General features: G+C 29.4%; 4 protein-coding genes, 1 long non-coding RNA gene and 2 pseudogenes across 5 annotated transcripts; 2 read left to right on the plus strand and 5 right to left on the minus strand.

The window, feature by feature from the left end:
• Positions 1-4,726: 4,726 nt before the first annotated feature.
• On the minus strand, positions 4,727-10,157 carry LOC149059673 (uncharacterized). Its single transcript, XM_089216191.1, has 9 exons — positions 9,661-10,157; positions 8,356-8,763; positions 7,712-7,823; positions 7,146-7,368; positions 6,853-7,062; positions 6,379-6,504; positions 5,759-5,986; positions 5,006-5,683; positions 4,727-4,918 (listed from the first exon to the last, which is right to left on the minus strand). The coding sequence occupies exons 1-8, from the start codon at positions 9,807-9,809 to the stop codon at positions 5,352-5,354; spliced, it is 1,788 nt and encodes a 595-aa protein (XP_089072317.1). The 5' UTR covers positions 9,810-10,157; the 3' UTR covers positions 4,727-4,918; positions 5,006-5,351.
• Positions 10,158-15,272: 5,115 nt separating this feature from the next.
• On the minus strand, positions 15,273-20,040 carry LOC149059674 (uncharacterized). Its single transcript, XM_089216541.1, has 2 exons — positions 19,798-20,040; positions 15,273-19,018 (listed from the first exon to the last, which is right to left on the minus strand). Exon 2 carries the CDS (start codon positions 17,356-17,358, stop codon positions 15,973-15,975), a length of 1,386 nt encoding a protein of 461 aa, XP_089072667.1. The 5' UTR covers positions 17,359-19,018; positions 19,798-20,040; the 3' UTR covers positions 15,273-15,972.
• A 3,745-nt stretch (positions 20,041-23,785) lies between these two features.
• Positions 23,786-24,444, minus strand: LOC149059675 (uncharacterized; annotated as a pseudogene).
• A 226-nt stretch (positions 24,445-24,670) lies between these two features.
• On the minus strand, positions 24,671-32,185 carry LOC149059676 (uncharacterized; annotated as a pseudogene).
• Positions 32,186-37,525: 5,340 nt separating this feature from the next.
• On the plus strand, positions 37,526-38,545 carry LOC149059677 (uncharacterized). The gene is made up of 3 exons (XM_089217342.1): positions 37,526-37,707; positions 37,779-37,992; positions 38,093-38,545. Exons 1-3 carry the CDS (start codon positions 37,647-37,649, stop codon positions 38,502-38,504), a joined length of 687 nt encoding a protein of 228 aa, XP_089073468.1. The 5' UTR covers positions 37,526-37,646; the 3' UTR covers positions 38,505-38,545.
• Positions 38,546-43,837: 5,292 nt separating this feature from the next.
• Positions 43,838-44,976, minus strand: LOC149059678 (uncharacterized). The gene is made up of 3 exons (XR_016189763.1): positions 44,336-44,976; positions 44,051-44,189; positions 43,838-43,986 (listed from the first exon to the last, which is right to left on the minus strand). It is a non-coding gene; the product is annotated as an uncharacterized LOC149059678 (long non-coding RNA).
• Positions 44,977-57,201: 12,225 nt separating this feature from the next.
• LOC149059679 (uncharacterized) lies at positions 57,202-57,901 on the plus strand. Its single transcript, XM_089217986.1, has 3 exons — positions 57,202-57,231; positions 57,294-57,544; positions 57,637-57,901. Exons 1-3 carry the CDS (start codon positions 57,202-57,204, stop codon positions 57,899-57,901), a joined length of 546 nt encoding a protein of 181 aa, XP_089074112.1.
• The last annotated feature ends 4,448 nt before the right edge of the window (positions 57,902-62,349 follow it).

Consider the following 62,349-nt stretch of genomic DNA (forward strand, 5'->3'; position numbering starts at 1 on the left):
ATATCCTAGTGCGACATTTTGTCCCACTAGGATATTTTGTTCCGCGGGGATATTTTGTTCCACTCGGTGGACTTTTTGTTCCGTTTTGTGAATAATTTTATCCATTAAAAAAAAAATTATAACGGAACAAAAAATCCTAAAACGGAACAAAATATCCTAGTGCGACATTTTGTTCCGCGGGGATATTTTGTTCCACTCGGTGGACTTTTTGTTCCGTTTTGTGAATAATTTGATCCATTAAAAAAAAAAATTATAACGGAACAAAAAATCCTAAAAGGGAACAAAATATCCTAGTGCGACATTTTGTTCCACTCGGTGGACTTTTTGTTCCGTTTTGTGAATAATTTGATCCATTTAAAAAAAAAAATAATAACGGAACAAAAAATCCTAAAACGAGTATAGCATTTGAAGTTCAAGTATTGACTTAATACGTAAAAATTACGGCAATGTTCCAATTATCTTAGATAGAAATTCATAAAAGTTTTTCTTTTTAAATCTAAGATTTGAAAATTTAATACAAGGCGCCTATGATATTTCTGCAATAGCAGTTGAAAAATAAAAGAAATATATATGAACAATTTTTTTTTTAAAGCATTCAAATTTTAATTTTGACAACATACGTAAAAATCACGAAAATTCGTAAATGATCGAAAATTCGATGATCCTTGATTTATAATATTATAAAAGTTGTATTTAAAATGAAATTAAAAAAAAAATTATAACGGAACAAAAAATCCTAAAACGGAACAAAATATCCTAGTGCGACATTTTGTTCCGCGGGGATATTTTGTTCCACTCGGTGGACTTTTTGTTCCGTTTTGTGAATAATTTGATCCATTAAAAAAAAAAATTATAACGGAACAAAAAATCCTAAAAGGGAACAAAATATCCTAGTGCGACATTTTGTTCCACTCGGTGGACTTTTTGTTCCGTTTTGTGAATAATTTGATCCATTTAAAAAAAAAAATAATAACGGAACAAAAAATCCTAAAACGAGTATAGCATTTGAAGTTCAAGTATTGACTTAATACGTAATATTATTGTTATTTCATTATTTGTTTATATTATGTCTTAACAATTAACACAAAGCGTTGATTCTATAGGTACATCTCTTCTATAAAATCTTCTACATTCTCCTCCTTGCCTTAAATTAACAAATACATTTTTTAACAATTATCAAAATGAAGTAGATACCAACAATTTTGATAATTTATTACAATCGATCCCTAAAAATTGCTATAAAATAAATTGTCAATTAATTTATAACTAAAAAAACAATAAATAAAGATAAGTAATATAATAATGTTGTCTCAGTAACAATTGCAAATTATAAAGTTAATTAATTTATGATAATTTTTAGTGCAAAAAAATAATCATATTTTTAAGGGAATTATTATTTATTACTATTGTAGAGACCTTTTATAAGTAAATTGCCGGTGAGGCCCTTGGTACCCAGTCCGGGAGTTTACCAATTGCGCTTAAAATTACCTTTTCATATACCAATTGCGCTCTAAAAATGTTAGGGTCGATAGACCAATTGCGCTCTATACATTTTTTACATGTATTATACAGTTTTACAAGGTTTATGCAGTTTAGTCATTGAAATCTAAAATAAAATAATATTAATAATAATCAGAGAATAGGTGGTTAAATCATAAAGTAATAAGATTTTGAGTTTATATGATGTTTACATGATATTTGTATTTTGCATGCTTTAATAATAATAATATTTTTTTTTAATTATAATTTGAACATGGCATTACAATTTAGAATAATATAATTTGGTTAGTTTACAGAATAATATATTTGTTCAATAATACATTTTTTCACTACGAGGAAAGGAGAATATAATCATCATAAGTATAAAAGAACAATTGCCTACATTAAGATATTAAAATAATTCATTTAGTCACCACGAGGTATAATAATAATATGCTAATTTAAAAAAATATATAATACAATTTTCGTACATCACTCAAATGCATACTTCCGTGATCAAAATATGTGCGTGATAATAATAATGTTTCATAAAATTCCCGATACTGGTATAAAATATATTAAAACCAGTCACTTTAGCTAGTAATCAATTGATCAATAAATATCAGGCAAATTTTAATACAAGCGCAATTGGTATATTGACCGTAAAATATAAGAAGCGCAATTGGTACACTGACCCAAAAATATATGCAGCGCAATTGGTATATTGACCCTTAAATACAAATTTTGTTTTAGGCGCAATTGGTCCATAGCCCCCAGTCCGACCCTGAATGATACCTACCTATCATTGCATTCAAATCTAACCTACCATAGTCAGAGGTCCACCGTCCACCCCACCGCCTAATGTACAACAGAGCGACATCCACTTACTCACTTTTTTTTTTATCATTTTGGTTTCTGTCTGTAAACATATTCAAAATATATTTCTGGTTAGGCACGCTCAATTGGTTTATATAATATACTATTGATAAATATAAAGTTTGAACTATATTAGGTAGGTACTATACCCTAAGTACCTATAGGACAATAAAAAGGGCTTGATTAATTTTGAATATTTTATATGAATTCACTATATGATATTTATATACAATAAAAAATTACTAACTATTATTTTCAAGTGTTTGATTGTAGTACCTACACTATAAATTTATCTGAAGAATATGTATTCGATGCACACTGCGTTTGGCAAGATTAGGGGGAGGCAAATATAAACCTTATATACCTATTATAATGTATATTTTAACAAAATAGGTAGGTATATTTTTTTGTATTGGAAACGCTCTCAATAGTAACTAGATAGTAAGATGTAACTGTGGAAGACCCTATAATTTAGGAGAAGGTTCTACACATGAAGCTCATTTTGAAGGAAGGAGGCTGTATAGAGGAATACTGGGTAAAACCGATGTTCAATATTGTTTTGTGAATGAAAATTATCGGTTTTAGATTTATTTCATTCCTTATCATGATTCATGAAATAGGTAAGTTAAATAAGTATCTGCAGCGTTTTGGTTTAAATTTTTATTTGACGACAAAAATGTTTATTTTAATTATTATTATATTATTTACATATTTTGAATGTAATGTTTAAAAATGGGAGAACTACCTATACTATAATAATTATCATGATAATATGATATACGTCTAGTATAAATTTACAGCTTATAAAGATTCTGTTGTACCTACTATCTACTAGGTAACCTATTTTTATTTAGTATTATGAAGTGTAAGTAATCTATAATTTCATAATAATTAATATATTATGATTTGGGGCAAAGCGATTGTTTATTATTTTTTTATAATGCCTAAGCATTGATAAGTATCAATTTATTGTAGGTTAAAATTAGGTGTACACATATCTAATAAATAATTATACAATTACAACTTTTAAATATTACCTGTATATTTTAGGCATCTTGCAGGTACCTACTCAAGGTAATACTCTTAATAATAATATGAGTAATTAAAGATGTTATTTAACAATAATTTAAATTAATCTAGAGCTGTTGAGGAATATAAAGTACCATAAACTACATTATATTATTTTGTCAGGAGAGTGAAGAAAAAATAAATACATTTATGTGATCTTACCACTAAAAAAAGCAATTATTACTTAAATAAAAACAATTAATTACCCAATTTTAAATGAAAATTAATTTACACAGCTTCAAAAAGCAATATTATTAATATTACTTGTTTAAATATTTATGTACACTAGTTGGTACACCCTGAATAGTATATTAAGTATAACTTATAAAATACGATCTTCACAAATGTCATATGCTTTTAACTTATATTAAAAATAAAAATCATTTAATAAATTTTATGTTTACATTCACATTTAAATGGATTGATTTTTTTATAATACCTAATAGTAACCTTGAATCTCAGTAAGTAGGTTTTTAATGTATATCTAATACTAATACCTATCTATAGTGCCTCTATGGGAGAGACTCCCCTCCCACACACATACATATATATTATATATATTTCAGAATTTTTCATAGTAACTTTGGGAATGATATGTCTGAAAATTCCAAAAATTGTAAACCTTTAGTTTAGTTTAGTTTTGTGATTAATTTAAATTAAAAGTAGATAGGTATAAAAAGAATTGACCATGTGCATAATATAAGTGTTGAATTATTCATATAATATATTAAAATTAATAACAATTTCAAACTTAAAACTCATTTATTAAATTTAACAATATAAATGTAATCATAACTTTATTAATTATGGTAAAAAATCCAAACGTGGAAAAAGTGACGAGTTGCGGGGCCACAGTTTCATGCTTAGAAGCAACTCATCAGCAAACAATTGACAATGCAATATACATTTAAAGGAAAAGGCAGGAGGCTAAATTTTCATGATACTCCATTTTACTATTTAACTAAACGTTGGTTATTGTAATGATACATTTTATAACTTTCAATGATATTATTTCTTCTTTATTATTTATTTACAAAAAATACATTAATATAAATATCAATATATTAAGATATTTATTTTTTCTTTCAGTTTTTCCCTACATAATTCAGTTTAATCATATATAGTGGATATTCATTAAAAAATTTGACTGTAACATAATATTCATATGATCAGATCTGGAATTGAAGGTAATTAGGTACTTAATCAATTATGTTAGGTAAATACCTAACACTATATGAATATTAAATTTATTTCTTTGTTTATAAATAATACCTACTTATTATAATAACAATAAATTATGTAATGTATGCAAAAATAAAATTTATTTTAAACAATTAAATATAAATCACAATTTTCTCAATTGGAGATCTGCATAAGGGGCAGACATTTTGTTCTAAATGTTGCACACAATCCCCACATAAACATATATGCTCACAAGGAAATATTTTGGCATTAGCATATTCTTCATTGAGACATGCCACACATACTTGTCTTCCTAAAATCAATAACAATGATTGGAAAAAATAATTATTTTGTTAAATACTCATGGGAAAATATATATTAAATAATAAACTATACATACTTATAGCCATGTTTAATTCAATTTCGATACTCGGGGAATTAATTTGTCGTGGTAGACGCGGAAAAAGTGGAAATTGTGGAGGTGGTGTTACAACAGTAGGTGGTGATACCATAACTATTCTAGGAGACCAAGTACGTGACAATGATGAATTTCCCAATAAGTCAATTTCTTCTTGAAGATCATTGTTTTCTTCATCATTATGAAATTGAGACACATTTATAATCGGTAACGATATAGGACTATGCATTATTTGTACGTCTTCTTCTGCGTAGAAACTTATTTGAGGCATATTATGAACTGGTGTCGATGTAGCATTAGGAGTACCAACTTCTACATCAGACCCAAATTATGAATTAACTAACGGGAAAGTGTTCAGACTTTGTACGTCTTCTTCTGCGTAGAAACTTATTTGAGGCATATTATGAACTGGTGTCGATGTAGCATTAGGAGTACCAACTTCTACATCAGATCCAAATGATGAATTAACTAACGGGGAAGTGTTAAGACTTTGTACGTCTTCTTCTGCGTAGAAACTTATTTGAGGCATATGAACTGGTGTCGATGTAGCATTAGGAGTACCAACTTCTACATCAGACCCAATTAACAAGGATGATGTAGACAGTGAAGTATTTGGGCGATAAATAGCACGAGTGGTAATGTTATGTTCTTCAGTTTCATCTATAAATAATTTATATATATATGTATAAATACAAACAATATTAAATTTATTAAAATATAAATAATTAACCTTACCAAAGCCATTGCTGGTTGGTCGATCCATGCCAAAATTCGGGGTAGTATGCTTTGTATATAGTAGAAATTCGAATACACTGAACCTTTCATGGCGCAGTTTTTTGGTAGCAACACGAATTTTTTTATCTTGTACCTTCCATTTTTTTGGTTGTTCATGTCTGATTTCTATACCATCTTGAACTAATAAAAAGTCATTTGTAATTCCTTTCATGAAGGTAATAAGTTTCTCTGTAAATATATATAAAAATAATTATTAATTCTTGTTTTTTAATTTAATAATATTATATGCAGATTTTTAGGTTCCAATTTATATCAAGACTACTTGGGTCTAGAATTTATTTGTAATTATAAATGCAAATTATTAAAATGGAAATACTATATGTTATGCTTATGTTAATCATAGGTAATTGTTAAGTATTCTATTTGTTTTGAAATAAATTTAAATTTGTCAGGTCTCATCTATTGTCCATTATAAACAAGTATGTACAATAAAGACATAGACTTAATTATGGTTATAAATTATAATTATAAAACTTAAAAATAAAATAAAGAAATATAATACACATTGATAATTATGCATAATATATAATATCAAAAATTATAATAATATAATAAAGTACCAAGAAAAATCCATGGAGATGGGTGAGGATGTTGAATGTGCTTCATTAAATGCATATGACTGACTTCGAGATGATTATTTGTTCTGCGAACTCGATTATTAACAGACATTATGCTGCTTAAATTACCTATATATTAAAAAAATATATGATTTTTTTTTTTAAGGTGTAAGAACACTATTTGTTATAAAAGTCCAACAAAAATTAATGAGAACGGTTTTTTGGGGAAAATCATGTATAATATTGATCTGAATGTAAGTAATCATAAAAATGTAAGGTTAGCATAACTTTTAAATTTAATCACACGTATGAAATTAAAATGACAAATACTTTGTTCTATAGTTATTAGGAATATATATAGTATTTTAGTATAGTTGTATGTAACATCTAACCATAAACAGACTTCACAAATGGTTTGTGGTACTGTTATACTTTAAATAAAATAAAATAAATTTCATAGAAAAGATATATTCTTACCAATAATCCAAGTATTATAGTAGTATTTTAATAAAGATTTCATATTATGCCTATTTGTAATACTTAGAACTCTATGCAGCTCATCAATATAACATTGTAATACATTCTCAAATCCTTCAAATGTTTTATCTTTAGGCAATAGAGGAATTGCCATAAGCATATGAACAATGTCATAAACAGTTTGATTCCTACGGCATAAATCAGTTAAACCTAAATTTAACAAATAACAATAATTTAGAACTAACTTTAATCAGATAGGTACTTAAATACTGATGATTTTAATAAAAGCTGACCTTTTTTTTGAATATGACGCCAAACACATTGTGAATGGTGAAACCAGCAACCATAAATGTTTATGTCTGTGAACACTGACTTTATCGCTGCAATAGATGAATGTTCAAAGTCTACAGATATACATTTTGGGTTCCAGTTTCCAATAGTTTTTAGGTAATTGAACAAATGTATGTAACTGGTTTCTGTTTTGTTACTCATTAGAGCATATACTAATGGAAAACCCTGTAAATTATGTTAGAATTTAATAATACAACCACACATTTAAACATAATGCCTATAAATTAGGTATCTCAATTGTAATACCTATATATCCCCTATAATCAACACTTTAAGACTGATTTAAAAAATTGTATTTTAACTAAACTTATTATTAAAAATATTCTAGTATATATTAAATTTGGAAATTTATCCTCGATACATCCTTCATTATACAAGTAGCAAATTATTATTTGGATAAATATACACATATAAACAGGAAAACAATAAAATTCAATAATTCCATAAATTGTACATTTGTATAGTTGTGCATTGGAAATTATAATAAAATTAAATATATGAAACTTACGTTGTCCATATACATTCCCATGATAACAAAAAGTTGACAACATTCACCTTGAAATTTTGGAGATGCTTTAAAAGTTCCATCGATGATAAATTCGGTTCCACTTCTCAAGAGCCTAGATTTAATATGAAAATGTATAAATAATAGTTTGAAAATTGAAATATATCATAACATAAAATACCTATTTAGCCAATAAATTGGAATAGATTCTATGTATATAATAATAGTAAATTCCAAAATATTTTGTAATTAATTATTTATTTTTAATTAAATTTATATTTATTAAGTACCAATAGTTATAATATACATAACTTATTAGTGTGATTTTATGATTCAATGAAGGATATTATGTGAAGTCCCCATCCCCAAATATTTAAATATAAAATTACACTATAAAATAACACCTCTCTTTCAAAAATGCTGACCTATGTACCTGCATTTATTTATATCATAGACTATACTAGTGGTCGTAGTATGAATGTAGTGCCAGCGGCAAGACTGCACTGTTCGGCCTTATATTCTCCGTATATTAGTACCTATAAGGTCTATGATTTATATGCTTAGTCTTAGTGTGTATGATAGACAAGAACCATCTATATTACCTACCTACCTACTCTAAAAATAAATAGATACTAAAGAAAACCAACCTCTTTAATTTTGGAACAATAAACACAAGTGAAATGCCATCTTCCAAATTTCCAGATTGTCCAAAAAAAATATTCTGTCCCTCAATTTGTACCTTTTCTGCAAAGTCATTCAACATTTGATTTTTGAACGATAACATAGAATTAGGTTCAGGAGGCAAATTTTCTTTTTTTGCTTTTGACATTTGTCTCTTAAACATTTTATATGGCACATGTACACTCCTAAACTCTGGTCTAGCACACACTTCATTGAAAATAACCCTATGATTTGTTTGTTCTCTTGTCGCTCTATCTATTAAAGTTTTTCTAAAAGTAGCCAATAGTGTTTTATTTTTATTACAATGTTTATGTGACTTGTACAACCACAACGTTTCCATATCAGGGAGCATGATTTTCCCTCTTGCCGGGCAGCTAAAAAAGAATAGATATAGATTAGTAAAATTAACATTAAAAATATTTTTCATTTCTATTCAAAAATTGTGACGAACATTATCAACCATTTTCTTGCATATTAGGTAGGTATTGGTATATTATAAATTGTTCAAGGTGTTAGCTTGTAAATGAATAAATATATAGGTACTATAGGTATATTAATGATCAATAGGACCCGGAAGTTTATACACTAAAAACTACAGAAATATGTATGCAGTTATATTATGCGCTTAGATAATATGCTTGAATATATTATATTAACCAATTGGAGAAAAACATTGTTTTTAATGTCAAATGGAAATTTGAAAAATACGATATAAGAATATCTTGTAAGTTTTCTCAATATAATTAATGTCTTAATTTTTTTATTCAAGAATTTTCATACTGGTTCTTCATAAAATATTTTAAAATATGCTCTAATAAATTGTAAAATTAAGAAACTTGCTCTAAAATTTAAAAACCACTAAATATGCACTAGATGCCTAGGTATAAACTTTTGATATGTTTTTTGTTGTGTCTTGAAATGCATTCCTAGCGCACTTGGCAATAAATCTAATGGTTAAAAAAAACTTTCTGGCCCTAATGATCAATCATAAGGCCATATTAATAATGTATTATAATATATTATATATTATTCAATTATTCCAACTACAAGATATTGAAGCACTCCTTACCAACCTATAGAGTATAGGTACAATTGTAGTATTATACCAAAAATATATAGGCCTTAATAATATCCATTCAGGCTAATGACCTCAGTTGTCGAAGCCTTAACCCAAAAAAAAAAAAAAAATAATAATATCCATTATATATTAGGTAGGTATTACCTACCTAATAAAAATACCTATATAATGTTTTAAATTGTTGATCACTTACTTTTGATCAGATATTCGCCATTTACTGCATTTCAATATATAATAACTGGGATTTTTTTGTTTTATCCAATAAACATTGTCGTCAACGTCTTTGTACACAGCACAATTTGCACGAATGCCAGGAACTTCAAAAATTTGTACCATTTGCATTTTAACTTTATTATAATCGTAGTTAAATAAATAAAATAATATACCTATACATTTGAGCTATTAATGTTATAATTAATAACTTTTATATAATAATACCGACAGTCCGACAACACCAACAACAATGAACATTAAAGATGTTATCAAGAGTGCACAACAGTAGAAAATTGGAATTACACTATTTCTCGCGTACTAAACAATCAAGTATTCTGTATTATAAACAGTATAAACTATTATTACTTAAATAAATACCTACAAAGAAAAAAAGAATTTATATTTGTCAATTTTCATGTGTTCTAAATCGGTTCTCACTACCACACATTACACAATGCGCGCACAAGCAGCAGTACAACAACCATTGTCGAAACTGGTTATTTATCGCCGTGGCGAGGCGCACGGTTTATAAATATCTAATATTTTGATACGAAAATATTAAATAATAATGTTGTCAATGAATTTTGATAATAATCTGATTCTGATACTAAAATTAATTACTTTATTCACATTTTCACAATTACATCAATAAATATACTTAGTAAAATCGGCGCCTAAATTCTTATTAATATTGACTTATTATCTAGTTTCAAAATTGAGTATTAACTAATTAGAAAATTAGGGCGATAATTAGTATGACTTGAGACAATGTCGAGAGAGAAAAAAAACGTTATCCACCATTGCACAACCACAAATCGTTTTGGAGCGATTTCGCTAATGGTTTATGGACGGGGACGACCGCGCATAAAATACTAATAGTTTCCTCTACCCCTTTTTTTAGTTAAGTATTCTCGGTCGGGTATTAGCTAAGGGGGACCATTTCTTAACCAAACTTTTCGATTAAGCCCCTCTAAAATGTACTCCTGGAGTCGGGGGTCATCAAACCCCCCCTCTACGTGAAATTTAAAAATGTTCAGTTTTTGTAAGACATTTCTGAAGGTCAAGATAAGGGTAGATTGGTGCCTGGTGGTCGGTGATCAAATTCGGCATCTTGTTTCATGACAGTAGGATCGGTTATTCCCCGTCTTTAATGGCTTCAAAAGTTCAAATTTTTTATTTTTCGGGTTTTTTGGCACGGATACTTATATTTTGGAGCCATTTTGGTAGTCGGATTTTATAGAGTACTTTTCCTCAGATCGATTGGTACTGATATCAAGGTTATCCAACTTTTGGTTCGGGAGTTATGATTTTTTATGTGTTCGTTGTACTTAGAAAATAACGTAGTTTCGTGTTTTTTGGAATTTGAGTTTTCGTTCGATCTCTACGAAACTTGAGATCCTGGTACTTTGGTGTTTGACCATTCAAAAAGGTCCATGGTCGAAGTACGTACGACCATTATTTCACCCGGAATCGGGTAGAAAAAAGTTGAAAAATGCATTAAGTGATTTTTCGAATACCCATACGTTTTTTACAGTTTACGTCCATTTAACGTCTTGGATAATTATTATTTTGAACTTTTTTTTGAAATTTACCTAGTAAATTAACGTTTTACCCTTAGATCTGTGCTATAAGTGGGATTAATTCTGTAATCCCAAGTCGTTTTTAAAGTGTGAACATTTTAAATACAGACGTATTGTTTATTTTTTTTTTACTATTATGTTTTTGTTTGTTATTAGGTTTTGGTCGACCAGACCAATGTAACGTCTCGCACGGGGCCATACCCAGATTCGGCGTGGAGTGCACATTGACGAGGCTAGCATAGGTCGCCAACCCACAGCCGAGATTCGGAAACCGGAGCATATGGGATTTTTTTTTACATATAAAATGAATAAGTGACTCGGAAAAGGGGAAAAAGTTAAAAAAAAAAAACATAGATATGGGGAGTGATTATTTAAAGTATATTAGGAATAAAATTTTAATTTATGACCAAGAAAAGCCATACGGCATAAAAACTTGGCCGCCACTGAAGGTCACCGATCAGATACAATAGATCAATATAAAATATAAATACATAATAGAATAAAATATGGAATTTGACTGTATGTCAATTTCAAGCATGGCTCCGGATATCGGTCACCAGCGTATAAATAAATCAATAATAACATATCCACATAAAACATAGTATACGTATACGGATCATCAGAATATTATAATATATAATTTCAAAGAACACCAAAGGTGTCAAAACCTATTTAATTTTTATTAATACAAATTCACCGGCCAAGGTGTGGGTGTGTGTGTGTTGTATTCACAACATTAATAAAATTATACTACCATCATTGTTCAGGGCCGTTGAGCGTCGTCCCGAAGACGCACTCGGCGACTTTCTTCTTCTTTACTCCGACATGCTGTGGTCCGTAGAAGCGAAGAAAATATACTAATACGAAATGGCCGTGACCGGGCGGGTTGTTCACCGGACAGCGTTGCATAATAATGTTGCGTAATAATCATCAAATATGTTTGGCCGGTGAACTTTACATTTTTACATTATTATTACCTATGCCGTTAATGAGGTGTTAATAATGCGATACAGTGTCGGCCAGTCATCCGAACCACGGGTACTAGGTAGGTATACGTGACAGTGTGTGTGTGTTGTTTGGTGTTACCTATGAGCGGAGGCAAGAGGGGACCGTGGGACGGAGAGCATTATCGCATCATGGTTCATAATAATTAATAAATGACAAATATAATTTCGATCGTTACAGAAACCCCCCTGTAGAAGTGTTTCGGACATGTCTGGATCGCTTCTACATAAAGAAAGTAAGGGAGAAATTGTGTATATACATGGATCATCAACTCAGATTCGGACCTAGTCCGGTATCACGATGTTTTGATTGAACTGTAATAGGATGGATATACTTCCTAAGGAAAATAACATTATAAGTTCCACGAATTTCATTCGTCACAGGATCAGCCACGACATATGCATTACAGCTTCTAATTTCAACGACTTTATACGGTCCTTCGTATAACATAAAAAATTTCTTTATCTGGTGGTCAACGGCGGAAGAGGATCGATGTGTACGGACAAGAACTTCTTCCCCTACTAGGAATTTAACGGCTTTTCCATGGCGGTCATGACGAATCCGGCGTTCCTCAGCCCTTGTGCGTTGAACTTCGGCAGCCATGGTAAGCTTAACCATAGCGTCATCACTACGCCTCGGGGGACATTCAACAGCTTCGTATATGGGACTGTACCTGTCTGTCTTTAAAAATAGCTCACTGGGAGTAAAACCCGTCGACTCGTGAGCGGTGTTGTTTAACACCCATTCAATATACCGGACGTATCGAGGCCACTCAGTATGGGATTGATGACAATACGTACGAAATAATCTACCTAGCTCGCGCATAACCCTTTCGGCTGGGTTGCTTTGAGGATGATATACGCTAGTAGTCGTAACCGATACACCAAGGGCAGAAAGACGGGTTTGCCACACATGGCTAACAAACTGGACTCCGTGGTCTGATACAACGGTTTGAGGAGTACCATGGACTTCTATATAGTCGGTGATCATACGATTTGTTACTATAACTGCAGTAGATCGTTTGATCGCAAATAATCGGACAAATCGAGAAAAGCAGTCTAGTACAACAAAAACATACTTTACGTGATTCCACCCAGATGGCAATGGACCATACAAATCAACACAGACTCGCTGGAGGGGTGCATTGGCTAGTACATGTTGCATTTCACCTTCTATCCTTACGGTACTGACTTTTGCGCGTTGACACGTATCACAACTTTTCACAACCTTACGCACATTTCCACTTAAATTTCGAAAATAACACACATCCCGGATGGCTAAAATACATTTTTTCGGACCGACGTGCCCAAAGTGTACGTGGAATTTTGTAATCAGTTCATCAACCCGATGTAGGGGTATACATACTAGCCACCGATCAGAATCTGGATGTCGACGATAGAACAAAATGTCTCGATACATACAATATCGTTCAATAATAGCACTCAGAACGGTAGACTGATTTAACAGGAGGTCAATTATCTTCTGAAGCCCTAAATCCAACCGCTGTTCGCATAGTATATGTTGAAATGATTCTATTCGAGACTGATATTCAGAAAGTAGCTTACGAGAAGTAACTACAAAAATATCATGAGAATCGGGTTGGTTACGGATTAGATCTCGATTTACTGGATTGCGAGACAACGCATCGGTTATGTTGCTGGGACCGGTTATATACTGGATTCTCAGGTCGAATTCTTGTAGCACAAGGGTCCAACGGGTGAGACGCGCATTGCGGAGTCGACAACGAAATAAAAAGGTGAGAGCCTTATGGTCAGTCAGTACGTTGACCGGGTAACCAAGAATGAACATCCGGAATTTTTCACAAGCAAATACTATGGACAGTAGTTCCAATTCAGTGATACTATAGTTTTTCTCGGCGGCGTTTAAGGTTCGACTAGCAAATCCGATCGTTTGTCGCTCGTTTAATGAATCAACTTGAAATAATTCCACCCCAAGACCAAGTTGACTGGCATCGGTTTGTAAATAGAATTCTGACTTGAAATCAGGATGGGCAAGGAAACGTTCAGTAAATGCAGATTTAACGGAATTAAAATTCGCCAGATCTACCTCGTTGAATCGCCACGGAACTCCCTTCTTGAGTAACGCAATTAATGGACCGATCAAAGAAGCATGGTGGTCGGTAAACTTCCTATAAAAGTTACAAAAACCTATAAACGACTGAAGGTCTTTTTTGTGTCGAGGAACTGGAAAATCATGAATCGCCGACAGTTTTGATGGGTCCATTGACATGCCTGACGGCGTGATAATATGGCCAAGAAATTTAATTTTATCACGAAGAAATTTGCACTTGCTAAATTTTATAGACATACCTGAGACAGCTATTTTCTCAAATAAAAGACGGAGGCGACGCATGTGTTCGTCAAATGTCTTTGATGACACCAATACATCGTCGACGTAAATATGAAGATCTCCCAATCCCTCTTCGTTGTGGTTTTCAACCGGATTGGAGAGAACTGACTCTAGGGCCTGTTGGAATGCGGTATTGGATATGTTCAAACCAAATGGTACGACACAAAATTGGTATGTTCGGCCGTCGTACACGAACGCGGTATACTTCCTAACGTCACGGTGTAGAGCAACTTGCCAATATCCGGCCGTAAAATCGATACTAGAAAAAATTGCTTTTCCTCCAAAACGGGCGAGTAGTTCGTCAAGAGGGGGCGATGAATCACGCATAGGTTGTATGATCTTATTCACCCGTCTGGCGTCTAAACATAGTCGAACAGAACCATCTGCTTTACCAACACATATAATTGGGTTACTATAAGGCGAGGAACATCTTTCGATGACCCCCCACTCTAACATATGAGCCAATTCCTTTTCAACTGCAGGACGGCGGGCAAACGGTACTGGATATGGGCGGATCTTGAAAGGAATATCCTCACTGACATTGAAACGACAGGTGTATAACAAATTTAATCCGGGACGAGTGCGAAAAATGTGGTGATGATCACGAAATAGATCAACAACTTGAACAAATTGGTGAGACGATAGATTAGGGACCGATAAAAGGTGTTCAGTTATATTGCCAAAAGGTTCTAGATCGTCGTCTACCCGTACACTACAGATTACGTTGTGGTTTGTGGGCGTTTGGAGTTGCCGCGAAATCATTTCCACACTAGCTATACAATGCTCAGGTATCGATTTCGCATAATCTTGTGGTGAGATGGATAATGTAAATAGAGTATCTAAACGGTTAATGGCTTCATCATGTGAATGTGAAAATGGTATATTAATTGACCAGCGGGGAAGACATACAACCCGTTCAGAGTAATCTAAACACACTTTGTTTTGGGTCAACCAATCATCTCCTAGGATAATAGAGGTCGCTAGATGAGGAACAACAAGACAAATACAATCAGAGGTATGACCGAGAACAGAGAATGGTATAAGAACTTGGGTAGTGACTTTCCGGCTACGACCTTTTACGGCGGTGGATATGGTCACTCCCGTAACGGGTAAAATCGATAATTGCTGTCCCTCCGGGATGCTTCGTTTGATAGATGCAAAGATCTCTTCAGATATGGCTGAAATAGAAGCACCTGAATCAAGTAGGGCGTTGAATGGTTTATTATAAATAGAAATTGACAACTCGGGACGTTTATATTTTGGCGAGACTCCATCTGTGACAATCTGGGTGGACGGTGTATGTTCATGGATATGCGAGACTTCGTGACGTGACATACTTACGTACGAGTCTCGTCGGCATTTCCCGACAGATCCACTTGTGCTACGGGGCGGGGCCCGGCGTTCTCCGGTGCCTGCATCCGTGGTTGGAAACGATAATTGTCGCGACGAGGAGCATTATAGCGTGGTTGTTGATTGCCATTGTTATGATGTTGGAATGGTGGTCGAACTTGGTTGTCTTCACGACGTCGATCACAAAATGATGCAGACTCTTCAAACTCCATCAAAACTGATAGCAGTTCATTGGTATCGCGTGGTCCTCGACCTCGAATGGCCATTCCAAGCGGTGTGGGATAGTGCTGAATAATGGCGGACACAAGATCAGATTGCTCGATTGGTGGATTGAGGTATTTGGCCCCAGCAATCCATTTCATGGCATGCGTAGCTAGACCGTCGGATCTAGTGTATTGGTACGGTCGAAACACCTCATTTCGGGCTTTGCGTTGAGTTGCCGAAGACCAAAAATGCTGGAGGAATAATCGGCGAAACTCAACGTATGATTGGGGTGATGGGATTAATGACTCATACCAAATTTGTGCATCTCCCACTAAACGACGATGTACAGAAATAAGTTGTTGGGCCGGTGACACAAATACGCTTTCGAAGTAGGCATCGACCTGACCAATAAACTTCTGTGGATGTATGACTTTGATCTGTCCGGAGAATTCAGTTACAGCGTCCTGAAACCGCTCTTGAGATCCCAAAAAAGATGATCTTTGTGAATCAAAGGTATTCAAGAGGCTGGTTTCAGGGATCGTCGGGGGTATCGAAGACACGTTATTGCTATCAGACGAATTGAGAGGGACAGTAGTAGATGACAAGATTGTGGGCTTCAGAATTTGTGACAGATCCGGGTTCGTCGATGCTCGGTACTGATCCGACAACCGAGTTACCTCCTTCCTCATTTGAATAATTTCATATTCTAAGGTATTAAGACGACCATCGGTAACCTGTTTGTCAGTGGTTTGTTGGATAGCCCGATTTTTTATGACAACACTCTCATCCTCTAATTTGGCCAAACGAGTATCCGTTAGTTGGTATCGCTGAATACATTGATTAATTCCCTCTTCCGTCTTTCGATGTAGAGTTTCAAACTGTGTCTCCGTTCGGGAATGATTAGCATTCATTTTAGCCATCATTTGCTGAAGTACCGATTGAACACTTTGGCCTGTTTTCGATTGCTCGGATACGGCTTTTGCCTGAGGGCCAGAAGTTGTCACTACAGACATAGTAGGATTTGTGGTGGTACTCAAAATTGACGTAGTCGATGGTGTGGTTGATGTTGTAGTATTCGTAACGGGCAGCATCTTGGTTCTCTCTTGCGGGAACAGACTATCAATCAAACGATCGGGGGGACGAGTCTCTCGCTTGCCAGCCGCGTACATCAACGACGAATAACGAGAATCACACAGCCAATACAGAAAACACGTGTCTATTCGTAATGAGTGAATCAAAATTCAAGATAAATAAAATGACTACTTCAAAAAGAAATATATATTACTGTTGACTAGACACAACACGAACACAACCAAACGTGATTCGTATATTACGCAATTCAAGACAGAGAAAAAAACAAATGATATAATAGAGTAGTGAATATAATATATATGATATTATAATAATATATATAATAAGAATAATACGATAGAAAACTTCGCTTTCAATAACAAAATATACTAATGAAATATTATGGATGGATGTCATCGCCGATACGTCGGGACGACACTCAAAGCACACTAACAAATTTGGTAATATATTCAAATATCATCCTTGGCCGGGGTAATCTCATAAATCACTTAAACAAACTATCTATAAACACAATAAATTGACAACATATACACTGTCATCAGAGATCTCGCATAAAAATAAAAAAGAATAAAAGTAAAATCAAGACAACATACATGCGAAAGCATGTCTACAAAAATTCACCTACGCAGAAATGGTGGCGAATGTTACAAAAATCATGACGAAAATTTCATGAGAGAAAGTAGAGAAATATATATATAGATAATTGTTCACCACATTAAGTATCAATACTCTTTCTTCAAATTATATACTACTCGTAATGCAACGAGGACCTAACAACACGTATACGAAACGTACAACGAAAAGCACAGGCGTGCGACATCCTATAACGCGAGCGATATACGTGCTCTCCGGTCACCACGGGACATACAATTTGTGGACAACTTATAACTAAACATCAATGTGTGCACGGGCCTAACGGGGATAAAATATTTAAAGTTCGGTCTACCAACCGTGAGAATATGATTAGAGATCAAACCGTACCTATCACGGTTACATAGATAATATAATATAACGGTTTTTTTTTTTTTTTTTTTTTTTTTTTTTTATCCAGTATACATAGTATGTAAATATCGATGACACTGATTTATCATTGTTATGAAATAAATAATACGCAAACGCGGAAATAAATACGGCGGACGGAGAAGTCTTTATCACAATACCGATATCAAACGAGAAAGTCGACATACTCGCTGATCGGTGATAACGCCAAATCATTAATAAATATATTTTATATATACGATATTATGTTCAAATAAAATAAACTATTAAAACGTCATAAATTAGGACGAGGAGATACGATAATATTAATGATTATGCAAAACGTTGTAGTAATTAAAGATAGATATCGGGGAACGATCGCACAGCCGTACTGGAACGACACGCACCCAATTATAAATATTAACACTGTCGTTCAACAGCGGTAGACCGATAAGAAGCAATTACGAGCGGTTACACAATAGAACCAAAATAGATAGGATGAGACATATAATATACAGGTGCACACAAAGACGCGTACAAATAATATACTTAAAATTAAGCCCTAATGCTCTGCCGCTCAAATCTGCACTGCAATGACGACGAACACCTCCTCGCGATGTCGATGGGATGTCGATGGAACCTCCGAGAGCTGGGTCGGCAACATCCGGAACGACGGGAATACACACACACTATCATCCTCCGATCCCAGCATGGTGGAGAGCCGGATAGCCCGACACTGTTTTAATCACCGGAGCATTTCTGAAATTAACGCAGACAGTACTGGTTCTACGCAACACTTAGGCATACGCATATATACGTTTATACACCTCCCATGGCCGGTATTGTTACACTACCACGATGCATGGTGGGATACTATATATCTAATAGATATTATATTAGACCGACAGGTCATCAGTGCATGGTATATACACTTGAAATAATCCTGGCAAGGTCGCCATCTGTAACATCTCGCACGGGGCCATACCCAGATTCGGCGTGGAGTGCACATTGACGAGGCTAGCATAGGTCGCCAACCCACAGCCGAGATTCGGAAACCGGAGCATATGGGATTTTTTTTTACATATAAAATGAATAAGTGACTCGGAAAAGGGGAAAAAGTTAAAAAAAAAAAACATAGATATGGGGAGTGATTATTTAAAGTATATTAGGAATAAAATTTTAATTTATGACCAAGAAAAGCCATACGGCATAAAAACTTGGCCGCCACTGAAGGTCACCGATCAGATACAATAGATCAATATAAAATATAAATACATAATAGAATAAAATATGGAATTTGACTGTATGTCAATTTCAAGCATGGCTCCGGATATCGGTCACCAGCGTATAAATAAATCAATAATAACATATCCACATAAAACATAGTATACGTATACGGATCATCAGAATATTATAATATATAATTTCAAAGAACACCAAAGGTGTCAAAACCTATTTAATTTTTATTAATACAAATTCACCGGCCAAGGTGTGGGTGTGTGTGTGTTGTATTCACAACATTAATAAAATTATACTACCATCATTGTTCAGGGCCGTTGAGCGTCGTCCCGAAGACGCACTCGGCGACTTTCTTCTTCTTTACTCCGACATGCTGTGGTCCGTAGAAGCGAAGAAAATATACTAATACGAAATGGCCGTGACCGGGCGGGTTGTTCACCGGACAGCGTTGCATAATAATGTTGCGTAATAATCATCAAATATGTTTGGCCGGTGAACTTTACATTTTTACATTATTATTACCTATGCCGTTAATGAGGTGTTAATAATGCGATACAGTGTCGGCCAGTCATCCGAACCACGGGTACTAGGTAGGTATACGTGACAGTGTGTGTGTGTTGTTTGGTGTTACCTATGAGCGGAGGCAAGAGGGGACCGTGGGACGGAGAGCATTATCGCATCATGGTTCATAATAATTAATAAATGACAAATATAATTTCGATCGTTACACCAATGCTCAGCATCATTTTGAGGTCTGGTTTTTTCACCTATGGATAGGTACTTTAGTCAGTAGTCACCTTTTCATATAGACGCCAGAACAACAGTTATTAAATATAAATAAATGCAGGGCTAGATCTCCTATCAGCCTTAACTCTTAAGCCTTTAGAGCTGTCTATTTCTAGCGGTAATTATATACCTATACTACATATTCTAACTCTTTTGTTTTGTATTATAGATACCCATCGTTTTTTTCTGTAAAATACTGTTATTAAGGTAATTTGTCCTTGATAATAAAATGTAATAACATATAGTTTTCACACAGAAACCACACAGGTCATTGCAACTGTTAGTACTTCCACTATTATTAATTGCGAGATTTTCACAAATTTTGTTGAAGTGTTTAACATTATGTTATGTAATTTTACACAATTTAATAAATTAATACATTAAAAAAAAAACAAAATTAATATGATAACTAACTGCAATAATCACTATATATTGTATATTCGGCTAAAATACCTTCGGCGGCTTCAGCTGTAATATTTGTCAGCTAATCTATTTTCGGTTAAACTATGGACTATGGTTCTGCTAATATATACCTATTTATCCAACAAATTATTTTTCGGCTAGAATACGGATCGGCTGATATATTATCGGCTAGAATACGCACTTCCTTGTGTAAGAACACTAGGAACCTATATCTAAATAATAAAATAAAATACATCTTCCATAAAATATAACAAAACTTTAGATTATTTGCTTGGTAGTTGGTTATGTATAATAAATATATAATTAAATACCTAACAAATATACAGCAATAATAATTATCAACTATTATTGAAGGACGCGGACGTCAATATAAGGGGGTAAAATATAAATATACATATATATATATATATATGTATATATGTGTGTATTTATTTATTTATATTGAGAAAAGTTCTTTTATGACTAACTGGACTGTAAAATTTGTATAATCTTTCCCACTATCGTCTAGCATTGGTAACTTGCTACCCAACTCAGATATAGATAAGGTGCATTTTGCTTCCAATGATTTTCATCATTGCGTTAATGTACGTAATAGCCAATAGGTTTTCAGTAATTACACACCTTGTAGCCGTTGTAGTTGCCTAAAACGGATTTTATAATATATTACTAATTTTACATGATTACAATAATTATTAATGATGATAGTTGTCATTGTGGTATCATTGCTTTTGCTGGCCTAAATGATCAAAATTAAAATTCTAGTACTTGCCCTTACCTACCTAGCCCCTTGCTTATTGCTACTTGAATGTTATTTTTTAAAACGATACAATTGACCTTCCCTATTGACAACGTTTGTCAACAGAGAAAATAAACTATGATAAGCAAATTTCGAGTAGCATATTGTATTATAAAAATTATAATAATATTATTAATAAAATAATATATCTAATGCATTTGATAAAATCAATATGAATCATTTTACCTAAAAGGCTAATAGTAAAGAAGTAGATAATAATATAATTAGCCTAAGTTGTACACAATTTTATAGTTACCACTGTTAGCAGTATATTTGTATATATGTATACTGCAAAAAGAGTAATATTAATATAAACAGAAGAACCTAGAAATATAAATTTGATTAATTGGGTAATGTTAAAAAATTGTAAATTTGTTTCCAATCAATTTGTATCATTGTGTTCAATATAACGCATTATTATATTATAATTAAACGCCTGGAAAATGTTACTTATGGTTGATAAAAATTAGATTAATAGCAAGTCTCAATTCAATGTTCATAGTTAATTAAAATATATTTTTTTTTCAAATAAGCATAACAATATTCACAAAAATGTCATAAGTACTATGTAATTGCAAAATAAGAACTATAAAATTAGTATGAAGGGGTGCTTTGGTAAAGTAGGTATAACACGTAGTTTTTTAAGAATTTTGACACAGTGGAGCACTAACTGAGCATACACGAATGAAACATTTTAAATCAGAAATGTGCACAGTGCCTCCTAGGGTTCGAAACTTGAATACATTTTTAAGGGATGGAGCACTATAACGAAGTGCTAAAATGCACTAACTTACACTAACGAGTCACAACAAATAGTCTAGGTACCCAAAATATAAAATGGATTTAATGCCACCAATAAATTTACTTATGGTCTAATTGTAACTTCATCGGTCTTATTATCACCTGTAGTCTTATTGACACGTATAGATGAATTACACAATAATATTAATTAAAAATACTAAATAGGTTAGTGGGTGCAAAACAATCTTTATAAGTTACCGAGACGTATATGATAATTAGAGTATACTTCTACCATTGTTTATAGTGTTTATACCTTAAATTCAAAACATGTAAATAAAATAACAATTAACTTCAACATTTTTATCATTGAATACTACCTACATTACCTACAAACAAAAATGTTGCTGTTGATGTTGCAGAATGAAATAAATCTAAAACTGATAATTTTCATCCATAGAATGCATGACAAACAGTACAGCCCCCCTTCTAAAGGAGCTTCGTATGTAGGCCCTTTTCCCTTATTTAAAGGGCCTTAAACAGTTACACCTTACTATCTAGTTACTATAAGAGCGTTTCCAATACATGCAAAACAATATATTTTGTTAAAATAAGTTTTATTGCCTTCCCCCTAATCTTGCCAAACTTAAACTTATACCCAGTGTGCACCAATACCTACGTAATTTTCTTCAAATAAATTAATCTTATTTTATAGTGTACAACAGTCAAACACTTGAAAATAATAATTATAATATAATAAAGTAATAAAATATTTAATACCTATTCACCAAGCCGTTCTTATTGTCCAATAAATATATTTAGGTAGGATAGTTATTTTATTACATTTTATGAAAGGATCAAATTATTCACAAAACGGTCCGCCGCGCCGCGCGCCGAGGGGAACAAAATATCCCCGCGGAACAAAATGTCCCACTAGGACATTTTGTTCCGTTTTAGGATTTTTTGTCCCGTTATTAATTTTTTTGAACCTATCAAGTTATCCACAAAATGGAACAAAATGTCCACCGAGGGGAACAAAATATCCCTGCGGAACAAAATGTCCCACTAGGACATTTTGTTCCGTTTTAGGATTTTTTGTTCCGTTATTAATTTTTTTGAACCTATCAAGTTATCCACAAAATGGAACAAAATGTCCACCGAGGGGAACAAAATATCCCTGAGGAACAAAATGTCTCAGTAGGACATTTTGTTCCGTTTTAGGATTTTTTGTTCCGCAATTGATTATTTTGAAAAAGGAACAAAATGTCCCCAAAAAGGAACAAAATGTCCGCGGAACAAAATATCACCTTACCCCTTAATATATAAAAATATCGGGCGATTAGGGTGTGTTAAAAATCCTCTAGTTTTCATATTTATTAAATCTGCTTCTGGGTCTGGTAGTATTCCATATTTTGCTTCTAAACATTTTATACATAAGTCGCACTTAAAACTGTTTTTCAAACGTTTTACTATGTAACTGTGAACAGTGAACGTATTATATAATTAATTTAGTAAGATAAACCTTCAAGATAGTACCCAGATATTTACCCAGTCAGAAAGTACACAATGCATTCAAAAACTGTTGATTCAGGTATATTACAATAATTGTGTTCCTGAAAAGAATCATCAAAGTCCCAAATATCTTCTTCTACTATATTATCCATTTTTGACTTCAGTTTTTTATTTTTTCTGTGCTTTCTAATGAGTTATTTTGTTCATTTATAATTTCCTTTAAATCAGCTATATTTATTATTGGTATGTTTTCTAAATAAAATAAAATATTATGTTTTTTATTAATTGATAGAACTTTGTAGGATATAGAAACATCCATAATGCTGATTGGATTGTGGATACCTTCAAGAATAGTACAATTCCCAGTTTTGGGAGGTTTTACTAAACTGTAAACTGATAACAATCTATATAATTGCATAAATGATGTTGACGATGGATGGTCGTTAGGCCCATTTACTTGTCGAATAAACCCAAAAAATCTCTGAAATGTTAATATGTTCAATGTTCATATTATAAAAATAAAAACAATTAAATAAACAACTAAATAATACTAACTTCCAGACAATCCTGATTCATTTTTGCTGTCAAAACATATGCAAATCCACATTGATTGAGTAAATGGTTTGACAAATCTATAGTGGAACTAATGGTCATTCTCAATCCTTCAGATGTTTGTCTTGTGAGGAATTCATCTTCGTTAATTAGGTTCTGATTTAAATTTTCTTCCCAGTTGTTTAACCAATTTAATGTATACTTAAGTACCTAGAAATCAAATATTTATTATAGTCATATATGTTACATAAAAATCTAAACCTATCATCTACTCAAATAATAAACTGTGCTACATGCATACATAAATACATTCTAATACTTTCTTGATATTAAATAAATACATAGATACTAATACTTTCCTGATATTACTGACACAAAAGCATCATGCAACACATATAGGAATCAAAAACCTCTAAATCTTTTCCATTTGGTTTTATGCCTTCAGCCGGAAACTTTCTGTTTAAAGCATCAAATAAATTATTCATTAAACGTGTAAAGTCTACAGTTTCTTCGCAGTTTTCAAAACCATCAAACTTTTTCATTTTATAAAATTCTATACCGGTTGCCATTGATAAACTAAACAACTACAAATAGCAAAAATGTTTTATGCTTATAAATAATATCATATGAAAAGTATGATGAATTAAATTTAATAATAGAATATAAAATTATAGTAAAAAAAAATATAATATTTACTTGTGAAGCAAATTTGACTTTCATTTTTGTCAAGTTGTTCAAATCAAAATGACTTTTGGTCAATTTAGGACAAACTTTAAACATGGTTTTTGTATCATAAGAAAATACCTTTTCATAAAAACCCCATTGTATGTATTGTTTATTTGGATGAACCTACATGACATACACACAAATAATCATAAGTAATAACATAAATAAATATGAAGGATAAGGTATGTAATTATTTAATTAGTATTATGTATTTACAATACCATTTGTGAAAAAAAAAACAAAATGTTATTTAGTAAGAAACACTTACTCTTAATTTTTTCTTTGTAAATAATCGGTTTCTTACAGTTTTTAGTAAGTGAGGGGCATCAGAAAATACAAATACTTTTCGATTAGGGTCATATAAGGATTTTCAAAAAAGTTTTTAAATTTATCTGCTTTTCCACATACACCCAAAGCATTCCATAATGAACGATTTGTAGCTGCCCCATCACTTGTTATTCCCATAACTTGAATTTCTACATTTTCAAGAAGTAGAATAGCTTAAAGAATAATTTTTGCTAACTCCATTCCTAAAAAAAATATTTTTATCAAACAAGTTGCAAACTGAAATACAAGCTAATTTTTAATAACCTTTCACAGGTCCTTTTGATGCAAACATAGCAATTGGTTGATGCACACGGTCAGCCAAACCTTGAATCATTAAAACTAGAGCATAATTTGCTTTTTCTAATGTCTTCGGCTTGAACTCATCTCCATAATCTTCGAGACCATTATAAGTTAAATTTCTAGTATTTACATTTAAACTTTCTCTAACAAAGATTTCATCAAATACAAGGATAACTTTTTTTTGATTCTCTGTTTTTTTGCTGAATTTTTTTTTAAGAAGCTTAAAGAAATCTTTATCAAAACCGCATCCAATTTTTACTGCTAATAAATGTTTGCGAATTGTCGATATGGAATGCAAGGGAAGTATATTTTGTTCTTTTAAATATTTGTATCCACTAGGAGATCTTTAACAACATAAAGAAGACAACTTAATCAATACCTATAATACATATTTTTATCTTAAAAATTAATAAAACATTTTTTACCGTATTTGAAATAGTAAACATAGCAACATCCAATTCTCAATATATCTTCTATTTTTTGTGTTTTTTACTTTGGCTGCACGATTGTAACGAATATACTGACGACGCGACGCCTAACGGAATAATACAGTAATAATATAATATCGATCACAAAAATAACATAACATAAATGCCAATAGAGCGCGCGGATCGAGAGAGAGTGCGAAACCCGTATAGAGATATATTGTAACCGTGTACTTCTACATGCCCCCGGGATACCCGGCTACTTATATAGGAGCGACCGATACGCTGGAAAAGACACCTTCCCGACACGCTCTGACCGTGTCTAGTACCTGGCTACTGCAGCTCTCGGTCTCCAATCGGCCTCTTAACCGACGGCTATTGGACGGCTAGAAGCAGTCGGCCGACTAGCCACGTGCCAGAGTGTGTTTTCCGCCGCGCCGTTATTATTATCCGCGCCGTAATCGCCGCCGTTATCGTGTCTGTTGCAATATAACTATATATACGTGTTTTTTGCCGCTGCGGTATCACCCGTATGATACTATATAATATCGCCACCGTAATATATATATATACCTATAACTTTTCGTGTTTACGTAAAATATTACGCGAATTCGTCTCATTTTACACTCGTGATTACGTCTGTTAACGTCACCTGAACGTATTTAACATTATATTCCGAATAATTGTAAGTAATTAAAAATTTATATCTCTACAGTCTACATGTTTGTGAGTATAATTAATATCAAAGCCGATATCTTAACATTATATAAACTCGCGAAATAATAATCCTGTATAACTGTTTTGTATAATATTATCATGATCTATGTATTGTATGCTTATCTCAATGTATAACTATTTAATCTATGTATGTTATTATAAATCAATAAAATTATTTTGCTAATGAATAAAAAACTGAATTCTCAGTATATATAAAAATTCATTACAAATTGGCGCCCAACGAGTAGGACTCGAGTTCCACGACAACGAAAATAAGAACTCGCGCTTTTAAATCTACGTCATTATATATAATATAAATATATATATAAATAGATAAAACTACATCGATATTCAAATAATGGCTCCAAATAGGAAAAAGAATTATGATGAAGATTTGGCAGATAGAATAGATGCATTGGAAAATTTGCTAAAGAAAAAAGTTAAAAAGTTAGAAGATGAAGCTGAACAAGATAAAGAAGATTGGAGAAATGGACTAGAAGAAAAATTCAAGATACAAAATGAAGAATTAAAAAATGAACTAAACAAAAAATTAAACGAAACAAAAGAAGAACACAAAAAGGAAATTAAGAATTTAAAAGAATCATGGGAAGAGATATATAAAAAGAAAATATCAGAAATGGAAGAAAAATATATCAACATTTTCAGAAATCTGTCAGATATAAGACAACAGAATACTGCGACCCAGCACAGTGAAATGCCTCGGAGTCAAATAACGGAAATTACAAAACCACTATTCTACGGTAATAAGAGGGACCAACACCCAAAGGATTTCCTGCTCAGATTAGAGGAATATTTCTCAATTAAACAAATACGGAAAGAAGAAATGGTTATTGTCGCCGGAGATTGTCTTAAGGCAACAGCATATAATTGGTTTACTACTATTCGATTTCAAATAAATAGTTATGATAATTTCAAACATGCATTCATTGACGAATATTGGTCACGGGACATCCAAATGCAGACCTGGAATCAATGTTTAAGTACCAGACAAATACAAGTGGACACCAATTATAGGGAACATTTTTCAAATTGGGCAACGAAGCTGAGACACTTGGAAGTACCAAAATTGTCAGAAGAGGAAGTAGTAAGAAACATCGCAAGTCATTACCCGGGATATCTGAGAGCAATACTTATTTCGCTACCGGAATGTACTATACTGAATGCCATGAAGATACTAGGTGCAGAAGAACACCGAAGAGAGACCAATTATAGTGACAATAGACCGAACCAATACAGAGAGAATAACTATAATCAGCCCCGGACGCAACAAAGAGATAATGGTTGGAACAATCGACCGCCACCTAGAAGGGACAATTATCAAGACCAACAACCACCCAGAAATAACGATTATAACAACCGAACGGGAAGAGAACAACCCCGGAACCAAGAACGTAACTGGAGAGAACAACAACAAATCAATCAAGTCAACATAGAAGAGACTGTAAACAGTACCTCCGAAGAGGAATGAAGAGAAGCGACAATACACGCAATAAAAAACGTACCCATGTCTAATCTGTCGGTGAGCCCCTACATCCAATGCAATATAGAAGGAGAATCAGTTCAAATATTAATCGACACAGGTGCGACCGTGAGTGTATTAACAAAGGAGATAGTAGATAAAATATTAAAATGGAATCCAAAAACACCAGTACTACCAGTAAATAGTGTCCAGATTAGCAATGCAGTGGGAAAGAAAATATGCAAAGCTTCAAAACAAATTTTCTGTGCTTGTCGAATCGGTACTGCAAATATATTTGTGAACTTTATACAGATCGAAAACCTCAATGAACAAGGCATCATTGGAGCGGACGTATTGAACCAATATAACGCACAAATAAATTTTAATGACAAGACTATCCAATGGGATATAGACCAAAAGAAGCACATTACAAAGTTTGCTGATAAGGAGCCTAAAGTGGTGACCACAGAAGGACAAATCAAAAGTATCGAAGTAATGGAAAAACAACTGAATCACGTACCGTTAGAAGAAGAAGAGAAGGAACGCTTCACAAACCTTATAGAAAAGTATGAACATATATTTTCAAACGATCTGGGAAAGATTCGTCAATATGAATGTCAGATCAGCGTTTCCCCTGGAGAACCAGTATGCCAACGACCATATCCGGTTCCTATATCCAAATTAAAGAAGATGGACCAAGAAATACAACGGATGTTAAATCTAGGTATAATAGAACAATCTTCATCACCTTGGTCTTCTCCAATCGTGGGCGTAGAAAAAAAAACGGAGACATAAGACTTTGCATTGACGCTCGTCAAATTAATAAAAGAATAATACCTGACAAAGAATGTCCAATGAATATCGAAGACATCTTGCTAAAATTTCAAGGGGCCAAGTATCTTAGCTCGATTGATTTAACGGCCGGATACTGGCAATGTCCTTTAAAAAAGGAATGTCGAGAAGTAACTGCTTTCTTATATAGGGGACGAAACTATCAATTCAAAGGCTTACCTTTTGGATTAATAAATTCCGTAGCCGAATTCCAGAAAATTTTAGACAAAGTATTAGGTCCAGAAATATTGCAATTCACGGCAGTCTACGTAGATGACATACACATCACCTCCACGAGTTTTGAGGAACATATGATTCATCTTAAAAAAATCTTCAAGTGGTTCGAACAATTCAACGTGACCATCAATTTGGAAAAATCACAATCTTTAAGAGATAAAATAATATTTCTAGGACATATCATTTCAGCCAAAGGGATAAGCATGGATCCAGATAAGATTCAGACCATAAAAAACTTCCAGGAACCAAAAAATAAAAAACAAGTACAAGCATTCATCGGTTTCATTAACTTTTATCGCAAATTTATACGAGACCTGTCCCAACAAACTAAAATCCTAACCATGAGTAGTTATAAAAGTAAGGTAATAGAATTATTTGGAGAAGAACATTGGGAGAGTGACGAAGAGATTGTAGAGGCAGACAGTCAACTAAGACAGAGATTAAAGAGAGCATTTGGTAGTGACAGCGAAGAAGACAACCCATCACTGAGCGACGTCATAGAGTTGTCCTGTAGCGACATCTCGGTTATCGTGTCTGTTGCAATATAACTATATATACGTGTTTTTTGCCGCTGCGGTATCACCCGTATGATACTATATAATATCGCCACCGTAATATATATATATACCTATAACTTTTCGTGTTTACGTAAAATATTACGCGAATTCGTCTCATTTTACACTCGTGATTACGTCTGTTAACGTCACCTGAACGTATTAACATTATATTCCGAATAATTGTAAGTAATTAAAAATTTATATCTCTACAGTCTACATGTTTGTGAGTATAATTAATATCAAAGCCGATATCTTAACATTATATAAACTCGCGAAATAATAATCCTGTATAACTGTTTTGTATAATATTATCATGATCTATGTATTGTATGCTTATCTCAATGTATAACTATTTAATCTATGTATGTTATTATAAATCAATAAAATTATTTTGCTAATGAATAAAAAACTGAATTCTCAGTATATATAAAAATTCATTACAAAAACTTCCTTGATCAATTCACTTTGGGCTTCCGATAAATTATTATCTTTTAATTGATTTTCAAGTTTTTCTTTACTCACATTTTTCATTTCGGTTTGTACTCTTACTAGGTGAGCTTGTAATCTAGTTATTGTTTTGCTTTTTCTTCTATGTTTTTTCTTTACAATATCTATAGTTCTATTAAGTCTTTCCAAATTTTGTTTTTTTCTAGGGGAGAAGTATATCCTGATTGTATGATTATTTTCAATTTTATATCGCTTGTGTCTTATTGAGTATAATAAACGATTGCACCATACACATATATTACTGAAACATAGAAAACAAAACAGTTAATTTATTTTGATTTGACTATAATTGATAGAAATGCAGCTAATTTACCTGTCATTTGTTGGTAGTACTGTTAAACAATTTTTATGTCTCCATTGACCATGTGTCTCTACAAAATTTGGACCAAATGAATTTTTAATGTCAGGATATTCATACGAAGAAACAGCCCCTTTACAACATTTAATATTTTCAATTTTATTAATAAGTGAAATGAAATCCTCAGTATTTTGAATTTCATTAATTGATGTAATTCCAATACTCAATAAACTGATAATTTTCCCATTAATGTGCAAGATTAAATCAGAATATAGAAAAATTAAATATATTATTATTTATTAAATATTTAATACAAAAACAATGTGTAAGTAAAACATAAAATATATATTGTAACCTATATTATTAGTTCATATGTATAAGAATAACTATTATTTAGTTATATTTGTACAATTTGTTATTAATTATTATACTGAATAAGAAAAAGAAACATTTACACTTTAGCATAACACAAAATAAATATACACACCTTTAGTTAAAACAAGGTGTTTTTCAATATATCTTGGTACATTTAACTTGAATTTACTTAATGTATGAAATGATAAAGCTAATATGTGATCCTTTGTTTTATATTCTAAATTTTTGAACCAATTGTTCATCAAAGGAACAGTCTTTATATTTTGCAATATCTGAATGAATAATGTATCTATCTATTAAAACAAAAATACTTTGGTTAGTGTTTAGAACTGATTACAGAATATAATAATTTAAAACCTATGGGTACCTATGGCTTCCTTTTTTTTGGAGCTGAATGATGTTCTATCATTGTTGATTCAGCACATAGTGTAAAAGAAAAATCATTAACAGAAGCATCTGCTGTTTGAGTACTAGTTGATGAATTTTCCTCAAGAATTGCATCAAAGTCCTTTAATTTAATAAAATAAAAATAGGTAAGAATGGTAAGATACATAAACAAGATTTAAGTCAAGAATTAAATAACATAAATTCAATAAATTATATTATACTATATATTTATATAGAATATAGATATTACACATTACATAACAGTAAATATCAATTTAAAAAATACCTACCTCCTGCATGTTGTTATTTGAAGTTGAAAACAATGATAGGTCAGTACAAGTTAATAATGATGATATTGCACCTTTTTTTAACTGCTTCCTTTTATAACATACCTGTAAACATTTTATTTTGACAAACATTTGTTCATTTGTTTTTCAGGTATAAATAGGTATATTTGCAGATTTACTTTACATTGTTATTAATGTTCTTAGACTCTTAGTAACTTTTGAATACCTACTTACCGAATAATTATTCAAACCAGAATTCCAACAGCTTATTATGTCGCATTCATTAAAATGAGAAGCACATACACGATGGCTTTTTTTTAATTTCATGCCTAAAGCCTCCTCCCATTTATTTTTTTCCAGCTCATTCTTTGGTACTCCAAAAGTGGTGTTTGCCACAGAATGTGGTGAGCGAATACAACAAGACATTTTTGGGGTAGTACTGGTAGTAGTCATTAATATAAATAATATATCACAATTTTGTATATTAGAACGAGATATTATGTTAATAATGTGTAAAATGCTGTAGTAAATCACAGTTGATATAAAAAACAAATTCCCGAATCCCGATCCTTATTACTTTACTATAGCTAAAGAAATATATAATAATATATTTATACACAATAACATTGTGGTCTACCACCATGCTATCTATGATCGAAATCAAAAACATATAAATTAGTTCTTGTGAATTTATTGAGCGATAGAGAGCTTATACATTATCATACGTCGTCACGCAACCATACTATCTTTAATCGTGAATATTACATTATATTACCGCACACAAATACACGATAGCACTGAAAAAGTCCAATGTTTAGTTTAGATTATTCTAAAAATAGTATCTACAACAACCGATTTGTGAGTGATTACCCACCTCACCAGTTACCAGTTTCAACCGTGACCCACTACCCGCAGCCAACCATAACCGACGTTGTAGTTGTGAGAGCGCGGCGGCTGCGGGCCGATAAGAAATGTTTTGAAAAAGACCACAGATAGTAATGTATATGAGATATAACTGATATAAGATTATAATATTTTATTTGATATTTCAAATTATTTCTATCGTAGGTAATTGCATTTTATTAAAGGGCCCCATTACCGAAATACGAAGGGGGGCCCACCGGGAAATTCCCGGTTTCCCGGTAGGCCTATCCGCCCATGGCGAGGCTACATTAGATTTAATGGAGGAAAAACTAAAAGACAATATCTTCAGAAGTAAAGTGGTATGACAAATTCATTTTTAAGTGATTTTTATTGAGCAGAATAAAAATACTTACCTATTATTTTATTTTTTAACTATAAATATAGTGATAATGATTTATATAGGTATTTCTATTATAACTTAAGATAAAACAAAATTAAAAGAAACGTAAATAGATTAAATCTAAAATAAATTATATTTAGGCAATAATACTGTTATATTATGTTTAAAATTCAAATAGTTATTTTACAGGGTGTTTCACGATGAATTGACAATTGCAATAACATTTGATTTATTTAACATTTTTGACTTTTTTTTTTTTAATTGTCAAAATTGTCGTATGCGCTACATTTAAAAATTTTTTTGATTTTTTTTAACATTTTGTAAGAAAATTTTAAAAATTAAAAAATTTTCTATTTGGTATTTGAAAAAATCAAAATAGCCATTTTGTAGATATGATTTTAAAAATATGTTCAAAAAAAAAAAAAAATTCAAAATGTTCAGCCGATTATTTTCTACGATTTTTTGAAGTTAGCACAATTTTGTATTATTACTTGACGATTTTCTGGATCCAACTTAGGTATCAAATATCTTAAGTTTTCCATGAAAAAAATTCAACGTATCACGCGTGGACTAAGATATCTTAGTCCGTGGCACGATTAAAGATATACTGGTTGCCGAACGAGTAATAATAATTCGATATTTATTGACATTTATAAGTTCTTATCAAAGTACTCTGACTACTAGCGCATCCGGTGTTGAACATTTTAAATTATACAAAAATAAATATTAATATGAATATAAATATAAATAATATAATATTAATAGCTTAGGTATATTGTATATGTTATGTCTTATGTATACATGATTTACCATATATCATGATTGTATATTATAGTAAAATATTATTATTAACTATGTGATATGTGAATATCTAACATTGTATTTATTTTTTTTTTTAAATAAACTGAATTTACATTTATAAATTGTTTTTATTTATTACCTCATTTAATTTAAATATTTATACTATACAAACTATCCTTATTTAAAAATGCCGAGGTGCTGTTGTGTAAAAACCCCTCATTTGGTTTCAAAAACTCTTTTTGGAATACCTAAAGATGAGGTAAAAAAGAAAATGTGGGAAAATTCTTTAGGAATATCACTTAAGAAAAATAATCACATTTGTGCAAACCATTTTAAAATGTGTGACGTTAAAAGCACTTGGGAATCTGGCGAAGGATCAAACAAGTACACTGTAAGTACTACACTTAATAATAATATATGTTTATTTCAATTTTCAAACATGTTAAAATTTATTAATTTACAAATAAAAATTTCGATTATATTAAATATATTATTACCTATTAAGGTATGTTTGAAAAGATTACAACTTAAAAAAGATGCCATACCAATACCATATGTTAATACAAATGAAGAATCTACAGACACAGAGGTTTGTTTTAATCTATTTGTTAGGTTTACATTCAAAAATTATACATTGAAAATAAAAACTATTAAAAAATAAATTATACTATAGTCTTATTCATATAATGATACATCAACATCAACTTCAATTGAATTTTCTGATTTGACAATGGATAAATCTACCATTTCTGAAAACTCAAATTCACTTTCATTGAACAATATTTCATATAGTTCATTTTCTTCGAGCACTCCAGAAAATAATAAACAGCATCTGATTTCTTTCTTAGAAGAGCCTCCTGCCCCTAAAAAAATAAAGGTTAGTTCTATTTTACATTACAGTAAAATGTTTCAAACATAAATTTCTTTATATAATAAACTTATTATTATTTTTAGATTGATTTAGTAAATCAACCAGGCTTATTGGAATTTTATCAGTTGGTACTTCAAAATATTAAAAAAATTACTATTCCAATTAATTGGTTTGTAAATATTGAAAAAGATAAAAGCAATAATTCTGTTATTTTTTTTCATAAACTATGCCCGTTTGTACTTAATAGTATGAGATATGTTGAAAAACAGCTAGTAATTACAAAAGGTAGGTTGAATGTATGTTTTTTATTAAACAATTTGGATCATTTGGAATTTTTTCTTTAGACACTACAATAATGCATGTTAATGGTAAGGTAATCAAGTCGGAAATTTATTTTCAAAATATTAAGCATTTAGAAACAGAATTAAATTTATATGATAAAATTAAATGTTGCCGTGGTGCAGTTTCTAGTTACGATTATCCTGATATTAGACAGTCGTTTGGAACTCAGTATGTTGAATACAATGGACAATGGAGACATTCAAAATGTCTAATAGTTCTACAAGATGATGACAGGTTAAAAATAAAATGCTTAATGCCAATCACTCCTCAGTTTTTAATTTTTCACTTTTTATATTTTTTAGTGACTGTAATTTATGCATTTGGTGTAAAAGATTATTATTTTCAATTCGTAAAAAAATTACTAAATTAAATAAAAATAAACAAATTAGGACATATTATTCACCAAATAAAAAAAGAGCCCACCAAAAGCTATTAAAATCTGCAAATATTATTAGACAAAAACATAGTTGTGCAATGAGATTAATTGATCGGTTGCAAAATCGTTTGAATCGGGTTCAAAATGAACATAAAAATATAGAGACACAGCAACTTGAACAACTATTGGAAAATTCAAGTATTTCTCACAGTCAATATCAATTGATAACTGAAATAATTTCAGCTGCTAAGGTAAAAAATCCAAGAAATCGAAAATATAGTGAAAATTGGATGCTTTTATGCTTGTTGTTTCAAATAAGGTAAAACATAATATTATCATTGATACCTATATTTAAGTTTTGTTTTCATAATATTTACTATTTAGATCTCCTAGTGGGTATAAATTTCTACGAGAGCAGAATCTTTTACCACTTCCTTGTGTAGATACACTAAGAAGACACTTAATGGCCGTTAAGATTGGATGTGGCTTTGATGAAAATTTTTTCAAAATACTGAAAAAAAAGTTTGTGAACAAGACATCATATGCAAAAAAAGTGACCTTGGTATTGGATGAAATTTTTCTCAGAGAAAGTTTAAGCGTCAATACAAACAATTTGACATATTTGGGATTGGAAGACTTGGGGGACGATTTTGATAATAAGGCTGAATTGGCCAATCATGCTTTGGTGTTGATGATACAAAGCTTAGCAGAAAATTTACACCAGCCTATTGCAGTATTTGCATCCAAAGGACCTATAAAAGGTAAATATTAATATGATATGTATTTATACATAATGAATAATGAATATATTAAAAGTTATTGTTTTCTAATAAATAATAATATATTGATTATTTACTTTAATCACATAAATATTGATGCATCTGGTCGTAAAATATTATTTTAATTTGAAAAAGGAATCGATTTGGCTAAAATTGTTGTGAAAGCAATACTACTGTTAGAAAATGCAGGAGTTGAAGTGGTTGGATTAACAAGTGATGGAGCATCGACAAATCGAACAATGTGGGCTAGTTTGGGTATTAGTGGAAAAGTAGACAAACTTCAAAATTATTTTCAAAACCCAGCTGACAGTAGTAGAAGAGTATATGTGTTTGCTGATGCACCACATTTACTCAAAACCATAAGAAATCGGTTATTTACAAAGAAAGAACTTAAAGTATGTTAAAGACTAAAAATATTAAAATTAAGACAAATTATTAATTTAAACAAAAATTATAATTTTTAGATTCATCCTAAAAAAGCTTCAATTAAATGGAAAATATATGAAACTGTTTTTGAACATGATTCTAAATCATATTTAAAAGTATGTCCAAAACTCACCAAAAGTCATTTTCAACTGAATAATTTTACAAAAATGAAGGTTAAATTTGCTTCACATGTAAGTTATTACTATATCACTATTTGGTATTATTTCTAACATTTATTTATTTTATAGATCTTCAGTAAGTCTATGGCTGATGGGATTGTATTTTTTAAGAGCAAGAACTATTCAGGACTTGATGAAAGTGAAGAAACCGTAAAATTTACATTATTATTAAATAGTATTTTTGATGCTCTTAATCGAAAATTTAGTGCAGAAGGAATTAAAAAAAATAGTCAGGATATCAAGGTTTATAAATATATATGTGTCCTATGTGTTGCATGTTTTATGTTTTGTTCATCTCTATTTAATTCCAGTTATATAAATGCTTATTTTAGTTTTTTATTTAAAGATTAACACAATTTTCTAAATTATTAAACAAAAAATTCTTTTATAGTTCTGTAATTCATATTATAATTTTGTAGGTTTATTGAATTATATTTATTTATGTTGTATATTTACAAACATGTAATTTTTAAGGTGTTGAATGATGCATTAGAATGGTTGGACAACTGGGAAAATAATTTAAATAATAATTTAATAAAGGAAGAAGAATTTTTGACAAAACAAACAGCAGAAGGTTTAAGAGTGACTCTGAGGTCAACAATAGATTTAGTCAATTATCTTCTTAATGATTGTGGTTTTGCTTATGTTTTAACTAGTAAATTAAATCAAGATTGTCTAGAAGTAAATAATTTAAAATATTTAGAAATCTATGTACAATTCTGATAATATATTAATAAACCTAACTATGAAATTATATTACTTTCATTCCAGACATTCTTTGGTATTATACGTCAAGTTTCAGGGCCTAATGACCATCCATCGACTCCGACTTTCTTGCAATTATACCGTATGCTTTCAATGTATTCAATTATCAAACCACCTAAAATGGGGAATTGTAGTATATTGGAAGGTAGCAAATGTTTTACATCTGAAAAGAAAAATCATTAATATACATACCTAGTAACTTATTTTTATTTATAGAAAATGTCCCAGTTATCACCATAAGTGATTTAAAAAGTATAATAAATGATCCAAATGGTACAAATGAAAGAAAGGAAAAAGTTAAGAATCTAGAAAAAAAAATTGATGATATTGTTGAAGAGGGTTATTGGACTTTAGATGACATTTTTAAAGAGCATAGCTATAGTAATTTAGATTCAACAGTATTTGAATGTATAGTTTATTTCTTAGCTGGGTAAATCAAATTAACTGTAACAGTGTTACTACTGTTACTTGAATAATAATTTTAGATTATTATCTACAGTATCTACCTATTGTTTTTATATGTGTCATAGGTATATAACAAAGAGACAATTGAAACATACTAAATGTGAAGTTTGTAAATCCATTTTGCAAGTAGTTAAAGGTAAATCATCCAATCCAGCAGCAGATTTAGTCAATTTAAAAACTAGAGGATTCTTAACTCACGTAAATCCAAAATTGTTCCAAATTATTCAAGCTTTGGAACTATGTTTTCTGAAACATGCAGGCTCAGCGAATCCATTTGATGACACATTTGAAGAATTCTTCAGCACCGAAAATTTAAAGTTGTGTTTTCCATGTGTAGATCATAAAACTGAAGTTTTAACTGATATATGTGTTATGTACATTACAATGAGAATGAGGCAGTATAGTTGGATAAAAAACCAAGAGACAAAAAAAATGAATAAAACAAAAAAAAAAATTGCTAAATTAGTAGTTACATAAGTACCTAGATATTATTATTCATAATTTATAAAATAAAACCTATAAACCTTTAAAAATAAATTAACTTTTATCGTATTTTCTATTTTTTTTTTCTGTTTGACTGAAATATTTAAAATTTAAATTAAGTGTTTGTGCTTGTACTCTGTAAACCCAGAAAGCTTACTGTAATACTGTATTTTGTACATTGTAGTTTTTTTTCTGTTCAACTGACAATACCTTGTAGCCTGTTGAGAGTTGACTTCTATTCATCATAATTTATAACTTAAATTATTGAACGGAGTATTACTAATTATTACTTATTAGTTATTATTATTAATTACTATTTAGTATTTACCATTGGTTTTAATGGTTTTATATTATTTTATTTTAATATATTATTTATAATATCTTGAGTAGGTATCTACAAAAAAAATCGAAAATATACACTAGATAGCGACAAAGTACACAGTACTTTTGATAAGAACATTTTACGGTCTTCTTATCATTCTTCGTTCGGCAACCAGTATATCTTTAATCGTGGTCCGTGGTATCTCCTATCTAGACAATGATATCACTACCTCGTAGTAGAATATTGATATGTTACCGTAATCAAACGTTCCAAAATATTCAACACTTAGATAATGTACATTGTTATCAATAGACAAAATATTGTGATTAAATATTTGTGGTTCAACACGAACAGACTGTCAACAGTAAACACTCATAAGGTACAACCGCGTATGTACTATGTAGTATTAAGTATTTAATTTATTAAACAATAACAAAATAACAATAACTATTAACTACAATAAGTTTTCAAAATGCCCTCCATCGTTCTCTAAACATTTTTCATATCTGTGTATGATTGAATCCGTGACAGATTTCAACATAGTCGTTGTTACTGTACGGCATGCTGTAGTTATACGTTCTTTTAAGTCTATCAAGGATGTCGATTGTTGTTCGAACACCTTGTCTTTTAAGTAACCCCACAAGAAAAAGTCCAACGGAGTCAGGTCAGGAGATCGTGGAGGCCATTTGATTGGACCATTTGTACCTAGCCATTGTGATGGATACTGCTGGTTCAAATGATCCTTAACTACATTGGCGTTGTGAGGTGGAGCACCATCCTGCTGAAACCACATATTTTCACAAACTTCATCTGGTACATCAGCCATCAAATTAGGCAAAATATTGACCAGAAAATCCAGGTACCGAAGGCCAATTAATGTACCGTCATAAAAATATGGTCCGATTAACTGATTATTAAAAATTCCACACCAAACATTGATTGACCATCTAATTTGTGCATTTGTTTCACGTGTCCAATGTGGATTATTTTTACTCCAATAGTGTGAATTGTGACGGTTTACAATGCCATTATTGTTGAAACAACTTTCATCAGTCCACAAAATTTTTGAAAAAATGTTTTCATCATCTTCATGCAACACTGACATTTTTGATATAAAATCTAATCTTCTATTTGGGTCTGTAGATTTTAACCCCTGCACATAATGGATTTTATAAGGATGGTAAGAATTTTGATGTAAGATACGGTAGACCGAAGAACAACTAATATCCGTTTGACTAGCTATCATTCTAATAGATGCATGTGGTTGAAGTTCAAACGCAGCTAAAACACTAACTTGGTGATTTTCATCCAACGCAGAACAAGATTTTCCTTTTTTTACACCGGTCGGAAAAGTACCTATATGATAAGTAGTAATATTGTTAATTCTTAATTATTTTATAACTACATTTAATGTTAATTTTTATATTATTTTTACGAGATATTGTATACTGTGTTACTGAGTAAATTAAATTAATGTTTTAATACTACTCTAAGGCAAAGATTTTGTTATATTTTATTAGATATATTTTGTTATTTATTTTCTTAAGTCAAAGTTTTTATGCCATTATAACTTTTCTTTACACCATCTTAAAATAAATAAAACTAAAATTTATAAAAAATACTAATGAATATGTGTTATTATTTATATATAATTATTTTAGAGAATATTAACTTTAAAACAATTTTTGATTTTGTTTTGTTATTTTTGTATCAACAAATATGATACTTTGGTACCTAGGTCCTAGGTAATAAATGTAATATGAAATTTAGGTTGGTTAATAAATTAAATCTAATTGAAAGCTTTTTATGATTCTTAGTACAATTTCCTACTAAGCATGATTAAATTTGTGTGATAAAATACCTATACATATATTTTATACTCAAGCATTTAAAAATTAATAAATGCTTAATATTACCTTTCTCGCGTAAACATTTATCTACGTTCTTATAAGTAGCTCTTGATGGCTGTCTTCTCTGAGGATATCGTAGTAAGTATAAACGAGATGCTTTTAATGAACTCCTTCCTACTTCATTAAAAACTGCCAACATATCAGCATACTCGTTGTTGTTATAAATAGTAGGCATGATTCAAATAAAAAAAAATAATCAAAAAAACACTGCAAAGCTTATAACAATTGTATTGCTTACTACCACAGAAAGCTGCTAATTGTCAGATAGACCTATCATACAGCTGAATAGTACACTTAGTATATTATACTTTTAAAAATAGCACATCATAGTAAAAACCAAATAGGTATTTATCTTATCTGCGACACCAAACATTTTACCTTTAATGTGAGAAGGCTTAATTCAGATTACATTCATTACTCTCATCAGTTCTATCTTCAGGGTTTATATTAACACGTTGGTTGAACAATTTTACCTCTTCAATATTTAATTTTGAAATACATACATTTAAAAAATGGATTTTTCAAAAATTGATGTACTTGAAGATGTTGGTACATTGTACACAGAGTACAAAAAAAAATAACCAAAGCGAAAAGATGACGGAATTGGAATTTTTCAAATTTGCATTCCAAGAATCAATTACAGAAATGGATGTTTTAAGACAGGTATATTCAATAATCATAATTTTATTTTTTGATCATACATTATTATTTGTATAAAATAATTTCATTTTTAAATTATTTAAAAATTTAAATTTATATTTATAATCCAATACAACATATTATGTATACATTACCTATACAAAAAAACTAATACTAATAATACTATGGTACAATTATTTTAATTTCTCATTATAATATAAAACTAATTATTGGTAAATATTATATACAGCAATATAAATCAGTTCTTTACGAACTAAATAACAAAAAGACTGAGCTGAAAGATAGTATGGATGATAATGAGGCATTGGAAAATGAAAACAAATTATTAACCAACGAAATTGTAAGTAACCTAGATTCTTTATTTAATCTTGTATTGTACAAATTAAAAATGCCAATTATAATAAAATATTTTTAGGACACATTAAAAGTAAAACTTGATTTGTCAAATGGAAAAGTTGTAAGTATTTAAAATTTACAAAAACTGAAAAATTATACTAAATTTAAAGCCATTAATAAATAAAACAATAAAGATGCTTTAAATATGTTTTACAGAAAAAACTTCAACTGGAAAATCAAGATCATAAGGATAATTTGGTAGGTTTTAATTTCTGAATAACTCTAGTGTTATAAACTATGCTTTTCATAATTTTTGTATAGGCAACACTTGAACAAAAATTAGTAGAATTAGAGATGGAAAAAGGTTTGACTACTGTTAAAAATATTAATGATCCAAATGAATCGGTAATTCAATTATTATTTCATACAAAAATGTACTTTAAATTCTTATGAAATTAAAATTTTAAAAATTTTAGAAGTTTGTGACTTCTGAAAGGAGGTATGTTGAAAAACACGAGTTGATGCCCATACAATCTAAAATAGATTTTTTGGAGAAATTAGTGTGCGCAAAACTGGGTAAAATGAATTTAGAAGAAAAGACGGAGTGCAGTGATACAAGTTTGATCTCAGTAAATGAGGTACTTAATACCTTAATACTTTAGTCAAATAATGCATTTTAACAAACATGTTATTAATAATTGAACACAGTAAAATAATATTTAACCTAAAAAAAATATGGTAATGTTGATGATAGGAGTGTAAAGAATGGTGGTGTCCAAAACACTCTTCATTTATGGAGATCTTACTATCCCTAAATATGAAGGAACAATCGTTGGAAGATCAGTACCTTGTTAGAAAGGCAAAGTCTAGATTTGTTTATTGGCAAGGCCATGATAAGGTATACAACAAATTACCTGATTTTAATAAACTATTTGTTTGATAAAATATGTATTATTATATATGTATATTATAGAACAATCCACGGTGTCCTATGAATGACCGGAAAAAAGGAGGAGCGATATCCTACCAAACTCCAAAATGCTGGCCACAAAATTAAGAATAAACTCTATTATAATAAATAAATATTCTAAAAAGTATTTTATTTAATTTAGGTGCACTGATTAATAAACATATCTGATATCTAAGGTAGGTAGTATATAATTTAGTATGTATATATTTTAGTAAGTAATATATACATACATATAGTTCTGTATTTTTTGCAAGTATTTGACTATATTTATTCAAAAAACTAAACAAATATTAGAATTTACTTAACGGATTGCATAAGCAGAGTATTAGTGTAAATTAAAAATTCACTTAGAAATCAAATAAATAAAGCCATAACTCACAAAATATAAGGACTATAAAGTACATAATATATTATTTAAACTAAAATAGAATACACAAATAACAGGGATGAATGAGGTATTTTTTTTTTAAGTATAGAAGATAGAATGTTAAAATATTTATAAGTAATAAATTATTATATAATATGCATTTTAAAATAATTTATTAATTTTAATTTTGAATATTAAGCGAAATATTTTGTAACATAAAAGGTAGGTACTTTATTCACAAGTATTATTAATAATAGGGCAAATTGAAACCTACAATCTAGATAAATATTAAAAATACCTAGCTAAATACTTTTTTTTTTTTTTTAATTAGCCATTAGCATAAAACTATTACAATACTTCTTTTTTTTTTTCATAAAATATTAATTTGTTATAAATTAAGTTTAATACCAACATTCATCCCTTCAACTATTTTGATTAGAATAACTTAATCAATACAGCACAAGGTACATTAACATAATATAATTAAAAAAAAAAAAGCTATAAAATTAACTAAAACTATAACTATAAATTAATTTTACAAAATTTTCAGTACATACAAATATTTTCAATGATGATGACATATTGATTTTTGAATTTGAATTTGAATAATCACATCATAGTTATTTAAAATATTAAAATTGATATACTGAAAAATAAATAAAACCTATTATTATTAAATATTAAAATTTATTTAATTAACTTACATTTTAGAATGTTGATTGTAGGTATTATTTGTATTTAGTGCAATATCAATTAATTTGCACTAAAATAAGCACATTGTGAAAATAGAATACGTAAATATTTAAATATTAAATATTCATACATGTGATAATTGGAACACATTGGTTAATTCAATGAAAATGTATCAATTAGTATCAATCATATTCTGTATTATGACCAAAGTTCTGAAACTGTATTAAAACTTAATAATATTAAAAATAAGTACTAGGTTACAAGTTGGATGGTTCAACTTACAGTTAACAACATGGTATTTTACTATTATCTCTGATAATCCAATTCACAGGTACAAGATAGTTGATGAAAACATATTATTCACTGACCATAACTATTATTACTGGAATGGACCAAATCAATAGTTTATGAAACTACCTACCTATGAAATTAAAATACAATTTAATTTTTATTAATAATATGTAAAAAAAAAAAATAGTATACCTGTAAATTATATCTATATAATATGTATATTGTTAGATTATTTAGTATTATTAATGTATGAATAATTAAGTAATCTATACTTACATACTGGAGCTAATTTTTGTTGACATTAGTATACAATATTTGTTATCACTCTTGGTTTAATAATAACTAATTTAACTAAATTAATTTTATTATAATACTTCATTGTCTAGGTATTTGGTATTCTTTAAAATTTTAATGAGATATTTTTGAAAAACATTAACTTTAAGTTTAGGCCACTTGTGAATTATGCAACCTTGTCACTCTTAATCATTAATGTATAAACACTCATTAAATTGCTTGGCATACAATGCATTCAAAATGGTTTCATGTTCTCTCGAATTATCAGTAAGGTTTTCATTTTAAAGATTACTTTACTTGAGTAGGTAATACATATAATTTATTTGCTGGATGAATAACTGTCAAAATTATTACAGTAATATTGAAGTCCAGCACATATGGAGGTCAGTCATTTTTGAATAATATTCAATGATCATAATATTGTTGTTGTATAATTATAATTGACATTGATATTATATTATTAGTTACTACTTATTACGCACACATTTTACTAAACACATAACTTCGTTAACACCAAAAATTTTCTTGACAAAAATCGAAATATTCGAAATATGAATCACGTGTTCGCATACGTACGTTATATTGTGTTAATACTGTTAATTGTACAATGTAGTAATGTACCATTTGTACCTAATATTGTATTACTGTTTAGTATCATAATTTTTTATTATTCGTGATAACAAATTACATTATTTCTTGGAAAAAAATAATTCAAAATCAATAATCGCTGTAACACTGATAAATAAGAAATCATTTGAATTTAAACAAACTTTAAAAATTGTTTAAAAATTATTGATTCAACCTTAGTAAAATTTTTGAGCACCAACATTTTTCTAAAAATCGGATCTACAAAATAGCTATCTTGATTTTTTTAACTATCAAATAACAAATTTTTTAATTTTTAATTCTACATACTAAATGTTTTAAAAAAAATTGAAAAGTATTTGAAATGTAGCGCAGACGATAATTTACAATTAAAAAAAAAAAAAAGTCAAAAATGTTAAATAGATCAAATGTTATTGCAATTGTCAGTTCATCGTGAAACACCCTGTATATAAAATGTTTTATTAACAAAAGAATTGTGATGTGTTAATTCTGGTTTAAAATATTCATATTATAATCGTATTAATAAAGAAGAAAATAAAGTATTAAAAGAACAGAATATTATATTGAAAAATGAATTATCTGTAGTTAATAAAAGAATAAATATCATAGAGCAGAATCTAATTGGAAATCATATTGAAATAATTGGAGTTCCTGAACAGACAAATGAAGACTGTGGAAAAATAGTAGAAACAATTTCAAAGGTCCTGGGTGAAACTACATCTGTGGAATATGCGTATCGTACCCGTTCAAAAGTTCAAAATAAACCTGGGAAATTTATAGCTGTCTTATACTCGAACAATAATAAAAAAACACTGATGGACCTAGCAAGAAAGAAGAAATTAAAAGCAAAGGATATCAATACAGAATGGAATAATGAAGGTATATATTTAAATAATGTATTAACTCGGATAAATAGTAATTTATTTTATAAGACAAGAATGTATGCTAAGAAAAATAACTATAAATTTGTCTGGTTTAGAGACTGCAAAATATTCATAAGAAAAGACGAAAAAAATAAAGTTATTGTTATAGAGGACGAGTATACTCTAAATAACATTGTTTAATATAGGAATATATATATATACATATTATATTTCATATTACGATTAATTACCCAGTTAATATTTCTCTAAATTATAATGCATGTTATTAATATGTTAGATAAATTTTTAAATTATAAAACAAAATACTTTGACTCTATCACTGAATTTGTATATACTTATAATATAGAAAATAAGTTATGTATTAATATTTTATGTTGTAATATTAGGAGTGTGAATGTGAACTTAGATGAACTACTTAAGTTCATAGAAAATGATAGTCATAAAAATAATATAGATGTTATTGTGTTAACCGAGACTTGGCATGATGTAAATTTTTGTAATATAAATGTACCCGGTTACAATACGTTTTTCACAAAAAAATAAGATAAATCAAAATGATGGAATTATAATCTTAATAAAAAATTACTTTAAGTATGAATTTTTTGAATATAACTTTGACGAGGTTAATATTGTTAAATTATTTATTAAAACCAATAAGACTCCAATTACTTTATATTGTATATATAGGTCTCCGTCAAATGATATTCACAAATTTTTGACCATATTAAACGATATTTTATCGACAGAAAAAAATGATAGTGGGTTTACAGTGATTCTAGGTGATATAAATATAAACATAATTGGTATAGATAAGTCTGATAATGAATACTTAGATAAGTTGGCAATGTTTAATTATAAATCTCTTATTAATATATATACTAGAACTCCGACTGGTTTTAATCACTCTTGCATAGATCATATTTTTGTCAAATATAATAAAGAAATAAATAACTTTAATGCCGGTGTCATTCAAACTAATTTTAGTGACCATTTTTCAATGATTTTAACAATACCCGTACTGGAAACAATAAATACTTCCAAATGCAATACAATTAATTATATAGATTTTAAAAAAGTTGATACTAGTTTAAAATCTGAACTTTGGGCAGGCGTATACGATACTCAAAATGTTAACGTAAGTTGTGATAGATTTTATAAAATAGTATCTTCTGCAATAGATACGGCTACTACAAAAAAGACAGTAAGTTCTAAATATAAACGATTAAAAGAATGGATGACAGCAGGTCTCTTATGCTCTGCTCGAAAAAAACAAAAATTGTCTTTAAAAGTGAAAATGCATCCGAATAACAAATCGTTGATGTCTTATTACACCAAGTATAAAAATAATTTTACTATAATTTTACGACGAGCAAAAACTAACTTTTATCAAACTAAATTTTCCGCGGTAGCGTCTAATCCCAAAAAAACTTGGAAATTAATCAAGGAAGTTACCGACACTGTAATCCAAAATTCAAACGAAATAAAAACTATAATTATCAATAACAAGGCTATAAATACTTTAGATGAACCGCTTAAAGTGACACAATTCTTTAATGATTTTTTTATACAGGTGGGAAATAATAAAACTAACAATTGTAATAATCATATTAATACTGAAGATATTACTGAACTACGAAATTATTCTTTTGATACTGCATTTAAAGAACAAATTAATGAATTGGATGTTTTTCAAATAATTGACAAACTTAAAGATGACACCTCAGCTGGTTATGATAAAATATCGGTCAAACTTCTAAAATATATAGCTAAAAGTATCTTGAGGCCACTAACATACATATGTAATTTAAGTATACGCAATTGCATATTCCCCGATAAATTTAAAACTGCAATAGTAATTCCACTATATAAGAACGGAGATAAACAAAAAGTTAATAATTATAGACCAATCTCTATGTTATGTAATTTTTCAAAAATATTAGAAAAGATTATAAAAAACCGCTTAATAAACTACTTAGAAGCAAACAATTTATTGTCAAAAAATCAGTTTGGCTTCAGACCTGGCATAGGTACCGAAGAGGCTCTTTATAGTGCCACTAGCTTTATTTATAATGCACTAGATAAGGGAAAGAAAACTTTGGCAATTTTTCTAGATCTTGCTAAAGCGTTCGACATGGTAAATCATTCGGAATTAATTAGAATTCTACCTAGTTTTGGTATGAAAACAAGTAGTATAAAATGGTTTACAAGTTATTTATTTAAAAGAAATCAAATAGTTATGATAAATGGTGTTCTAAGTGAGGAAAGGGAAATAATATGTGGAGTACCTCAGGGCAGTGTACTTGGTCCGATCTTTTTTATACTATACATAAATACTATATGCAATCTAAAAATTGATGGGAAAATAATTACATATGCAGATGATACATGTTTGCTTTTTTCTGGTCCCACTTGGGATTCAGTATATCTAAAGTCGGAAAATGAATTGACAAGAGTTGTCAATCATTTAAGCTCAAGGAAACTATTATTAAATATAAAAAAAACAGTTTTTATGACTTTTACTATAAACAAAGAAAATATGCCTTCCGATAAAATCACTGTCCATTATTGTAGAGATAAGGAGCAATGTAATAATAATATTTGCAAATCAATTTCAAAAGTACCATTTACACGATACCTGGGTATTACCTTTGATGAAAACCTAAGGTGGAATGTACATATAGATAACATAGTTAATCGTTTAATAATATCAGTGTATAAATTCTGTAAACTTAAAGATATTTTTCCTATTAACATTGTACGTAATATATATTTATCATTATATCAAGCGGTCTTTCAATATGGCATTAGAGTATGGGGAGGTCTTACTCAAAAAGCTATTAAACCACTACAACTGCAACAAAATAAAATTATTAGAATATGTCTAAATAAATACTGTTTAGAAGGATCTACGTCTCAAAACTATAAAGAATTTAAAGTTTTGCCTATTAATTCACTGTATAAAAAAATTGCAATTATGTGGGTAGTAAAAAATAGGGAAAATTGGTTTAATATAGATAAATTCAAACAAACTAGGGAAATTAGGGCATATGATACTAAAATCAATTATACGTTAACTTCATTTGGTCAAAGGTTTGTGGATTATCTTGGTCCGAAATTTTATAACTCCCTAGATTTAGATTTAAAAAAGAAAATAATCGAAAATCCTAAATATGCAAAAAATATTATTAAAAATTGGTTGATATTAAATATTGAATAAAATGTACCTATATCTTAATATTAACCATTATATATTATATTATATTATATTATATTTTATATTTTGTTCTAATCTTTACTTCATTTATTTCAATTAACTTGTATATTTTGTATATAATTACTAAACTTGTTTATCCTGTTATCATAAGCAATTTGTATATTATTATTAGTAAGTAATATTAACTCCCTACCTTCATCACAAGCTATGCTTAAAGAAGGTAGGTATAAATTTAAGAATTATTGTATTATTATATATATTATAATTGTACAATTAATCTTTTATTTATAAAAAAAAAAAAAAAAAAAAAAGAATTAATAGTGGCCATGATAATCACAAAAACCATCTTTATATTGTTCTTATATTTTATACAATCATACAATATATTAAGTCAACATTTGATCAACCAATAGTTGATGCTAATAATATAATATTACAGCTATAAAAATCACATTTATAACAATTAATACTTGTTATGAATTGTATGAAATTTTATGAGAATAATAATATATATGATTCAAAAATAATATTTTTCTTTTAGGTTAAAGAACTATCTCGACTGTGTAGTTCTAATATTCCAGAAACCATAAGAAAGATAATGCAAAAATTGTTTAATGATGAAATATTATCAGGCTATTCTTATATAGGATTCAAAGGGAAAAAAACATTCTCTACTCTTCAGACTTGTACCGTCATTTTTGGTAAATACTTAACATTTATAATAATATATGTAATTTATATATTATTATTTATATTGTTATGTATATATTTACTATATATCACTATAGTAATTAAAATTAAATAAAATGAACCTAATTATGCTGGTATTTGTTGTTGTTGTTGGCCTTTATATAGAGTCGATTAGAAAGATGAAAAAATTTAAAGATTCAACTGACATTGAAATAGAAAAACCAATCAAAAACTGGATGGGTCAGGCTACATCCAGATTGAAGAAATTAGCACAAAAAAATGAAGCTATAATAAATATCTCTGTTTGTGATGTTTAACTAGTGTTTCTTAAATTAATAAATAATTTTTTATGATTTTCAACGATGAACAATATATTATTATATTCTAAAATACTGAAAACAGAATGTTCATTTTAAAAGTATTATATTATTAACTAGTGCATCTTGTATAAATAAATAATTTGTTGGGCTTTTTAACTGTAAAATATATTATAATTCTAAAATACTGAAAACAAAGAATTTCCATTTTAAAAGTATTAAAATAATTATAACTAGTGCATCATATATAAATAAATAACTTGTGATTTTTAACTATGTAAAATATTTTTTATTCTAAAATACTGAAAATAGGGTATTTTCATTTTTAAAGTATATAATATAAATTAGTGCATTGTATATAAATAAATAATTTGTTGTGATTTTTAACTGTGTAAAATATATTATATTCTTAAGTACTGAAAATATAGAGAATTTTCATTTTAAAAGTATTATTATATTATATTATATCTTTACAGAACATTATTACAAAATGTTGTTGCTAATTTTGTGGAAATAAGATGTTACACAAAAAAAAAAAAATAATAATAATTGCAGTATTATTACCTAGCTTTTAGGTATAATATATAATTATAATTATAAATGTTATTGAATAATATGAGAATATTTTTATAATATTTGTACAATAAAATGTCTATAATATTATATAAGAAATATTTAAAAAATATTCATTTTAAATATTGTGAAATATTATGTGAGAAATATTTTCAAAATTTATATTTTAAATATTATAGAAATTTTATTGTACAAATATTATAAAAATATTGATATTAAATATTATGACAATATTTTTTTTGCTGCCAATAAGTGATGTGACAATATTTTGAAAATATTTGAAAATTTTCTGAAAGTGTTCTGAAAATATTAATATTATCTATGAAAATGTTTTCAAAATATTTTGAAAACGTTATTTTGCTGTGTGGGGACTGTCTAGGATATATTATAGATTATTAAAAATTTTCAAATCTAAGATTTAAAAAGAAAATTTATTATGAATTTCTAGCTTAAAATAATTTGTGAATTTTCGTGATTTTTACGTATTTTGTCAAAATTCAAACTTTGAATGCTTATAAAAAAAATGACTATGAATTTCTGTAATTAATGAAAGGGAAAAACGGGAAATTTTACGCACACTCATTTTTTTGATGTAATTTTAAAACATAGGTACATGAAATTTTCACCGTATGTTTATATAAGTATATTCTATCCACCATGCTAATTTTCGACTTAAGTTGAACTATTCATAGGCATTTGAAATTTTCGATCATTATTAGTTTTTTAAAATTAATATTAATAAAAATGTATTTGTTCGGCAGAAAAGCTTAAAAATTTAATACAAGGCTCTTAACATATTATTACAATAGCAGTTAAAAAATAAAAGAAATTCATAGTCATTTTTTTATAAGCATTCAAAGTTTGAATTTTGACAAAATACGTAAAAATCACGAAAATTCACAAATTATTTTAAGCTAGAAATTCATAATAAATTTTCTTTTTAAATCTTAGATTTGAAAATTTTTAATAATCTATAATATATCCTAGACAGTCTGTCTATCTTAATATTTGGTGTGCTTATTAATTTTCTTTTGCTGAGCCACCATAAAGGCGATGTGATATGAAGCTTCAACAATTGCAATTGCCATGTACCTAATGTTATATTATTTTATTCATGTTGTTTAAAACACAACATTTACTTATAACCGTGTAAAATATAACTATATGTTACCTTATATTCTGTCACATTTTTTTTATTAATACTATTTTTTACTTTTTCCCCTTTTTAAATAAATCTTTGGGATTCATTTCCCACTGCGTGTATAAAAGCCTGCAAGTTCCACCGACTTGGCCTTCGGGTCAACACGCGGTGTGGCCTGCAGGTCACGATGTAAGTGTTCCCCTTGCATTGTGGGTGGTATATAGGGCCTTAAAAACTCTATAATCTCACATATGGCGACCATGACAGGACCTCGTGTCCAAAAAATTAATTTAAAATATTATGTTCTTGCCGTTCTTACTTTTTAGTTTTTACTTGTTGACACTTGACTGTTGTTTTGGACATTGGTGATACTAGAAACTAGATAATGATTATTTCATGGCTTAAATAAAAATATTCAATAGTTTCTTCCATGCTTGCCCCCAACAATCGCTATCTCTCTCAGTTTATATCGGTCCCGGTTTTCTCTCTCTGAGCGCAGAGCAAGCTCTAACAAGCGACTTATTGTGTTATTATAGTGTTATTTACTGTTATTTAACTTAAAAAATAATAATAATTATTTTTTAAACAATATTTTAAAAATAATAATGAAAACTTGTTCTATTAAAAATTGTAAAACAACAATAAAAGAACTAGGCATTAAAATGCATAGGTAAGTACCAAGTTAAAATTCATTATTCTTTTTGAATAATAACCTACCCTTGTATTATACCTAAATATTTAGCATACCTAAAGGAAGTCTTGGTGAACAATGGATTCATCAGATCAAACAGCACAATCCTGATTTTCAGCCAACAAAGTATAGTGTTATTTGTAGCAAGCATTTTATTGAAACTGCATATTATATAGGTGGAATACATGGCAACCCAATATTGAAGAAAACTGCTATACCAAGTTTATTTAAAAAAAGTTAGTATTTTTTCTTTATTTTCTAATATCAATATCAAATTAATATTATCTATTTACAGGTGTTAATAAAAATCTGTTTCCTGTTGAAGATATGGATATTATTGAAGTATTTGATGATAATTGTACTGAAGAAATTAGTTCACTATCTTCCAATGATTTAAGTGCTAAATGTTTGTACCTATTTAAACAAATTTTTTATTACTATTTTTCTAAATTTTCAACTAATTAGTTTTATTAATTTAAGGTAATTTACCAGTAAAAATCAGTCTTAATGAATCAAAACCTACAGAAACATTTTCTAACCCTAGTAATACACCAACCTGCACAAAAATAAGCTCCAATATTATTAATACACCTATATCGAGAAAAAACAGGTAAATGTGTATTTTTTACTATGTTTTATTATTTAATTAAAAAAGTACTAATATTATGATATAATACAATATTTTAATTTAAAGATTTAAACATGTATATTTTACTTGTTTTTAGGAAGCGCAAATGTTTTGTGGGTGATTTCAAAGACATTTCTGAGATAGATAGTCCAAATAGTAGGCTGAAATATTGGATTGCTACTAAAAATGAGCATGTAAAACATACGAAAAAAATCAAATTATTAAGAAAAGAAAATTATAGACTTGAACATAAAATAAAAACAATGAATAACTTGATAACTCACTTAAAAGATGAAAAAAGACTGATCTCAGATAATTGTTTTTCTGTACTTAAGGTTAGATTATTTTATAATATGATCTTCTATACTGTCTTGTGGTGCATGTTAAAAATAATATTTAATTTTTTTTTTCGGTTGGTTGAGGAACAACCGGCGTTTATGTAAGCCAAGAACCCAGTTGGTCACTTATCCGTGAGGCAGAAATACAAGATGGTGTTTGACTGCAATACATATCAGTGACTGTGGTCATTGATTAAATATACATTCTTATATATTTAAACAATTCTGCAGTCAACCACTTTGCCATACCAAGCTCCATGCTAAATACATTTTGTAAAGATTTAGTCATGTTAAATAAATATTAGTGTTTTAAATTTGCTTAATTTCTTTTGTGGTGCATGTTTGTAGGTACTAGATTTTATGTGTTGTGTTTTGTTTTTAAATATATTTATAGAAATTTGATTAATTAAATTACAGGAGTCTTTGCCAAGTTTTGAAAGTGATATTATTATGAAACAATTAAAAATTGCCACTTGTAAAATAATAACTCCTGAAATTCGAAAATTTGCGCTCACTTTAAATTTTTATTCCCCAGCTGCATATAATTATGTACGTGATGCTTTTAATAAAAACCTTCCTCATCCAAGCACATTAAGAAATTGGTACTCTACTGTAGACGGCACTCCTGGATTCACATCTGAATCATTAAATGTTTTAAAAATTAAATGTAAGGAAATGGAAACAAAAAACAAAAAATTAATATGTGGATTGATAATGGATGAAATTTATATTAACGATCAAATACATTATAATGGTGAAAGGCAACAAGGATTTATTAATTACGGAGCTGGTAAACTGGATTATGACGGATTACCTAGGGCCAAAGAAGCATTAGTTTTCATGTTGGTAGCTATAAATTCCAATTGGAAAATTCCAGTAGCATACTTTTTAGTCAATGGTTTAAACTCACAGGAGAAAGCAAATTTAGTATGTACAGTTTTATCATTTGTTCATGATACTGGAACTTGTGTAAAAACACTGACTTTTGATGGTACAGCAGCTAATATGTCCATGGCCACAAACTTGGGTGCCCAACTTTCATTTCCTGACCTTAAACCTTACTTCAAACATCCTGAAACGAAACAAAATGTCCATATATTTATTGACCCAGCCCATATGATTAAACTATGTCGGAATACCTTAGGTGATAAGAAGGTACTCTATGATGAAAATAAATGTCCAATTAAGTGGGATTATTTTGTGAAGCTCGTTGATTTACAAGAAAAAACTGGTGTACATGCAGGAACTAAAATTCGTACTCGTCACATTCATTATCAAAAAGAGAAAATGAAAGTAAAACTTGCGGCACAAACATTTAGCTCCAGCGTTGCCGATGCATTTGATTATTGTTGTAATATTTTGAAGTTAGATGAGTTTAAAGATGTTGAGCCGACATCAACATTTTGTAAAAATATTAACAATATTTTTGATGTCTTAAATTCCAGAAATTTTTTAAGTAAATCCGAATTCAAAAAACCTTTGTGGCCAAATAGTGAAAATCATATAAAAAATTTTATTAAGAAGTCAATTACATATATAAAAAACTTAAAAGTACCTGAAAAAAATTCCCCAAATACGTTTCAGTCATTAATTATTTCCAATAGAAAAACTGGGTTTATTGGCATAATTATTTGTCTAACAAGTATTGAAAATTTATTTGACGATGTTATTAAAAATGGAATCCTTGACTTTTTTTTATCGTATAAAATTTCACAGGATCATCTTGAGATGTTTTTTTCTGCGATAAGGGCAAAGGGTGGGTTTAATAACAACCCCACAGCAACACAATTTGAAGCTGCATATAAGCGTCTTATTATACATAATGAAATTAAATTATCTTCCTTTGCAAACTGTGAACCTCAAGATTTAACTTCAATACTATTTGTAACTTCATCTAAAAAAAATCAAGCAACTAATTACTTAGATCTGTTATGTATAGAAGAAGAAGTGCCAGAAGAAAATTTAATTACAGATGATGAAATGTTTTTTTTAAATACTAGTGAAATTAAATATGTTAATGATGTTATAGAATATATCTCTGGATATGTGGTGAGGAAAATTATTAAGAAAATGTCTTGTTCAATTTGTGTGATGGCAATTATTGAAAAACATGTAGAAGTTGGGTTGGAATTAATACACGTGAAGAATAGAGGTGGATTAATAAAACCATCGTATGACATAATAGTTTTATGCAAAGCAGCTGAACAAGTTTTTAAAACTTATCAATATCAACTATCAACCATTAAAAATAACCCAATTAATTATCTTATTATAAAAGCAACATCCAGAATACAAATTTATAATATGTTTAAAAGTTTATCAGATCATATATTAAACCAATCACCACTCAATAATCACCTGCTGCAAATAATTCACCTAACTTTAAAAACATATTTTACAGTGAGATTACATCATTTTAACAAAACTATAAGTGAACCCAAAGAAAGAATAAGATCTTTTTTAACAAAAACTGTACATTTTAAAAACCAGTAATTTTAAACATTATTATTATATACCTACTAATTATTTATATATTATACTTGTACTTTCAAAAGGGAAAATTGTTATTTATTTTTAAATTATTATAAAGATATCAAATAATTTAGGTACTCACAGTTAAAATACTATTAAAAATGTAATCCATGTCCCATATTGTATCACACCCTATTAATTATTTTAATAATATTTCAGTTATTTTTTATTGTATATAAATTTGTATTTTTTTATTCTTTATTAGTATCATCTGATTAATAAGGTATGTTTAATTTTTAAATATTATGTTAAATTATTTTACAAAGTATACGTACCTACTTATTGCTTAATATTTTTATTACTTGATTTTCATGCATCATATAATTTAATAATAATTTAAAATATTATGTTCTTGCCGTTCTTACTTTTTAGTTTTTACTTGTTGACACTTGACTGTTGTTTTGGACATTGGTGATACTAGAAACTAGATAATGATTATTTCATGGCTTAAATAAAAATATTCAATAGTTTCTTCCATGCTTGCCCCCAACAATCGCTATCTCTCTCAGTTTATATCGGTCCCGGTTTTCTCTCTCTGAGCGCAGTCCATATATTATTATGTCTATGGGCAATACTGCGTCGGTACGAACCATAGACCTAATAACTATGGACCGCGCATAGAGAGAGAAATCATATGTGGATATTAAGCAAAAGAGACAGAGCTAGCCGTTGGAAATCATGGAAAAAAATCTTTTTATTCCATGATAAATTTTGTTATCAATGTTATCATATCTTTATTATCTATAACTGACAACCGGCGTTTTAAAAATTTAAATCTTTAAACTTTGAAGCTTGAACTGACTTTTGAATATTTCTTAAAGGTTCACCTCTAACTTTGAATTGTACATTTTAACAGTTATTTTAAGCACTGTTTTATACAAAAACCATGGTGCAATATTGCAATGTAAAAGGCTGTAATACAATATCAGGACAAGGAATTAAGATGCACAAGTATTTTTAATTTTTTTTATTAAATATTTAAATGTAAAAACATTAAATATCAATAAAATGAATAATAAATAATAAATATTAGTATTTTATAAAAAATTATACATTTTTTAATCAAGATTACCAAAAAATGAAGATATTCGATCAAAATGGATTGCAGCAATTAGTCATCATGACTTAAAATTTAAGATACTTAAATCATTTTCTGTTTGTGAGCTTCATTTTAGAAGTGAAGATTACCATATACCTTTTACTAGCATAAGTAATACAGTACAATTAAAAAAAGATGCAGTACCATCTATTTTTAATAAAAATGGTAATAATTAATAAAACTATTAATTTTAATAACAATTCTCAATTTTTCATTGCATTATTATAGATAGTTTGATATTATTGCCTTGTACTGATCCGTCAACATCTACCCTTAATAAGGTTGAAGTCATTGATGATAATTTTTCATATAATGAAAATATACAAGGAAATGATCATAAACTTAGTACACCAAGTACTTCTCATGCTCAACCATCAGATCAGTGTATTGCGCATTATGATGTTTCAAAATCACCTAAAAATAATGATTTAATTGACAATGATGATTCATTTATAACTACACCAACTAGTTCAAAAAGGTAAACACATAACCATAATATACTCAGTTTTATACATTAAACAGGCAGGTAGTGAAACAATAAGTACAACTGTATGTGTTACTTTCTCACAGAAAAAGAAAAGTTTTTTGGGGAGATTTTAAAACTGTGGACGATATTGAAACTCCTAATAGTAGGTTAAAGTACTGGCATGCATCACAGAATGTTATTACAGAACAAAAAAAAACAATTACATCATTGCGCCAAATAAATGAAAAATTGTTGAAACAGGTGAAAACTCTAAATAATTTAATTGATCATCTAAAAAATGATAAAAAAATTATTTCTGACAATTGCTTTTCAGTTATTAAGGTTAGTAAAATATTAATTGATAATTAATCTATGTAAAATATTAATTTTGGTGTGGTTTATGTTTCATGTTTCGGAGTAATGGATTGGGATGTTAGGATTTCAATTATTATTCAGCAAATATAGCAAAATGGCAAAAATGTATGTTTACAATTATAACAAATATTGAACATTAGAAGAATGTAGTATACCAGTTGTGAATTATATTTGAATTAATTTTTTATTAAGACTGTGAATTATTAGATTGTTCCATTATTGCCTGTGAATTTTATTAATTATAATATATGATTTATTTTAAATTATATGCAGCTTACTTGTCTTAATTTCATTGTAATAGGAGAGTTTGCCTGTTGCTGAGAGTGAACTTGTTATGAAACAGCTTAATATGACATCCAATAGTAAAATTACACCAGAATTGCGTACATTTGCAGTGACTCTTCACTTTTATTCACCTGCAGCCTATAATTATGTTAGAGATTCATTCAACAAAACTTTGCCTCATCCCAGCACCATACGAAAGTGGTATACTACTGTTGATGGTACTCCTGGTTTTACTGATGAATGTTTGAAGGCGGTTGAAATTAAAGTTAAGGAAATGAAAGAAAAAAATTAAAAATTAATTTGTGGACTAATTATAGATGAAATGTGTATTAGAGAAGATGTTCATTTTAATGGCTCTCGATTGCAAGGGTATATAAATTTTGGTCAAGGATCTGAAGACTCTGACAGTTTACCTATGGCTAAAGAGGCATTAGTGTTTTTAGTAGTAGCTCTAAACTCTAATTGGAAAGTTCCTGTTGGATATTTTTTGACAAATAGTTTAACTGCCCAAGAAAAAGCCAATTTAGTAACAACATGCCTACAAAATTTAAATGATGTTGGAGCCATTATAAAAACCCTGACATTTGATGGAGCAGCATCAAATATATCCGTGGCAAAATACTTAGGCGTAGATTTAAGTAGTAATTTAGAACCAACATTTCAACACCCTTCAACGCTAGAAAATGTTCATATTTATTTAGATGCTGCTCATATGCTTAAATTAGTCCGGAACACTTTAGGAGACTGGCGTGTTCTGAAAAATCAAAGCAATGGTTTAATAAATTGGAAATTGTTCATAAATTTAGTTGATCTTCAAGAGAATGGTGGCTTACATTTGGCAACCAAAATAAGACGAAGACATGTTATGTACCACAAAGAGAAGATGAAGGTGAGCTTGGCCGCACAGACTTTTAGCGCAAGTGTAGCTGATGCACTAACATTCTGTGAAGCAAAAAAGTATCCTGGTTTTGAAAATAGTGGGCCAACAATAGAATTTTGTAAATATGTGAATAATATTTTCGATTTTTTAAATACCAGAAATTTTCTTGGGAAAGTCAAACATAAAAGACCTGTATATATTGAACAAGAAAATGAGATTAATGAATTTATTAATGATGCTATTAAATACATAGAATCTTTAAAAGATTTCAATAACACTCCAGTTATTGATTCAAGAAGAAAAACTGGATTTAGAGGTCTTATAGTTTGTTTAAAAAGCACTAGAAATTTATTTTATGATATAATTCAGACTAAACAACTTGATTTTATTCTTACTTATAAGATGTCACAGGACCACATTGAAATGTTATTCTCAGCAATTAGGTCCAGAGGTGGTTTTAATAACAACCCTTCAGCAGCACAATTTGAAGCGGCATACAAAAAACTGTTGATACACACTAATTTATCTGTTTCAAAGGAAGCAAATTGCACACCACAAGATTCAACTAATATTCTGTATGTATCAAGTGTCCTAAAAAAAAAACCAGATAATTTTTTAGATGTTCTGTGTGTAGAGGAAGAAGAAAATATTGGAGTTGAATATGACATACTTGACTATTCCCCAGGGTTAGACTATAAACACAGTGTGATTGAACATATTGCTGGATTTGTATCAAAAAAAATTATGAAGTTTTTTAACTGTATGGAATGCAAAGAAGTAGTAATTAATGAAAATGATAGTAAAACTTATACATTAATAGATATAAAAAATAGAGGAGGTCTAACTGAGCCGTCAGAAGATGTTATAAAATTATGTGAAATAGCAGAAAAAGTATTCATGTCAAGGATTCATAGTACATTGAATTCTCACAAAAATCCAATTGACTTTTTAGTTGTAAAAGTGATGTCGAATATCAATATAAATGAATATTTTAAAAGTTTGTCCGACCATATTTATACTCAGTCTCCAATCAACAATCATTTATTGCAATTAATTAAAATAATATCAAAACATTATTTAACCATTCGACTACATCATTACAATAATGAGTTAATAAAACCAAAAACTAGAATTCGATCACACTTAACAAAATTAATAACTTTTCAACACCAATAACCAACATTGTATTTTTATATATTATTAGAACTTATAATTTAATTTAGGTACTATGCATTAAAATTATACTTACATGACACGGTGATGTTCCTATTTAGTTTTTGAACAAATTACAATTTCAACTATAATTTGGAATACTTCTTCCCAGTTATATTAAATTAAATCAAAACCATATCATTATATAAACATACTTATAGGTCTATAGCTATTATTTAATATAATTAAATTATATTATATTAATCGATTATTGTTTTAGTATTTAGTATTAGTACCTATTTACAACCTATTGCGTAACTATTTTAACTATATAAAGCTTTAAAAATTAAAATTAAACTACCTATGGTCTATGCACGTTTGTTATAGACATGGAATAAATAAATTCCAATATATTTTCTGCCATGATGTTACCAACGGATATTTCTATCTCTCTCAGTTAATACTCAGTTGACATGCAATAGGCGAGGGGGGTGGAATGCGCGGTCCATAGTTATTAGGTCTATGGTACGAACACACGGTTCGTTGTTCAGTGTTGCCAGGTCTGGGGATTAATCCTCAATCTGGAGATTTTACAGGTGTTTGAGGAAAACGTTGAGGATTTCTATAATCTGAGGATTTTCTGGTGAATTTGATTAATAAGGTGTATAAATTCTTTTTTTTACCAAATTTTTTTTAAATTTACATCCATATATTTATTATTATAGTATTGTTATAATATTTATATTATTAGTATAATGATAGTGGCTCGATAATTATTACTAGATAAGCAGTTATAAGTTATAGTTTATCAGTTATAGTTTGTGCTTACCAGTTACCACAAGTTCTTTAATCGTATATTATGTGATACAATCATTGAACTCTATATGATAACATAAAGTTATCATAATATTATATACTATGTAGTATTCAATGGGTACAGCCACAGATACATATATATATTTTATATATTTTATTCATTTTAGGTATCTATGATTTTATTGCTAACATTTATCATGAATCATTATAGATAAAAATAAAAGTTTTAATTTACACTATGTACACTGTACATTGTACACTAAAATACTAAATGTCTTGTAGTATTGTAGCTACATAGTACATACAGATAGGCTTAACCAAGTATTTTATTTAACTTTTTTAATTTAATTTTTTAAATCTAAACAAATATGAATTCTGATGATTCTGACACTGACGGAAGCCAACATAATCAATCAAGATTTGGGCCAAAAAAAAAATCGTATTCCCACAAATTTTGTAGTGAATGGCTGGAAGATAAAAATTTTCGTTTATGGCTTGCACCTAGCAAAAAATCTCAGCTTCATTTTCATTGCAAATTTTGCAATGATGATAATAAAGGTGGTAAATCTGCGGTCCGTAAACATATGAACACTTCTAAGCATCAACGGGCAGCAAAGTCAATACAAAATGTGCATTCCATCGAATCACATCTTGGCAAAGCTACTACAATAGAAAAAAAAACTAAAGAGGCTGAAATGAGAATTTCAATGTTCATATCAGAACACAATATTTCCTTTAGAACTTCAGACCATCTCGTTCAATTAATCAAATCTATAGACTCAGATGCGGTAAGTAAAATATCATGTAATAGAACTAAGGCTACTGCTATTGTAAACAATGTACTTGGTGCTTCAAGTTTTGAAAATCTCATTGACAAAATAAGACATCAAAAGTTTACAATGTTGATTGATGAATCAACTGACAAGTCAGCCTCAAAAAATTTGGCTGTAGTCGTTCGTTTATTAGATTTCAATAATTATATTGTAAGAGATCAATATTTAAGTTTGATTGAAATACGTGATGGAAGCGCTCTTGGAATATACAATGCTATCATAAATTTTTTCAATAAACACTCAGTGCCTTATAAAAATAATCTTGTCGGGTTTGCTGCAGATGGAGCCAGCACCATGTTTGGAAGGCACCATTCTGTCAAAACATTGTTGAAAAATGATATTCCTAATTTGTACACTATGAAATGCATTTGTCACTCACTAGCATTAGTTGCTTCGTATGCAACACAAAAAATTCCTGATGAAATAGAAAAAACGGTTAGAGAAATTTATACATATTTTATGTACAGTTTTAAGAG

This window comes from Diuraphis noxia, unplaced genomic scaffold, assembly GCF_037042655.1.
Source record: "Diuraphis noxia isolate RWA-SAM2 unplaced genomic scaffold, SU_Dnox_SAM2 contig0001, whole genome shotgun sequence".
NCBI lineage: Eukaryota > Metazoa > Arthropoda > Insecta > Hemiptera > Aphididae > Diuraphis > Diuraphis noxia.

Excerpts from the sequence above, each read along its gene's own strand:
- LOC149059673 (XM_089216191.1), bottom strand. The coding sequence starts at position 9,809 with ATGCAAATGGTACAAATTTTTGAAGTTCCTGGCATTCGTGCAAATTGT. Across the intron at positions 8,764-9,660 it reads TGGCGAATATCTGATCAAAA|CTGCCCGGCAAGAGGGAAAA; the intron begins GTAAGTGATCAA and ends ATTCTTTTTTAG. Across the intron at positions 6,505-6,852 it reads CTATAATACTTGGATTATTG|GTAATTTAAGCAGCATAATG; the intron begins GTAAGAATATAT and ends TTTAATATATAG.
- LOC149059674 (XM_089216541.1), bottom strand. The coding sequence starts at position 17,358 with ATGTACGCGGCTGGCAAGCGAGAGACTCGTCCCCCCGATCGTTTGATT.
- LOC149059677 (XM_089217342.1), top strand. The coding sequence starts at position 37,647 with ATGCTTTCAATGTATTCAATTATCAAACCACCTAAAATGGGGAATTGT. Across the intron at positions 37,708-37,778 it reads GAATTGTAGTATATTGGAAG|AAAATGTCCCAGTTATCACC; the intron begins GTAGCAAATGTT and ends TTTTATTTATAG. Across the intron at positions 37,993-38,092 it reads ATAGTTTATTTCTTAGCTGG|GTATATAACAAAGAGACAAT; the intron begins GTAAATCAAATT and ends TATGTGTCATAG.
- LOC149059679 (XM_089217986.1), top strand. The coding sequence starts at position 57,202 with ATGCAGTACCATCTATTTTTAATAAAAATG. Across the intron at positions 57,232-57,293 it reads ATCTATTTTTAATAAAAATG|GATAGTTTGATATTATTGCC; the intron begins GTAATAATTAAT and ends TGCATTATTATA. Across the intron at positions 57,545-57,636 it reads ACACCAACTAGTTCAAAAAG|AAAAAGAAAAGTTTTTTGGG; the intron begins GTAAACACATAA and ends ACTTTCTCACAG.